The 67,881-nt window shown below is 52.0% G+C and overlaps 1 protein-coding gene across 5 annotated transcripts; it reads right to left on the bottom strand.

Moving 5' to 3' along the window:
* Positions 1-30,981: 30,981 nt before the first annotated feature.
* Positions 30,982-67,247, bottom strand: FANCG (FA complementation group G). Of its 5 annotated transcripts, none has more exons than XM_075580858.1 (15): positions 66,962-67,247; positions 66,431-66,576; positions 63,771-63,864; positions 62,105-62,236; positions 60,479-60,675; positions 59,220-59,379; positions 58,078-58,208; positions 49,903-50,049; positions 49,160-49,320; positions 46,922-46,988; positions 45,073-45,377; positions 40,230-40,264; positions 37,451-37,609; positions 31,613-31,745; positions 30,982-31,268 (listed from the first exon to the last, which is right to left on the bottom strand). In XM_075580858.1, exons 2-15 carry the CDS (start codon positions 66,524-66,526, stop codon positions 31,136-31,138), a joined length of 1,950 nt encoding a protein of 649 aa, XP_075436973.1. In that variant the 5' UTR covers positions 66,527-66,576; positions 66,962-67,247; the 3' UTR covers positions 30,982-31,135. The 5 variants fall into 5 exon arrangements, with proteins under 5 accessions (XP_075436973.1, XP_075436974.1, XP_075436949.1 ...); XM_075580859.1 differs by having other exon boundaries at positions 67,090-67,242; XM_075580834.1 differs by having other exon boundaries at positions 66,431-67,247.
* Between the last annotated feature and the right edge of the window lie 634 nt (positions 67,248-67,881).

Genomic DNA, 67,881 nt, shown 5'->3' with positions numbered 1-67,881 from the left:
CCTAGTTACATTACCTCAACACTACAAACACGCACTCACAACCCACAAAACCTTCACCCTACACCTTAATTACACCACCACCAGGATTCATTTAAGGCCTTCCACCTCCGGAGTTCCTGAACCCCCAGAAAAATATACAAATGCAGACAACCCCAGTTCGGTGAAATGCGCCTGAAATAGAGTGCCTTACCTTCAAAGGTAATAGGTTCAATTAGAGCTTAAAGACAGTACTTATCACATTTTACAAGTAATATTAGAGTGCTTGTTACAGAACAACGTTATGTAGCCCCCTGTAAACAGCACAGGCTATACATATCTTTCTCCTACTGTGGTAAGTCCTGTTAAGGGCAGGCGCCAGTAGTAATCATGGGTTTTCCCCCTTCACGCCCTGCCCTGAGTGATAGATGCAGGCCCCTGACTCTGCTGCAGGCAAGAGACAGAGGGGAGGTCCTGCTGACATCATGAGGGGTGGGGCTGACTCTATTTAGCAGCCAGCTCCTGTGAGTGACAGTTAGTTCTCATCCGAGTCTACTCTAGGAAGTCTGTCCTGGGAGTTGGAGGAGAGGAGGAGGTCGAGCTCTCTCCTGGGAGCAGGAGAGATACAAGAGAACTCTGGCCTATGATAGTTGGCGAGTGAGCAGAGCTCCGGTGGAACCAATGCCTCTCACCCTGATGAGGGGGTGATGGGGAAGATCTACTCCCACCCAGAGGGGACCCTCTGAGGTGGGCACTGGGGTATTGTGGCACCTCACAGACCATCCTGTCGGGGTACCTCTTGGAGGAAAGGAGAGGAGAGGAGAAAGGCTATGCACCTTGGGATCTCTGTGTGTGCTGCTGCTATTGCAGTTGTTGTTGCGGCTGTATGCTGCAAGGCTGCTGTGTGCGATCTAGACACAATAAAGAGAGACATTGCTGATCTTACTAAACACTGTTGTGTGATTCTGGAGCATCCACCCTGGGACCAGGGTCAATCTCTTCTATATGGGTCCTATCCCCATATCCCTGGGAAGGTATAGAGGATGGAGGCGCTGCACCACCACTAAAAGAATGAGGCAACTACCCCAGAAGCCTGGTCCTGTCTCCCCAACAACATTGCGGGAAGCTCAGGCCCTCCTGTTACCTGCAGGTATGCACCACTGAAACACGTGTAACCAGCCCTCACACACCCTAGATATAGTATCTGTGTCCGGGGGGGTGGGGGGGTGACATGGGTTACAGTTACGTACAGTGAATAACATCAGGCACTTATAAAATAAAAGGAATAATACAGAATTGTACAGTATGAAGTCGTTGTGAACAGGCTCTTCAAATGATTTGGAATAGGTCCCCCCCTAGGAGGTCATGAAGACGTGAGATTCACACACACAGAGAGTACCCCATGTTATATCTCTCCTTGTGTGTCTCAAACACAAATTCTTCTACCTCACAATCCTTTGATCAGAGACAAAGTAAACCGTGAGCGGACAGGCGCGCAGGGTCACGCCGTGACAGTAATTTGTCACTTGACCACGGTTACGTTTATGACTGGGAGAGGAGAAATCTTTCATTTCCAATTTAATCAGGGAGTATAAAATGCTTCAATCACACTCTCCAGTAGTTAACATACTCATGGTATCCGCATCTCCAAACTCAGGGGGACTCCCCGGATGTGGACATATTAAATGTAATAGACCTCTTTCAAACCCTGAGCGCAATACTGTATAAGGCTGCGAGAGTTTCTATGAAACCTGGGCCTGGTTTCAAAGGGATTGAGATACAGCCCTGAGAATGAACCTAAGGCCGCGCGTATAGTGCACGCGACGGCGACGGATGACATCACCCATCGCCACCCGCGAAAGTTGCGTTTTCCTTTGCAGCACATCGCAAGCGACCTGGCCATTGATTGGTTCGACATGTGCGACAGCCTCTAAAACCAAATTTGGCCGGCTTCCAAATTTCGCGCTACCACGTCGCGTCACGCTTACTATAAGCGCATGCGACGGCGGCAATACATTTGTTTTGCCGCGACGTTGCGTCGCCGGCACTATAAGCGCAGCCTAAGCGTTTTTTCATTCTACTCATAGGACTTAGAAAAATATAGCCCTGAAAATGAACCTAAGCGTTTTTTCATTCTACCATTGGACTTAGAAAAAATATGGGAAAGTATATTTTGTTTCATCAATACAAAGGAGATTATTGGTGGCACACCACTGTTTTAAAGAATTTTTTTTTAAGGAGTTTACATTTGGTGCTCACCTTCAGTTGATCCTGGCGTCCCAAAGCTGGATCCAAAGTAATAGCAAGATAGGAGAAAGGAAGAGGCACACAAATTGTAGTGGAATCAAATGATTTCAAATGTATTAATGCATCAATACATTTGAAATCATTTGATTCCATTACAATTTGTGTGCCTCTTCCTTTCTCCTACCTTGATATTTTGTTTCATAGTGTTTAATAGTACATATGCTTGTGTACGGTATTCTGAGCTGGGGAATTCCAGGTCCGTAGTTCCGAGAGACCATGTGGCTTCCAAGCCTGGTGCCACCAAGTCTACTCGGGTCCCGGACATGAAAGCCTCAGAGGTTGCCAAAGTGTGAAAGCCATTTGGGCAGCGGAGTAGCCTCAAGTATTCATGTCCTGGGATGAATGGAAGTCATTGGACCACCATTTGCCCAAGCCCAGACTGTGAGGAGCTTAACTCCGCGGGTGGCTTCTGACTAACAAGTGGCAGAGGTGCCAGGTTGGTGCATGCCCTTGTCAGAATCCGAATCCACACTTGCTCGGCTTAGATAGACTGGCAATGCTCTGATTGGCTGGTAGGAATTCTCCCACTCTCGGATTGGCTGGAGTATTTCATGAATGGAACTGAAATACTATAAGAAAGCCAGCAGCCAATCCGGTGTTGAGACTCTCTGAGATTTTGAGCGCCAAGACAGCAGCGGGAAATTTGAAATCGCCAAAAGATGCTCTGAAAGAAATAGCAGCGAGCCGGCTTCAGAAATTTCACGTGGAAATATTTTCAAAGTCCCGACTTTTGCGGCCAAGTTCTGAGAATAGAACGTAGCGGTCGCGGTTGGGGATTGAAGCCGATTTGAGTTCCAGGACGTTTGGAACGTACTCGCGGTCAAGTTATTTCGAGGCTCCGGAGCTCGTACAGCGGTGGCGTGTGGAACTTCATGCCGATTTGCGTTCCAGGACATCTCGGGCCAAGTCCCGGTAAACTAAAAACGTTGTTTTTTACGTCCCACAGAAGCCAGGAAAGTCTAGTTTTGTAGCCCAGACCCCCAGGAAGTGTGCTTTTCTTATGTATTTTGTAATCCACTGTGTGTACGTCTGTTTCTATGGAATAAATTACAATTTGTTTTACCTCCTTGTTTTGTTCAAGTGTTGTGATCCCAGTAAAAAAGTGTAAATGGCTGGTGTCCTGTGACACCTATCCCCTGTGATTCATGTACTGTGTAACCATTGTACCCTACCACCCTATTATTCATGTACTGTGTAACCATTGTACCCTACCACCCTATTATTCATGTACTGTGTAACCATTGTACCCTACCCCCTATTATTCATGTACTGTGTAACCATTGTACCCTACCACCCTATTATTCATGTACTGTGTAACCATTGTACCCTACCACCCTATTATTCATGTACTGTGTAACCATTGTACCCTACCACCCTATTATTCATGTACTGTGTAACCATTGTACCCTACCACCCTATTATTCATGTACTGTGTAACCATTGTACCCTACCACCCTATTATTCATGTACTGTGTAACCATTGTACCCTGCCACCCTATTATTCATGTACTGTGTAACCATTGTACCCTACCACCCTATTATTCATGTACTGTGTAACCATTGTACCCTACCACCCTATTATTCATGTACTGTGTAACCATTGTACCCTGCCACCCTATTATTCATGCACTGTGTAACCATTGTACCCTACCACCCTATTATTCATGTACTGTGTAACCATTGTACCCTACCACCCTATTATTCATGTACTGTGTAACCATTGTACCCTACCATCCTATTATTCATGTACTGTGTAACCATTGTACCCTACCACACTATTATTCATGTACTGTGTAACCATTGTACCCTACCACCCTATTATTCATGTACTGTGTAACCATTGTACCCTACCCCCTATTATTCATGTACTGTGTAACCATTGTACCCTGCCACCCTATTATTCATGTACTGTGTAACCATTGTTCCCTACCACCCTATTATTCATGTACTGTGTAACCATTGTACCCTACCACCCTATTATTCATGTACTGTGTAACCATTGTACCCTGCCACCCTATTATTCATGTACTGTGTAACCATTGTACCCTACCACCCTATTATTCATGTACTGTGTAACCATTGTACCCTACCACCCTATTATTCATGCACTGTGTAACCATTGTACCCTACCACCCTATTATTCATGTACTGTGTAACCATTGTACCCTACCACCCTATTATTCATGTACTGTGTAACCATTGTATCCTACCCCCTATTATTCATGTACTTTGTAACCATTGTACCCTACCACCCTATTATTCATGTACTGTGTAACCATTGTACCCTACCACCCTATTATTCATGTACTGTGTAACCATTGTACCCTACCACCCTATTATTCATGCACTGTGTAACCATTGTACCCTACCACCCTATTATTCATGTACTGTGTAACCATTGTACCCTACCACCCTATTATTCATGTACTGTGTAACCATTGTACCCTACCCCCCTATTATTCATGTACTGTGTAACCATTGTACCCTACCACCCTATTATTCATGTACTGTGTAACCATTGTACCCTACCCCGTTATTCATGTACTGTGTAACCATTGTACCCTACCACCCTATTATTCATGTACTGTGTAACCATTGTACCCTACCACGCTATTATTCATGTACTGTGTAACCATTGTACCCTACCACCCTATTATTCATGTACTGTGTAACCATTGTACCCTACCACCCTATTATTCATGTACTGTGTAACCATTGTACCCTACCCCGTTATTCATGTACTGTGTAACCATTGTACCCTACCACCCTATTATTCATGTACTGTGTAACCATTGTACCCTACCACGCTATTATTCATGTACTGTGTAACCATTGTACCCTACGACCCTATTATTCATGTACTGTGTAACCATTGTACCCTACCACCCTATTATTCATGTACTGTGTAACCATTGTACCCTACCACCCTATTATTCATGTACTGTGTAACCATTGTACCCTACCACCCTATTATTCATGTACTGTGTAACCATTGTACCCTACCACCCTATTATTCATGTACTGTGTAACCATTGTACCCTACCACCCTATTATTCATGTACTGTGTAACCATTGTACCCTACCACCCTATTATTCATGTACTGTGTAACCATTGTACCCTACCACCCTATTATTCATGTACTGTGTAACCATTGTACCCTACCACCCTATTATTCATGTACTGTGTAACCATTGTACCCTACCACCCTATTATTCATGTACTGTGTAACCATTGTATCCTACCCCCTATTATTCATGTACTTTGTAACCATTGTACCCTACCACCCTATTATTCATGTACTGTGTAACCATTGTACCCTACCACCCTATTATTCATGTACTGTGTAACCATTGTACCCTACCACCCTATTATTCATGTACTGTGTAACCATTGTACCCTACCACCCTATTATTCATGTACTGTGTAACCATTGTACCCTACCCCCTATTATTCATGTACTGTGTAACCATTGTACCCTACCACCCTATTATTCATGTACTGTGTAACCATTGTACCCTACCACCCTATTATTCATGTACTGTGTAACCATTGTACCCTACCACCCTATTATTCATGTACTGTGTAACCAATGTACCCTACCACCCTATTATTCATGTACTGTGTAACCATTGTACCCTACCCCCTATTATTCATGTACTGTGTAACCATTGTACCCTACCACCCTATTATTCATGTACTGTGTAACCATTGTACCCTACCACCCTATTATTCATGTACTGTGTAACCATTGTACCCTCCACCCTATTATTCATGTACTGTGTAACCATTGTACCCTACCACCCTATTATTCATGTACTGTGTAACCATTGTACCCTACCACCCTATTATTCATGTACTGTGTAACCATTGTACCCTACCACCCTATTATTCATGTACTGTGTAACCATTGTACCCTACCACCCTATTATTCATGTACTGTGTAACCATTGTACCCTACCCCCTATTATTCATGTACTTTGTAACCATTGTACCATACCCCGTTATTCATGTACTGTGTAACCATTGTACCCTACCACCGTATTATTTATGTACTGTGTAACCATTGTACCCTACCACCCTATTATTCGTGTACTGTGTAACCATTGTACCCTACCACCCTATTATTCATGTACTGTGTAACCATTGTACCCTACCACCCTATTATTCATGTACTGTGTAACCATTATACCCTACCCCCTATTATTCATGTACTGTGTAACCATTGTACCCTACCACCCTATTATTCATGTACTGTGTAACCATTGTACCCTACCCCGTTATTCATGTACTGTGTAACCATTGTACCCTACCACCCTATTATTCATGTACTGTGTAACCATTGTACCCCACCCCCCTGTTATTCATGTACTGTGTAACCATTGTACCCTACCACCCTATTATTCGTGTACTGTGTAACCATTGTACCCTACCACCCTATTATTCATGTACTGTGTAACCATTGTACCCTACCCCCTATTATTTATGTACTGTGTAACCATTGTACCCTACCACCCTATTATTCATGTACTGTGTAACCATTGTACCCTACCACCCTATTATTCATGTACTGTGTAACCATTGTACCCTACCCCTATTATTCATGTACTGTGTAACCATTGTACCCTACCACCCTATTATTCATGTACTGTGTAACCATTGTACCCTACCACCCTATTATTCATGTACTGTGTAACCATTGTACCCTACCTCCTGTTATTCATGTACTGTGTAACCATTGTACCCTACCACCCTATTATTCATACACTGTGTAACCATTGTACCCTACCCCCTATTATTGTATTGTATGTCTTTATTTATATAGCGCCATTAATGTACATAGCGCTTCACAGCAGTAAAACATGTGGTAATCAAATAAATAACAGATAATATAATATAAATAACAGATCATGGGAATAAGTGCTTTAGACATAAAAGTAACATTAAGGAAGAGGAGTCCCTGCCCCGAGGAGCTTACAGTCTATTTGGTAGGTAACTGTACTGTGTAACCATTGTACCCTACCACCCTATTATTCATGCTTTGGCAATACCGAAATGTTCTTTCATCATGCCAATAAAGCTTATTTGATTCAATTTGATATAAAGTTAACTTGATCGTTATGTATTAGTCGAGGGAGAATTGGATTGAGTTTATTCGCCAAGACTTTACTATGAATTTGTAGATCTGAATTTAGGAGGGAGATTGGCCTATAACTAGCATAGCTCACTGGGCCTTTGCCTTCTTTTGAGATAACTTCTATATTTGCTTTTGACTTTTGTGTTGGAATTTGAGTTCCCTTTTAAAAAAAAACTATTAAATCTATATATATAAGTCTGAAATAATGTTTGTGTGTGTATTTGTTCCCCCTGTGTGATTGGCCCACGGACGGCCACAGCTCATTGGCCTGAGTGTCACAGCAAAACGTACCCCCTCACATTGCGTGCACCTCTTGGCCTCACTTGGAGTTAGAAGCTAACTTTGCAGGACCACAACTTTGGCTGATCTCACCCTCACTCTCTCTCCCCCGCTCATCACTCTCTCTCCCCCCCCCCTCTCACACCGCTACCCTCGCTCCTCGGTGCCGCCGCCTCACCTCTCTCCCCCCACCCCCGCTCACAGGAAGTCCGCTAACGGGCATCGGCGACCGGTCCTCGGCCCATCCGCCGCCTCACCTCTCTCCTCCCTCCACCCCCCGCCCCCGGGCACAGTGCAGGCACCGCTAACGGCCATCGGCGCCCGCTCCTCGGCGGCACGCCACCGCCCTCCGCACTCATGCCGTCTCCTGCCCGCCGCACTAACGCCTTCCGCCGCCTTCCGCCCGCACAAACGTATCTTCTCCTCCTCACACCGCATGCCCCGTATTAGCGCCGGGGGGGGGAGGGGTGAGGTGGGGAAGGAGAAGACAGTCAAGAGACAGGGGGGGGGGAGACAGTCAAGAGAGAGAGGGGGGAGGAGACAGTCAAGAGAGGGGGGGAGACAGTCAAGAGAGAGGGAGGGCAACACCAGACTGACTACCACACACACACACACACAAACACACACAAACTAACTGCCTGACACACAAACACACCACACACTGACTGATGCGCACGCACACACACACACTGATGCACACATACACACTGACTGACGCGCACACATACACACTGACGCGCACGCACACACTGACTGACACGCACACACACACTGACTGACGTGCACAGACACACTGACTGATGCACACACACACATTGACTGGCTGACGCACACACACACACACACACACTGACTAACGCGAGTGCACACGCACACACTGCCTGACGCTCACACACACACTGTGAAACCCAGTGACTTGGAAAGGCGCTTAACAACTATAAAGGTGCTCAAAAAAATAAAATTAAAAGTTTGTGAAACTGACGAATTCTCTCAACCTTCCAGGGAATATGCACTGATTCCCTTACAACAGTTTAGGATCCAGGGCAGGAAGGGAGCAGCATCATCAGGAACACCCAGAAAAAAATACAAAACTCATCATAGTGTGGTATGAAAAATAAATATATGTCAATATGTGAAACTTGGCTCTTTAGATAACCTACTTACAAAATGTAAGATATATAATAGCAGGTTTGTAATTGTGATGGATCTTTGGACACCTCAGGTTTTGGGCTGCAGCAAACAGCAGCATACATCAGATAGGGGTGGTGTCAGGCAAGATGATGTTTTCACTCTGGCAGCAGCTTCCAATCAGTCATATGCAATCATACAAAGATAAGGGAAACAATAGTGCTTTACCAAATAACACAAAGTTTTATCGTGAAGACGAGCAGGAAATGTACTCACAATATATTAAATGAGCACATTCACATCATGGTATCTTTAGGAACCAGGGTATTGGATCGGCAGATGGAGAGATCCCTCACTTCACTCCGCTTCCTTGTCCTCCACGAGGGTGCCCCCTCGTCCGGTGCCAGATGGATGGCGTCTGTCGTCACTTCCTGGCCTGGCGGTGACGACTTCCGGTGGGCGTGAGTAGAGCGGAGAGTAGGGGGAACGCCAGTCCAAAACTATGGCTCCGTGAATACAGCAGAAAGACAGTTCCCAAACGGTAGATACAGCTGGGCTCTGCTAACTGTCTGCAAATTTCTTTAGCTCAACGCGTTTCACTGCATGCCGCAGCTTCCTCCAGCTCATTGCTCCTGAGGAAGCTGCGGCATGCAGTGAAACGCGTTGAGCTAAAGAAATTTGCAGACAGTTAGCAGAGCCCAGCTGTATCTACCGTTTGGGAACTGTCTTTCTGCTGTATTCACGGAGCCATAGTTTTGGACTGGCGTTCCCCCTACTCTCCGCTCTACTCACGCCCACCGGAAGTCGTCACCGCCAGGCCAGGAAGTGACGACAGACGCCATCCATCTGGCACCGGACGAGGGGGCACCCTCGTGGAGGACAAGGAAGCGGAGTGAAGTGAGGGATCTCTCCATCTGCCGATCCAATACCCTGGTTCCTAAAGATACCATGATGTGAATGTGCTCATTTAATATATTGTGAGTACATTTCCTGCTCGTCTTCACGATAAAACTTTGTGTTATTTGGTAAAGCACTATTGTTTCCCTTATCTTTGTATGATTGCATATGACTGATTGGAAGCTGCTGCCAGAGTGAAAACATCATCTTGCCTGACACCACCCCTATCTGATGTATGCTGCTGTTTGCTGCAGCCCAAAACCTGAGGTGTCCAAAGATCCATCACAATTACAAACCTGCTATTATATATCTTACATTTTGTAAGTAGGTTATCTAAAGAGCCAAGTTTCACATATTGACATATATTTATTTTTCATACCACACTATGATGAGTTTTGTATTTTTTTCTGGGTGTTCCTGATGATGCTGCTCCCTTCCTGCCCTGGATCCTAAGCTCACACACACACTGCCTGACGCGCCCACACACACTGACTGACGTGCCCACAAACACTGACTGACGCACACACACACTGACTGGCTGACGCACACACACACACTGACAAACGCGCGTGCACACACTGCCTGACGCTCACACACACACACACTGCCTGACGCGCCCACAGACTGCCTGACACACACACACACACACTGCCGCACACACTGCATTACACTGTAAAGGGGGGGGGGGGCTGTAAAGGGTGGGGGGAAACGGATTGGTGTGAACAGGAGACAAACAGAGAGGGGGGAGACAGGGGAAGAGAGAGAGGTGGGAGGGGAGAGGTGGGAGGGGAGAGGGGGGAGGGGAGAGAGAGGGGGGGAAGGGAGATAGAGAGGGGAGCGGGAAACAACATCGTGGGTAAGCCGGGTCAGGAGCGGAGAGGTGCGGATCAGCGTGGGTAAGCCGCGGTCAGGAGCGGAGAGGTGCGGATCAGCGTGGGTAATCCCGGGTAAGGAGCGGAGAGGTGCGGAGCGTCGTGGGTAAGCCGGGGTAAGGAGAGGAGAGATGCGGATCAGCGTGGGTAAGCCGGGGTAAGGAGCGGAGAGGTGCGGATCAGCGTGGGTAAGCCGGGTCAGGAGGGGAGAGGTGCGGATCAGCGTGGGTAAGCCGGGGTAAGGAGGGGAGAGGTGCGGATCAGCGTGGGTAAGCCGGGTCAGGAGTGGAGAGGTGCGGATCAGCGTGGGTAAGCCGGGTCAGGAGCGGAGAGGTGCGGATCAGCGTGGGTAAGCTGGGGCAGGAGAGGAGAGGTACGGATCAGCGTGGGTAAGCCGGGTCAGGAGCGGAGAGGTGCGGATCAGCGTGGGTAAGCCGGGGTAAGGAGAGGAGAGATACGGATCAGCGTGGGTAAGCCGGGTAAGGAGCGGAGAGGTGCGGATCAGCGTGGGTAAGCCGGGTCAGGAGAGGAGAGGTGCGGATCAGCGTGGGTAATCCCGGGTCAGGAGGGGAGAGGTGCGGATCAGCGTGGTTAATCCCGGGTCAGGAGGGGAGAGGTGCGGATCAGCGTGGGTAAGCCGGGTCTGGAGCGGAGAGGTGCGGATCGTCGTGGGTAATCCCGGGTAAGGAGCGGAGAGGTGCGGATCAGCGTGGGTAATCCCGGGTCAGGAGGGGAGAGGTGCGGATCAGCGTGGGTAAGCCGGGTCAGGAGCGGAGAGGTGCGGATCAGCGTGGGTAAGCCGGGGTAAGGAGCGGAGAGGTGCGGATCGTCGTGGGTAAGCCGGGTCAGGAGCGGAGAGGTGCGGATAGTCGTGGGTAAGCCGGGTCAGGAGCGGAGAGGTACGGATCAGCGTGGGTAAGCCGGGGTAAGGAGCGGAGAGGTACGGATCAGCGTGGGTAAGCCGGGTCAGGAGCGGAGAGGTGCGGATCAGCGTGGGTAAGCCGGGTCAGGAGCGGAGAGGTGCGGATCAGCGTGGGTAAGCCGGGTCAGGAGCGGAGAGGTGCGGATCAGCGTGGGTAAGCCGGGTCAGGAGCGGAGAGGTGCGGATCAGCGTGGGTAAGCCGGGGTAAGGAGCGGAGAGGTGCGGATCATCGTGGGTAAGCCGGGTCAGGAGAGGAGAGGTGCGGATCAGCGTGGGTAAGCCGGGTCAGGAGCGGAGAGGTACGGATCAGCGTGGGTAAGCCGGGGGCAGGAGTGGAGAGGTGCGGATCGTCGTTGGTAAGCCGGGGGCAGGAGCGGAGAGGTGCGGAGCGTCGTGGGTAAGCCGGGTCAGGAGCGGAGAGGTGCGGATCAGCGTGGGTAAGCCGGGTCAGGAGCGGAGAGGTGCGGATCAGCGTGGGTAAGCCGGGGTCAGGAGGGGAGAGGTGCGGATCAGCGTGGGTAAGCCGGGGTCAGGAGCGGAGAGGTGCGGATCAGCGTGGGTAAGCCGGGGTCAGGAGCGGAGAGGTGCGGGTCAGCGTGGGTAAGCCGGGTCAGGAGGGGAGAGGTGCGGATCAGCGTGGGTAAGCCGGGGTCAGGAGGGGAGAGGTGCGGAGCGTCGTGGGTAAGCCGGGGTAAGGAGCGGAGAGGTGCGGATCAGCGTGGGTAAGCCGGGTCAGGAGGGGAGAGGTGCGGATCAGCGTGGGTAAGCCGGGGTAAGGAGGGGAGAGGTGCGGATCAGCGTGGGTAAGCCGGGTCAGGAGGGGAGAGGTGCGGATCAGCGTGGGTAAGCCGGGGTAAGGAGGGGAGAGGTGCGGATCAGCGTGGGTAAGCCGGGGTCAGGAGCGGAGAGGTGCGGATCAGCGTGGGTAAGCCGGGTCAGGAGGGGAGAGGTGCGGATCAGCGTGGGTAAGCCGGGTCAGGAGAGGAGAGGTGCGGATCAGCGTGGGTAAGCCGGGGTCAGGAGCGGAGAGGTGCGGATCAGCGTGGGTAAGCCGGGTCAGGAGCGGAGAGGTGCGGATCAGAGTGGGTAAGCCGGGGTCAGGAGCGCAGAGGTGCGGATCAGCGTGGGTAAGCCGGGTCAGGAGCGGAGAGGTGCGGATCAGAGTGGGTAAGCCGGGGTCAGGAGCGGAGAGGTGCGGATCAGCGTGGGTAAGCCGGGTAAGGAGAGGAGAGGTGCGGATCAGCGTGGGTAAGCCGGGTCAGGAGAGGAGAGGTGCGGATCATCGTGGGTAAGCCGGGGTAAGGAGAGGAGAGGTGCGGATCAGCGTGGGTAAGCCGGGTAAGGAGCGGAGCGGTGAGGATCAGCGTGGGTAAGCCGGGGTCAGGAGCGGAGAGGTGCGGATCAGCGTGGGTAAGCCGGGTAAGGAGCGGAGAGGTGCGGATCATCGTGGGTAAGCCGGGTCAGGAGGGGAGAGGTGCGGATCAGCGTGGGTAAGCCGGGGCAGAAGCGGAGAGGTGCGGATCGTCGTGGGTAAGCCGGGGTAAGGAGAGGAGAGATGCGGATCAGCGTGGGTAAGCCGGGGTCAGGAGCGGAGAGGTGCGGATCGTCGTGGGTAAGCCGGGGTCAAGAGCGGAGAGGTGCGGATCGTCGTGGGTAAGCCGGGGTAAGGAGAGGAGAGATGCGGATCAGCGTGGGTAAGCCGGGGCAGAAGCGGAGAGGTGCGGATCATCGTGGGTAAGCCGGGGGCAGGAGCGGAGAGGTGCGGATCGTCGTGGGTAAGCCGGGGTAAGGAGAGGAGAGATGCGGATCAGCGTGGGTAAGCCGGGTCAGGAGCGGAGAGGTACGGATCGCTGTGGGTAAGCCGGGTAAGGAGCGGAGCGGTGAGGATCAGCGTGGGTAAGCCGGGTCAGGAGCGGAGAGGTGCGGATCAGCGTGGGTAAGCCGGGGCAGGAGAGGAGAGGTGCGGATCAGCGTGGGTAAGCCGGGGTAAGGAGGGGAGAGGTGCGGATCAGCGTGGGTAAGCCGGGGTCAGGAGCAGAGAGGTGCGGATCAGCGTGGGTAAGCCGGGTCAGGAGCGGAGAGGTGCGGATCATCGTGGGTAAGCCGGGTCAGGAGGGGAGAGGTGCGGATCAGCGTGGGTAAGCCGGGTCAGGAGCGGAGAGGTGCGGAGCGTCGTGGGTAAGCCGGGTCAGGAACGGAGAGGTGCGGATCAGCGTGGGTAAGCCGGGTCAGGAGCGGAGAGGTGCGGATCAGCGTGGGTAAGCCGGGTAAGGAGCGGAGAGGTGCGGATCATCGTGGGTAAGCCGGGTAAGGAGAGGAGAGATGCGGATCAGCGTGGGTAAGCCGGGGTAAGGAGCGGAGAGGTGCGGATCAGCGTGGGCAAGCCGGGTAAGGAGCGGAGAGGTGCGGATCGTCGTGGGTAAGGAGAGGAGAGGTGCGGATCAGCGTGGGTAAGCCGGGGTAAGGAGCGGAGAGGTGCGGATCGTCGTGGTTAAGCCGGGGCAGAAGCGGAGAGGTGCGGATCGTCGTGGGTAAGCCGGGTAAGGAGCGGAGAGGTGCGGATCGTCGTGGTTAAGCCGGGGCAGAAGCGGAGAGGTGCGGATCGTCGTGGGTAAGCCGGGTCAGGAGAGGAGAGATGCGGATTGTCGTAGTAAGCCGGGGCAGGAGCGGAGAGGTGCGGATCGTCGTGGGTAATCCGGGGTAAGGAGCGGAGAGGTGCGGATCGTCGTGGGTAAGCCGGGGTCAGGAGCGGAGAGGTGCGGATCAGCGTGGGTAAGCCGGGGTCAGGAGAGGAGAGGTGCGGATCGTCGTGGGTAAGCCAGGGTCAGGAGAGGAGAGGTGCGGAGCGTCGTGGGTAAGCCGGGGTCAGGAGCGGAGAGGTGCGGATCAGCGTGGGTAAGCCGGGGTAAGGAGCGGAGAGGTGCGGATCAGCGTGGGTAAGCCGGGGTCAGGAGCGGAGAGGTGCGGATCATCGTGGGTAAGCCGGGGTCAGGAGCGGAGAGGTGCGGATCAGCGTGGGTAAGCCGGGTCAGGAGCGGAGAGGTGCGGATCAGCGTGGGTAAGCCGGGTCAGGAGTGGAGAGGTGCGGATCGTCGTGGGTAAGCCGGGGCAGGAGAGGAGAGGTGCGGATCAGCGTGGGTAAGCCGGGTCAGGAGTGGAGAGGTGCGGATCAGCGTGGGTAAGCCGGGGTCAGGAGAGGAGAGGTGCGGATCGTCGTGGGTAAGCCGGGGTAAGGAGCGGAGAGGTGTGGATCAGCGTGGGTAAGCCGGGGTCAGGAGAGGAGAGGTGCGGATCGTCGTGGGTAAGCCGGGGTCAGGAGCGGAGAGGTGCGGATCGTCGTGGGTAAGCCGGGATCAGGAGCGGAGAGGTGTGGATCATCGTGGGTAAGCCGGGGTCAGGAGCGGAGAGGTGCGGATCATCGTGGGTAAGCCGGGGTCAGGAGAGGAGAGGTGCGGATCGTCGTGGGTAAGCCGGGGTCAGGAGAGGAGAGGTGCGGAGCGTCGTGGTTAAGCCGGGACAGGAGCGGAGAGGTGCGGATCAGCGTGGGTAAGCCGGGACAGGAGCGGAGAGGTGCGGAGCATCGTGGGTAATCCCGGGTCAGGAGGGGAGAGGTGCGGAGCGTCGTGGGTAAGCCGGGTCAGGAGCGGAGAGGTGCGGATCAGCGTGGGTAAGCCGGGGTCAGGAGGGGAGAGGTGCGGATCAGCGTGGGTAAGCCGGGTCAGGAGCGGAGAGGTGCGGATCAGCGTGGGTAAGCCGGGTCAGGAGCGGAGAGGTGCGGATCGGCGTGGGTAAGCCGGGGTCAGGAGCGGAGAGGTGCGGATCATCGTGGGTAAGCCGGGGCAGGAGCGGAGAGGTGCGGATCGTCGTGGGTAAGCCGGGTCAGGAGGGGAGAGGTGCGGATCAGCGTGGGTAAGCCAGGTCAGGAGCAGAGAGGTGCGGATCGTCGTGGGTAAGCCGGGTCAGGAGCGGAGAGGTGAGGATCAGCGTGGGTAAGCCGGGGTCAGGAGCGGAGCGGTGAGGATCAGCGTGGGTAAGCCGGGTCAGGAGGGGAGAGGTGCGGATCAGCGTGGGTAAGCCGGGGCAGGAGCGGAGAGGTGCGGATCGTCGTGGGTAAGCCGGGTCAGGAGGGGAGAGGTGCGGATCAGCGTGGGTAAGCCGGGGCAGGAGCGGAGAGGTGCGGATCGTCGTGGGTAAGCCGGGTCAGGAGCGGAGAGGTGAGGATCAGCGTGGGTAAGCCGGGGTCAGGAGCGGAGCGGTGAGGATCAGCGTGGGTAAGCCGGGTCAGGAGGGGAGAGGTGCGGATCAGCGTGGGTAAGCCGGGTAAGGAGCGGAGAGGTGCGGATCGTCGTGGGTAAGCCGGGGTAAGGAGCGGAGAGGTGCGGATCAGCGTGGGTAAGCCGGGGTAAGGAGCGGAGAGGTGCGGATCAGCGTGGGTAAGCCGGGTCAGGAGCGGAGAGGTGCGGATCAGCGTGGGTAAGCCGGGTCAGGAGCGGAGAGGTGCGGAGCGTCGTGGGTAAGCCGGGGCAGAAGCGGAGAGGTGCGGATCAGCGTGGGTAAGCCGGGGTAAGGAGCGGAGAGGTACGGATCAGCGTGGGTAAGCCGGGTCAGGAGGGGAGAGGTGCGGATCAGCGTGGGTAAGCCGGGTCAGGAGCGGAGAGGTGCGGATCAGCGTGGGTAAGCCGGGGTAAGGAGCGGAGAGGTGCGGATCGTCGTGGGTAAGCCGGGGCAGGAGCGGAGAGGTGCGGATCAGCGTGGGTAAGCCGGGGCAGGAGTGGAGAGGTGCGGATCAGCGTGGGTAAGCCGGGGCAGGAGCGGAGAGGTACGGATCAGCGTGGGTAAGCCGGGGTCAGGAGCGGAGAGGTGCGGATCAGCGTGGGTAAGCCGGGTCAGGAGGGGAGAGGTGCGGATCAGCGTGGGTAAGCCGGGTCAGGAGCGGAGAGGTGCGGATCGTCGTGGGTAAGCCGGGGCAGGAGAGGAGAGGTGCGGATCAGCGTGGGTAAGCCGGGGCAGGAGAGGAGAGGTGCGGATCAGCGTGGGTAAGCCGGGGCAGGAGAGGAGAGGTGCGGATCAGCGTGGGTAAGCCGGGGCAGGAGAGGAGAGGTGCGGATCGTCGTGGGTAAGCCGGGGGCAGGAGCGGAGAGGTGCGGATCAGCGTGGGTAAGCCGGGGCAGGAGGGGAGAGGTGCGGATCAGCGTGGGTAAGCCGGGGCAGGAGCGGAGAGGTGCGGATCAGCGTGGGTAAGCCGGGGCAGGAGTGGAGAGGTGCGGATCGTCGTGGGTAAGCCGGGTCAGGAGCGGAGAGGTGCGGATCAGCGTGGGTAAGCCGGGTCAGGAGCGGAGAGGTGCGGATCAGCGTGGGTAAGCCGGGGCAGGAGCGGAGAGGTGCGGATCAGCGTGGGTAAGCCGGGGCAGGAGTGGAGAGGTGCGGATCAGCGTGGGTAAGCCGGGGCAGGAGCGGAGAGGTGCGGATCGTCGTGGGTAAGCCGGGGCAGGAGGGGAGAGGTGCGGATCAGCGTGGGTAAGCCGGGGTAAGGAGCGGAGAGGTGCGGATCAGCGTGGGTAAGCCGGGTCAGGAGCGGAGAGGTGCGGATCAGCGTGGGTAAGCCGGGTCAGGAGCGGAGAGGTGCGGATCAGCGTGGGTAAGCCGGGTCAGGAGTGGAGAGGTGCGGATCGTCGTGGGTAAGCCGGGGCAGGAGCAGAGAGGTGCGGATCAGCGTGGGTAAGCCGGGGCAGGAGAGGAGAGGTGCGGATCAGCGTGGGTAAGCCGGGGTCAGGAGTGGAGAGGTGCGGATCGTCGTGGGTAAGCCGGGGCAGGAGAGGAGAGGTGCGGATCAGCGTGGGTAAGCCGGGGCAGGAGAGGAGAGGTGCGGATCAGCGTGGGTAAGCCGGGGCAGGAGAGGAGAGGTGCGGATCGTCGTGGGTAAGCCGGGGGCAGGAGCGGAGAGGTGCGGATCAGCGTGGGTAAGCCGGGGCAGGAGGGGAGAGGTGCGGATCAGCGTGGGTAAGCCGGGGTCAGGAGCGGAGAGGTACGGATCATCGTGGGTAAGCCGGGGCAGGAGCGGAGAGGTGCGGATCAGCGTGGGTAAGCCGGGGCAGGAGTGGAGAGGTGCGGATCAGCGTGGGTAAGCCGGGGCAGGAGAGGAGAGGTGCGGATCGTCGTGGGTAAGCCGGGGCAGGAGAGGAGAGGTGCGGATCAGCGTGGGTAAGCCGGGGCAGGAGAGGAGAGGTGCGGATCGTCGTGGGTAAGCTGGGGGCAGGAGCGGAGAGGTGCGGATCAGCGTGGGTAAGCCGGGGCAGGAGGGGAGAGGTGCGGATCAGCGTGGGTAAGCCGGGGCAGGAGCGGAGAGGTGCGGATCGCTGTGGGTAAGCCGGGGTCAGGAGCGGAGAGGTACGGATCATCGTGGGTAAGCCGGGGCAGGAGGGGAGAGGTGCGGATCAGCGTGGGTAAGCCGGGTCAGGAGCGGAGAGGTGCGGATCAGCGTGGGTAAGCCGGGGCAGGAGGGGAGAGGTGCGGATCAGCGTGGGTAAGCCGGGGCAGGAGTGGAGAGGTGCGGATCAGCGTGGGTAAGCCGGGTCAGGAGCGGAGAGGTGCGGATCAGCGTGGGTAAGCCGGGGCAGGAGAGGAGAGGTGCGGATCGTCGTGGGTAAGCCGGGGGCAGGAGCGGAGAGGTGCGGATCGTCGTGGGTAAGCCGGGGCAGGAGCGGAGAGGTGCGGATCGTCGTGGGTAAGCCGGGTCAGGAGCGGAGAGGTGCGGATCAGCGTGGGTAAGCCGGGTCAGGAGCGGAGAGGTACGGAGCGTCGTGGGTAAGCCGGGGTCAGGAGCGGAGAGGTGCGGATCAGCGTGGGTAAGCCGGGGCAGGAGCGGAGAGGTGCGGATCAGCGTGGGTAAGCCGGGGGCAGGAGTGGAGAGGTACGGAGCATCGTGGGTAAGCCGGGGGCAGGAGTGGAGAGGTACGGAGCATCGTGGGTAAGCCGGGTCAGGAGCGGAGAGGTGCGGATCAGCGTGGGTAAGCCGGGTCAGGAGCGGAGAGGTGCGGATCAGCGTGGGTAAGCCGGGTCAGGAGCGGAGAGGTACGGAGCGTCGTGGGTAAGCCGGGGTCAGGAGCGGAGAGGTGCGGATCAGCGTGGGTAAGCCGGGGCAGGAGCGGAGAGGTGCGGATCAGCGTGGGTAAGCCGGGTCAGGAGTGGAGAGGTGCGGATCGTCGTGGGTAAGCCGGGTCAGGAGCGGAGAGGTGCGGAGCGTCGTGGGTAAGCCGGGTCAGGAGCGGAGAGGTGCGGATCAGCGTGGGTAAGCCGGGTCAGGAGCGGAGAGGTGCGGATCAGCGTGGGTAAGCCGGGGTCAGGAGCGGAGAGGTGCAGATCATCGTGGGTAAGCCGGGTCAGGAGCGGAGAGGTGCGGATCAGCGTGGGTAAGCCGGGGCAGGAGCGGAGAGGTGCAGATCAGCGTGGGTAAGCCGGGTCAGGAGCGGAGAGGTGCAGATCATCGTGGGTAAGCCGGGTCAGGAGCGGAGAGGTGCAGATCAGCGTGGGTAAGCCGGGTCAGGAGTGGAGAGGTGCGGATCAGCGTGGGTAAGCCGGGTCAGGAGCGGAGAGGAGCGGATCAGCGTGGGTAAGCCGGGGCAGGAGCGGAGACGTGCGGAACAGCGTGGGTAAGCCGGGGCAGGAGCGGAGAGGTGCGGATCATCGTGGGTAAGCCTGGGTAAGGAGCGGAGAGTGTGGATCGTTGTGGGTAAGCCGGGGCAGGAGCGGAGACGTGCGGAACAGCGTGGGTAAGCCGGGGCAGGAGCGGAGAGGTGCGGATCAGCGTGGGTAAGCCGGGGCAGGAGCGGAGACGTGCGGAACAGCGTGGGTAAGCCGGGGCAGGAGCGGAGAGGTGCGGATCATCGTGGGTAAGCCGGGGCAGGAGCGGTGAGGTGCGGATCATCGTGGGTAAGCCGGGGCAGGAGCGGAGAGGTGCGGATCAGCGTGGGTAAGCCGGGGTCAGGAGAGGAGAGGTGCGGATCAGCGTGGGTAAGCCGGGGTAAGGAGCGGAGAGGTGCGGAGCGTCGTGGGTAAGCCGGGGTCAGGAGCGGAGAGGTGCGGATCGTCGTGGGTAAGCCGGGTCAGGAGGGGAGAGGTGCGGATCGCTGTGGGTAAGCCGGGGTAAGGAGCGGAGAGGTGCGGATCAGCGTGGGTAAGCCGGGGCAGGAGGGGAGAGGTACGGATCGTCGTGGGTAAGCCGGGTCAGGAGAGGAGAGGTGCGGATCGTCGTGGGTAAGCCGGGTCAGGAGCGGAGAGGTGCGGATCGTCGTGGGTAATCCCGGGTCAGGAGCGGAGAGGTACGGATCAGCGTGGGTAAGCCGGGGTCAGGAGGGGAGAGGTACGGATCGTCGTGGGTAAACCGGGTCAGGAGCGGAGAGGTACGGATCGTCGTGGGTAAGCCGGGTCAGGAGAGGAGAGGTGCGGATCGTCGTGGGTAAGCCGGGTCAGGAGCGGAGAGGTGCGGATCAGCGTGGGTAAGCCGGGTCAGGAGGGGAGAGGTGCGGATCAGCGTGGGTAAGCCGGGTCAGGAGCGGAGAGGTGCGGATCGTCGTGGGTAATCCCGGGTCAGGAGCGGAGAGGTACGGATCGTCGTGGGTAAGCCGGGGTCAGGAGGGGAGAGGTGCGGATCCTCGTGGGTAAGCCGGGTCAGGAGAGGAGAGGTGCGGATCGTCGTGGGTAAGCCGGGGCAGGAGCGGAGAGGTGCGGATCAGCGTGGGTAAGCCGGGTCAGGAGGGGAGAGGTGCGGATCGTCTTGGGTAAGCCGGGTCAGGAGGGGAGAGGTGCGGATCAGCGTGGGTAAGCCGGGTCAGGAGCGGAGAGGTGCGGATCGTCGTGGGTAAGCCGGGTCAGGAGGGGAGAGGTGCGGATCAGCGTGGGTAAGCCGGGTCAGGAGAGGAGAGGTGCGGATCGTCGTGGGTAAGCCGGGGCAGGAGCGGAGAGGTGCGGATCGTCGTGGGTAAGCCGGGTCAGGAGAGGAGAGGTGCGGATCGTCGTGGGTAAGCCGGGTCAGGAGCGGAGAGGTGCGGATCAGCGTGGGTAAGCCGGGGCAGGAGGGGAGAGGTACGGATCGTCGTGGGTAAGCCGGGGCAGGAGGGGAGAGGTACGGATCGTCGTGGGTAAGCCGGGGTCAGGAGGGGAGAGGTGCGGATCGTCGTGGGTAAGCCGGGTCAGGAGAGGAGAGGTGCGGATCGTCGTGGGTAAGCCGGGTCAGGAGCGGAGAGGTGCGGATCAGCGTGGGTAAGCCGGGTCAGGAGCGGAGAGGTGCGGATCATCGTGGGTAAGCCGGGTCAGGAGCGGAGAGGTGCGGAGCGTCGTGGGTAAGCCGGGTCAGGAGCGGAGAGGTGCGGAGCGTCGTGGGTAAGCCGGGTCAGGAGCGGAGAGGTGCGGATCAGCGTGGGTAAGCCGGGGTCAGGAGCGGAGAGGTGCGGATCAGCGTGGGTAAGCCGGGTCAGGAGCGGAGAGGTGCGGATCAGCATGGGTAAGCCGGGTCAGGAGAGGAGAGGTGCGGATCGTCGTGGGTAAGCCGGGTCAGGAGCGGAGAGGTGCGGATCAGCATGGGTAAGCCGGGTCAGGAGCGGAGAGGTACGGATCGACGTGGGTAAGCCGGGGCAGGAGCGGAGAGGTGCGGATCAGCGTGGGTAAGCCGGGTCAGGAGCGGAGAGGTGCGGATCAGCGTGGGTAAGCCGGGGTCAGGAGCGGAGAGGTGAGGATCATCGTGGGTAAGCCGGGTCAGGAGAGGAGAGGTGCGGATCGTCGTGGGTAAGCCGGGGTAAGGAGCGGAGAAGTGCGGATCAGCGTGGGTAAGCCGGGACAGGAGCGGAGAGGTGCGGATCAGCGTGGGTAAGCCGGGTCAGGAGGGGAGAGGTGCGGATCATCGTGGGTAAGCCGGGTCAGGAGCGGAGAGGTGCGGATCAGCGTGGGTAAGCCGGGTCAGGAGCGGAGAGGTGCGGATCAGCGTGGGTAAGCCGGGGTCAGGAGCGGAGAGGTGAGGATCATCGTGGGTAAGCCGGGTCAGGAGGGGAGAGGTGCGGATCAGCGTGGGTAAGCCGGGTCAGGAGCGGAGAGGTACGGATCGTCGTTGGTAAGCCGGGTCAGGAGCGGAGAGGTACGGATCAGCGTGGGTAAGCCGGGGGCAGGAGAGGAGAGGTGCGGATCAGCGTGGGTAAGCCGGGTCAGGAGCGGAGAGGTACGGATCGTCGTGGGTAAGCCGGGTCAGGAGCGGAGAGGTGCGGATCAGCGTGGGTAAGCCGGGGTCAGGAGCGGAGAGGTACGGATCGTGGTGGGTAGGCCAGGTCAGGAGTGGAGAGGTGCGGATCAGCGTGGGTAAGCTGGGTCAGGAGCGGAGAGGTGTGGATCAGCGTGGGTAAGCCGGGTCAGGAGCGGAGAGGTGCGGATCATCGTGGGTAAGCCGGGTCAGGAGCGGAGAGGTGCGGAGCGTCGTGGGTAAGCCGGGTCAGGAGCGGAGAGGTGCGGAGCGTCGTGGGTAAGCCGGGTCAGGAGCGGAGAGGTGCGGATCAGCGTGGGTAAGCCGGGGTCAGGAGCGGAGAGGTGCGGATCAGCGTGGGTAAGCCGGGTCAGGAGCGGAGAGGTGCGGATCAGCGTGGGTAAGCCGGGGTAAGGAGCGGAGAGGTGCGGATCGTCGTGGGTAAGCCGGGGTCAGGAGTGGAGAGGTGCGGATCGTCGTGGGTAAGCCGGGGTCAGGAGCGGAGAGGTGCGGATCAGCGTGGGTAAGCCGGGGTAAGGAGCGGAGAGGTGCGGATCAGCGTGGGTAAGCCGGGGTCAGGAGCGGAGAGGTGCGGATCAGCGTGGGTAAGCCGGGTCAGGAGCGGAGAGGTGCGGATCAGCGTGGGTAAGCCGGGGTCAGGAGCGGAGAGGTGCGGATCGTCGTGGGTAAGCCGGGGTAAGGAGCGGAGAGGTGCGGATCGTCGTGGGTAAGCCGGGGTCAGGAGGGGAGAGGTACGGATCATCGTGGGTAAGCCGGGGTCGGGAGCGGAGAGGTACGGATCAGCGTGGGTAAGCCGGGGCAGGAGCGGAGAGGTGAGGATCAGCGTGGGTAAGCCGGGTCAGGAGTGGAGAGGTGCGGATCATCGTGGGTAAGCCGGGGTAAGGAGCGGAGAGGTGCGGAGCGTCGTGGGTAAGCCGGGTCAAGAGCGGAGAGGTGAGGATCAGCGTGGGTAAGCCGGGTCAGGAGCGGAGAGGTGCGGATCGTGGTGGGTAAGCCGGGTAAGGAGCGGAGAGGTGCGGAGCGTCGTGGGTAAGCCGGGTCAAGAGCGGAGAGGTACGGATCGACGTGGGTAAGCCGGGGCAGGAGCGGAGTGGTACGGATTCCAAAAAACAAGCAAGGTCAGGCAACACAGGACAAGACAGGCCAGGCCACGCAGCAGGCAGGACTGCAGTGAGCACAGCGCACATAAGCAAGGTTATGCTCAGCCAATGTGCCGGAGGGCAGGCTGAGCATATATAGGAAGAACAGTCCAATGAGCTGGGAGCATACTCAGGAGTATGCCTGGCTGTGGTTGGCTGAGGGAGACAGCACAGGTGTATCTCTTTAGACAAGAGCGAGGAAGCTACTGCGCGCGTGCGCGGGTCCCGCACACAGAGCGGGTGCACGCTGCGTGGCAATGCAATCACTGCGCAAGCGACGCCTGGAGGCGGGACCAGCGGGACCGGCATTTAGTGCCGAGTACGGGCCGCGCCCACCCCTAGAAGGTACGCTGGCATGTGCCGGTCCGCGAGATGCGCTGCAGGAGGCAGAAGAGGCAGAGAACCGATCGCAGGTCTAGGCAGGTAGGAAGCGCGCCGGGGAGGGCGCGGATGACGAATCCTTACAAAACATTCCTATCTCCTTCTCAATCTCTGCGTGATTTAATAGCGAGTCGTTCAATAAAGGGGGGCTTCAAGATTAGTTCCACTGGGGCATGGTCGGACCACGCTATAGGGCCGATATTAGTCTGTGAAACTCGATCAAAGAGATAAGCTGTGTCAAATATGTAGTTTATTCGAGAATAAGAATCGTTTGGGGGAGGTGGGTGAATAAAATGTATAATCTCTTTGATTCTTGCTTTTAATGCGCTAGGCGTCTTCTAGCGTGAATTCCTTTGTCAGATGCGTACATTTTTTTTTTGCTTGGTTGCATGCTTCTTTGGGGGGGCCTTTGGTTCGGTGGCATGGTTTTATCTAAATCAGGATTTTGTATCATATTGTAGTCTCCCCCAATTATCATAGTTCCTGACTGGGTTTCCCCAATCTCTTCCAGCGTCGATTTGAGAAACTCCATTTTTCGGATCGTTGGGGACACACTGTATAAGTTGACTAGAGTCACATTAACTCCCAATAGGAGACCCTTTACCACGAGGAATCCACCTTCCCGGCCTCTCTTAATTTCTTTCATTTGAAAAGGGATATCATGTTTTATCAAAATGCCTACTCCTCCTTTTCTTTGTATAGGCCGAGTAATACACCATTGGGTATATACCCTGAAAGGTTTTAGGAGGATCCTGACTATTAAAATGTGTTTCTTAAACAAAATATCCCCTTGCATTTTTTTTAATTCTCCAAAGGCCAGGTTCCTCTCTTTTGTTTGCATTTAATCCCTTGACATTTAGTGATACTACTTTTAATGGTGTTTGGTTAGTCATGGTATTATAATTGAGTCTAACTTACTTCATGTGATCTCGTCTGTCACAGGCTCTGCCATTATCTGGTATCGATGAGCATTTATGCACCTCTGTAAGGGTCCAGAGAAGCCCCCACCCTGTGAGTTTGCGGTGGTACTGGGAAAGCAGGAACTTGGAAAGGGTAAAAAGTGTTATGGATGAAAGGAACAAAGGGGTTAGGGGAGAGATGGACATTTTGTCCGCCTTGATACCTTCTAATGGCTAGTCCTTTACTGAACCAGGATAACGATCAGAAGGCCCTAATGGGGGGGGGAGGGGGCATGAGCCTCGGGGTCCACGGGGCATCTCTAACTCAAACTCTTTTTTGCCCACTCCTCCAAAACTCTTAACTTCCGTCTCCTACAAAAAGCTAGGACTTGTCAATGTAAACCAATATAAAAACATACTTATCTCTCCTTATTGCTTATTCTAATAATTATCTATCCCTGCCTTAAACCTCTATCACTAATATTTTAATCTAAGCATTTAAGGCACTCGCAGGTCTTCACATTACCCATCTTCCTCTATAAGTTCGAGGCTAGCATAGAAAAGAACGACAACAAATATAAAACCTCTCCAATAACCTATGGGAACTGTTAATATTTAACGAACAATTATTAATTATAATGTCTTTAAGTCTCCTAGTGAACACTTTTTCCAGGTTCCACCTGGCTCCTCTCTCAGGCCCCAAAATGGCTTCAGAGAGCGCAAAGGACAGTTAAAATGGCCGCAGAGGGAGAATGTCCACTGTAAACTGTGTTCCATGGTCTGCAATCTACTTCCTCCGTCTGACCAGTTCTTCATCTAGAAGGGCGATTCCTTTTGTACCCTCATGTCTGGTGGACGGTCTCAAGCTCATCCAATCTGTCACCTCTCTCCTCGGTGTGACTCTCTTGACGCTCTCTCGGCTCGCAGAGATACCTTTACTTTTGGTCTCGACTGTGAATGCAGGCCCAGGGCCTTCAGGAAGGTTTCAGGTTTCTGCCTCCTCCGGATATCTCAGCGAGGCTTGCTTCCCGTCTTTGCTTGCTACTAGGCGGAATGGAAATGCCCATCTGTAACGAATCTCGTTTTCTCTGAGGACTGTTATAACTGGACGAAGGCCTCTTCCTCTCGAGATAGTGGTTCTGGAAAGGTCTTGGAATATCTATAATTTAGAATCATCAAAGTCTAAATATTCTTGGTTCCTATATCCCTTTATTATTTTCTCCTTTGTAGTATAATAGTGCAGTTTCACTATTACATCTCTGCTTTTCTGGGGGTCTGTAAATCTTGGCCGTAGGGCACGATGGGCTCTGTCCACGTGAGGGGCGTTTGTTTGTAAGGACGGGACTATTTGTGAGAATAATCTTGTTAAGTATGCTTGCAGTTTGTCTAAATCAATTGCTTCTGGGGTGTTTCTTACCCTGAGATTTTGCCTTCTTTCCCGGTTTTCCAGGTCATCCATATTATCTTCCAGGGTCCTGATCTCAGCGTTGAGTCTGAATACCTCATCATCTGTTGAGCTCTGGCTCTGCAGAGATTCGTCCAACTTATTTTCAATCTGAGTAGTCCTTACAGTCAGGGCAGTCAGATCTGACTTAAATTCAGCCACAACCTTGTCCAAAGTTGTTTGAAAGACCCTCTGCATCTCGGTAAATCTCTCTCATAGCTTTTGGGTGATTTGAGTGTTTTCTACACTCTCCTGCTCCTGATCAAATTCAAATGAGTTCCTCACTTGCTTGTGCCCACATGCGTCCCGTCGCCATTGTTGGTCTGCTACCAGCTGGCTGCTCTTCTTCTTCTTTGGCAGCATCTCCGCCGATTCCCACGTGCGTGGAGGTACTATTGAAAAGCTAATTTTAGTTTGGAGGGTTTTTAGGAAAATCTCTGTAGCGGAGTCCACCCTGTCTGGGTTCTTGATGAAGGAATCCCCTGGCGTGAGTGCCACGCACATCCTCTTTAAGGGAGGTAGGATGCTCCTAGTCCTCAACCATTAGTTGCTTTTCTTAAGTAAGGAACACTTTTCCCTAATCTGAAAACAATAACGGTGACCATGCTCGCTACGTAAAGTTACACATTAAAGACAGGCACTATATACATGAAGCTCCTCTTGTACCACCGCGAGACATCTGGATCCCCACAGCAGCCCAGGGTGGGTCCCAACATATAACACCTTAAAGTTTGGTTGCGTGAAACGCGCAGGTGCGTTTTTTACCTCTCCATATCCATGTGAGTTAATACATTTATTTTTATTGGAGACCACCTGATCTCAATCTTTTTTTTATCATCGAGGTTGTGCTCTGTGCTTTATTTCAATTCTTCTGGACCCAACATATAACAGCCATGTTAGTAACCGTTTAGGAGGAGGGGGTTACACACGGTACACATTACTTCATGTATAGTATCATCACTATTCTCTGTATGCGCTGTCTGTATCCTCTTCCCTAGCTGCCCCCTATCTTGGCCTGCTAGGAAGGTGCTGAGGTGTGACTAACTCCTGTTGCCTAAAGCAAGCGTTCTTAACTCTAGTCTTCAAGACCTCCCAATAGGTCAGGTTTTCGGGATATCCCTGCTTCAGCACAGGTGGCTCAATCAGTGACGCAGTCTTTGCCTGAGCCACTGATTGAGCCACCTGTGCTGAAGCAGGGATATCTTGAAAACCTGACCGATTGAGGGGTCTTGAGGACTAGAATTGAGAACCCCTGGCCTAAAGGATCCCTCTGCTTTGTAGCATCGTGAGTGCTGCATCTCCTATGGGCCCCTGGCCCGCCTTGTACTACTCTCTCTCTGTGGTCGGTATCCCTGTCTCGGGTACTGAATGCCATCACGTGACCTTCTGGGTGAGTCTGCTATTGACCCTTCGATGGAGCCCTGGCCCGCCTTGTACTACTCTCTCTCTGTGGTCGGTATCCCTGTCTCGGGTACTGAATGCCATCACGTGACCTTCTGGGCGAGTCAGCCCTTTAATGGGGCTGGTCCAAAAATGCCTCAGGGCATAGGCTTCCTCTCTGTGAACCTTTAGAGTAGTGTGGAGCCATTCTTGGGGATGCTATCTGAGTAAGGCACAGTCCGTAACTAGACAACATTAAAGGGAATCCTTACCCTATTCTTGACATATCTACATTATAAACCTATATACGCTATTCACTGTGAGATCCTTCTTCAACTCCTCATGGGACCTGACCTTCTAGAAGCCTCTCCCCTATATATATCCTGCAATTACATCACTATCACCAGGCAGAAGAGGGCGGGGCTTTGATTCTGCCTAGTCACCCAGCACCAGGTGATGGGTAAGGGGCGTTACTCTGTGTAGGCCCACACAGCTAACCCCTTAAGGCCATAGTAATCCGAAAAGGGAATTATATAAATCTATACATACGCTTATACATATATTCAGACATACACATACATACACTCAGACATACATACACTCAGACATACACTTAAGCTGCGCTTATAGTGCCGGTGACCGCGGCAAAACAAATGCATTGCCGCCGTCGTGTGCACTTATAATAAGCACGACGCGCCCCCGCGACGGTTTGGTCGCGATTGCTGGAAGTCATCTCTATTTGATTTTTCCAGCGACCGTAGCCTGACTGTCGCTTCGCCGTCGCCGGCACTATAAGCACACACACACACTCATTGCCTCTGTATGCTGGAGTGTAGTGCAGTATGTGTGCTTTCCAGCATGCAAGCAGTTAACCTCCTCTGGAGAGGCTAGCTGCAGGTGCAGCTATTTAAGACAGAACTCCTGAATAAACAGGAGGTTTTAAAGGCAGGCAGGAAGCTGCCACAGAGACTTTTCCAAACCAGGAAGGACCCTGGTTGCGCTGGTCCCCAGGCCTGCAGGCAGCAGGGTCTTGGGACATTCTGGGAATCACACCCAGGAAACAGAATAGCCACAGGCGTGAACAAACTGCAGGACACGGCCCTGCTCCAAGGAACTGGTGTTCCAGACCTGATGAGGAAGCAGAGCTCTGACATGTCCAGAGGGGTTGTCTTAAGAAACCGGAGACGCTGGACCAGCACACTCAGACAAGGACTTTAATATTGTTTCCTGATATTGTGTTGTATGTTTTGTGGTCTGGTAACTGGCTTAGCTGGCCAGCCAGGAAGCTAGGGCCTGTGCGGTCTAGTAAGTCTCCCGAGGGGAGTAGAGTTTTATTTTATGATTTTGGTTTGCCTTTAAGGGACAGTGTGCTTATTTGTTTTGTTGTGGAAAATAAACCACTATTAAAGCCTAAAAACATACTGTTTTGCCTCTTACTGACCCTACCATCACTGACACATTTTGCGACAATAGATTTGTGTGTGCTGATTACATATTTTTCTCAGTTAACAGGGACCAAAAACTCTGCAAGTAGAACTTGATACTATTTTTGGTGGTGGCAGCGTAAAGGTGACATTTGTGATGGATTGAGGGTGTTAGATTACTCATTTGAGGGGCCCAGCGGGGGTGAAAGGCGAGTCAGCTTGTTAGCTGTGTGTATTAACCCTAGTGCCATATACTAGTCACGTTCTCACAGGTCTGCTGCTGGGGACAAGTAGAATGGTGGTGTCCAACCTTTTTTTTGGTTAAGGAACCCTAAGTGACATTCTGAGGAGCCCTGAACCCTCTCTAATTGCAACGCTAAGATCAGCTGCATTGTAAATTCTTCTGTATTTGATACCGTTTTCAAGAACATTTCAGGGAACCCTTTAGGGATGCCCGGGGAACCCAGGTTGAAAAACACTGATGTAGAATGTAGAAATGTTCTCCAGAATTTGTCTTTCTCAAGCACTATATATAGTTGAATTTATTGTTGAATGTATTGTTGGGCTGAAGGAGCGGCTCAGTGAGTAAAGACACTGACTGACAACAACACTTTGGGGAACACAGGGGAACCTTGTTCAATACCCGGTGTCAGCTCCTTGTGACCTTGGGTAAGTCACTTTATCTCTCTGCCTCAGGCACCAAATACATAGATTGTAAGCTCTGCGGGGCAGACTGTGCCTGCAAATTTATATGTACAGTGTTACACAAGAAAAAAACATCATTATAAAAGCCATTGATTGTCTATCCTAGGCGGCAGCACTCGTGTTCTTAGGCTACACCCCGATGGCAAAGCGATTCTTCTCCAGCCTTTCTGGCAGCACGGAGGTGAGGAGAGACATTTGCAGGAAAGCCGGCTCTCCTCCTTCTCCAGGGAATGCTTCTTGCAGCCTGAACTATTCCTCCGCTTTCTGCCAGTCGGCATTCTGCAGCTCCAGCCCGTCTGTGGGGCAGCAGATGTGCGATATCTGCGCTTACTCGCTGCAAAAGTTCCTGCTAATGTTTTTAGAAATTTGCGAACGTGCAAAAATAAAAAAAAAATTCGAGTGAAGGTTATTTTGGGATTAGCAAACTCCGGCCTACAACTAAAAACACTACGGTTGGTCTGTTTTTACATTCCTCGTATCCCTCACGTCCTGTAGGGTCAGCGGGTTTCTACTACGCATTGCTAACATTAAGTGCACGTGCATTACGGTTTGTTTAAGCGGAGCTGCGTTCAATTTTGCAGCAAACCGTGCGCTAGTGATGGCGCAATGCGTCACGTTAGTTGGTGCAACAAACTCTGCTACATCTGTATAAAGCGGTTAGGTTTCTCACATATGATTACACCATACCACAGCAATAGCGTTTTTACGGAGTGCCACAGAATCCGCAAACGTTCGTGAAGGGCTCCACGGGTGTGAAGGGAACCACGGGTGTGAAGGGCTCCACGGGTGTGAAGGGAACCACGGGTGTGAAGGGCTCCACGGGTGTGAAGGGCTCCACGGGTGTGAAGGGCTCCACGGGTGTGAAGGGCTCCACAGGTCTGAAGGGAACCACGGGTGTGAAGGGAACCACGGGTGTGAAGGGCTCCACGGGTGTGAAGGGCTCCACGGGTGTGAAGGGAACCACGGGTGTGAAGGGCTCCACGGGTGTGAAGGGCTCCACGGGTTCTGAAGGGCTCCACGGGTGTGAAGGGCTCCACGGGTGTGAAGGGCTCCACAGGTCTGAAGGGCTCCACGGGTGTGAAGGGCTCCACAGGTCTGAAGGGCTCCACGGGTGTGAAGGGAACCACGGGTGTGAAGGGCTCCACGGGTCTGAAGGGCTCCACGGGTGTGAAGGGAACCACGGGTTCTGAAGGGCTCCATGGGTCTGAAGGGCACCACGGGTGTGAAGGGAACCACGGGTGTGAAGGGCTCCACGGGTTCTGAAGGGCTCCACGGGTTCTGAAGGGCACCACGGGTCTGAAGGGCCCCACGGGTCTGAAGGGCACCACGGGTCTTCGGAAGTTGAAAACCGCCGCTATAGACCCCGATAACTGCAGTCTGCACGGGATGGAGGCCCTTTAATAATTTGTTTTAGTTCCTGTACCCGACACATGACTAAACAAACCGGAAACCAGTCAGCAGTATTGTTATTAATAGTTTAATCAGAACCCCAGTCTTCGACCTTAATGAGCGGTCCACACACCGCGGCCCCGAAGGCTTTCTACCTTCCCATCCCGCAGCATCGCCCTGCAGTCTGTGGCATTATTTATCACGGCTCACGGCCCATTTTTAGATAATAGTCCAGTTTGTTTTATTGGTTTTTTTTTTAAATGTCTTATACGGAAATATGAATATATTGATGGACAAAGTTAAGTGAAAGTAAGGTGGTGTTTCATGAGGTTATTAACACTGAACGGTAAAAATGTTGCAGACGCCAGCTTCACAAACTTCTGGCAGCTCTCCGAAATGACGCTGCGCCCGCCCCCGTGCGTGTTCGGCGTGCGCAAGGACTGGATTTAAGACATGAACATGTGAAGTGGCGATTTATTTTTCCCAATGAAGCAGTTACACTGAACAAAAGCATATAAAATCATGTCAGTGGGATTAATAGGATTTCCTAACAAGGACCTCTGGATTCAGTTCATATTTACAAAAAATAAAGGCGCGTAACAAGATTTTCATTCACCGCCACGAGTCGGGCTCGGCCTGCATCTCTTCCGGGCGCTTGCCGGAATATTCTTGGATTTCTTTTAGCACAGGGTTTCCCGTGGGACAGCGGTCCTGGGCGTGCAGCAGTATGTGCAGTGGCAGGGCTCTGTGACAGAGGAACACGGATCGGTATCATGCAAAGTAACGCGCTGCACAACACACGCAAAGATTAACCCCTGCGCATTACTCTGCAATGTTTTGAAGGACCCCCCAGGGAAAGAAAGGGTTAATATCTTGGGATCTGTACTACAAAGTACTGTTATATCTCGAGACAGTAAGCTGACCTTCATCTCAGACAAAGATATATTCATTGTAGATAGGGAAACCTTTTATTTTATTGGCTTGGAAGCGCATGCACCAAACACACACTTATTATTTTCCGGTCTATTCTATAAGAGGTAACATTACCCACATGGGATCTCTCTGCTGGCTGTAGAGGGATATACATACTGTTTCACTGCCTCCCACTTCTCAGAGGAGGAAGTCCTGCTGCTCTGAAATCTCTTGCAGTGAGACACTGCTTCCCGTTTCCTGTTCAACTTCCACAGGAGACTCAGCAGGTGACAGGCTGCGCCAGGGTAGTCTGAGAAGGAAAACCCAGATATCACACGTGCTGGGAGATGTCCAACTAATTCACCGGCATCTGTCCTAAACCGGCACAGCCAGCAGCACACCTGTGAGGCGCTACAGGGTCACAGCAGAACGTGTCCTGCAATACCGACCCAACAACACACCCGTGGGGCGCTACAGTGTCACAGCAGAACGTGTCCTGCAATACCGACCCAGCCACACACCCGTGGGGCGCTACAGTGTCACAGCAGAACATGTCCTGCAATACCGACCCAACACCACCTGTGGGGCGCTACAGGGTCACAGCAGAACGTGTCCTGCAATCCCGACCCAGCAGCACACCTGTGGGGAGCTAGTGTCACAGCAGAACGTGTCCTGCCATACCGACCCAGCAGCACACCTGTGGGGCGCTACAGTGTCACAGCAGAACGTGTCCTGCAATACCGACCCAGCCACACACCCGTGGGGCGCTACAGTGTCACAGCAGAACGTGTCCTGCAATACCGAACCAACAACACACCCGTGGGGCGCTACAGTGTCACAGCAGAACGTGTCCTGCAATACCGACCCAGCCACACACCCGTGGGGCGCTACAGTGTCACAGCAGAACGTGTCCTGCAATACCGACCCAGCAGCACACACATGGTGCGCTAAGTGTACAGAGCTGCATCTATCAGATCTATGCCAATATACTCCTAATATTCTGGATCCAGTTTCATGTCTAGGGTATGAATTAACCCAGCTAGCTTCAACTCAGCCCTATTTCCAAAGCACAACAGGTCCTGTATATTTTCTTCACTTTATTTAGGAAAGCAGCAATAAAAACAGGCCCTTGTGGATAAGATGTTTGTGTTGGAAAGGTGTATCTCTGTGGATGCTTTGTAGCGCTGCGTGGCCCTTGGTGGCGCTGGCCGTGGGGACGGGCACAGGGTTAGGTGAGATGGTAATCCCTCACTGTGAAGCTGTGCAGAGGGTGGACTCAAAGACAGAAAAGAGCAATCAAAGTTCTGTGTATGGTGCACTGTTTGACTGCAGTGCTGGAGCCTTGAGTGTTGGTTGCAGGCTGTGTGCAGTGTAAGGCTAAGGCCCCGGTAACGCCGCTGTAACGCACGCCTGCGAGATTGGCGCGCGTTCAGCCGATTCCCCGGTCTGCAGCTCACTGCAGGCAGAGAGACCAGGGGGCGGTGTGTCGGGGGAGTGACGGGGGCGCGGCCATGACGTCACCTGGCAGGTTCGCCCTCATTGGCTGAACGGCCGGGGGGCGTGCCTAATCGCTCGACGCGAGTCCTGCTCTCAATTCTATTGAGAGCAGGAGCAACTCTCGCCCGAGCGCTGCGGCCCCCCCTCGCATCGGGCCCGGCGCCATTGAGGGGAGGGCTCTCGTCTGTGCAGCGTCCGCCACAGCGGACGCTGTAGTAGGCAGCGGGGGCAAGGCCTTAGCTGCTTGCTTGTACTGCTACAGAAGTGGTGTAAGCTGCTTGCTTGTACTGCTGCAGGCTGTGTGCAGTGTAAGCTGCTTGCTGTACTGCTGCAGGCTGTGTGCAGTGTAAGCTGCTTGCTTGTACTGCTGCAGGCTGTGTGCAGTGTAAGCTGCTTGCTTGTACTGCTGCAGGCTGTGTGCAGTGTAAGCTGCTTGCTGTACTGCTGCAGGCTGTGTGCAGTGTAAGCTGCTTGCTTGTACTGCTGCAGGCTGTGTGCAGTGTAAGCTGCTTGCTTGTACTGCTGCAGGCTGTGTGCAGTGTAAGCTGCTTGCTGTACTGCTGCAGGCTGTGTGCAGTGTAAGCTGCTTGCTTGTACTGCTGCAGGCTGTGTGCAGTGTAAGCTGCTTGCTGTACTGCTGCAGGCTGTGTGCAGTGTAAGCTGCTTGCTGTACTGCTGCAGGCTGTGTGCAGTGTAAGCTGCTTGCTGTACTGCTGCAGGCTGTGTGCAGTGTAAGCTGCTTGCTGTTTGTAAGGCTTTTGCTGTGGAAAGTCTGTGCTCTTTGTATAAAGCCTGCTGCTCTGTCTGGGGTGCAGAGACTATTCTGTATAGCATAAGAGTTGTGAGTAGCAGTTCCTGTGTGTATCCCCAAGACACACGGTCTTCTTTTCACTATTCTGGATCCAGGGTCATGTCTAGGGTATGAATGAACCCAGCTAGCTTCAACTCAGCCCTCTTTCCAAAGCACAAGTCCTATATAATTTCTTCACTTTATTTAGGAAAGCAGCAATAAAAACAGGCACTTGTGGATAAGATATTTGTGTTGGAAAGGTGTATCTCTGTGGATGCTTTGTAGTTAAGGGCAGGTGAAAAGAATTGGCCTTGCCATAGGGGTGTAACATGAATGTACTCACTCTGCCAATGTCAGGAAGTAAAGATAGTGGGTACTGCTTGTGACACAGGGATAGGGGTCAGGCCAAACTAACCGTCAGCAGGGACAGGGAGGAATGGGAAAGCCCATTAACTTGGAGGACTGGAGATGTTGCCAGGGCAACCAGGGGTGTGAAAGATGAAGGAAAAAAGGCAACATAATGTATCCATTCCATCTGCACTGGGAGTGAAACTGCAAGGAAGGTAACATCCAAGTACAGCTAGCAGGCAGAACTGCCAAGGGAAGGGCGGGGGGGTGAAACAGAGAAGGCAGAAAGGGGTATTTCTGTTCCATGACACCTAACACAATTAGGCACATGTCATGTTGGCTTCTCATTGAGGAATTTAGTTATTATAAACACCTTGCCCACACAGGAGCAGTGCTTCTCCCTCTACCTGTTACAGGCGCACAGTGTGACAGGCGCACAGTGTGACAGGCGCACAGTGTGACAGGCGCACAGCGTGACAGGCGCACAGCGTGACAGGCGCACTGCGTTACAGGCGCACTGCGTTACAGGCGCACTGCGTTACAGGCGCACTGCGTTACAGGCGCACTGCGTTACAGGCGCACTGCGTTACAGGCGCACTGTGTTACAGGCACAGTGTGCATCCACCTCCGACAGGCAACTGGTTAAATTGATCACAAGCACATTAATCTGCATTTGAGACCGACGCTGCCCTGTGTATCACAGAGCAGCTGAATCTGGATTTACTGCACGTCTACATGTAACTTCTGTTCTTGTGGTCTTCATGGAGTGACACCACTATATCCCAGCACCACTACAGACCATGTATTAACCCCATGGTTATACATCCCTGCCCTTTAGGCTTGGTCCCCACTGGCTAGTGCAGCGCTCGTTATGGCGGGCGCTGCGGGGACAAGAGCCTCCTCTCAATGGGGCCGGCCCCGCTGTGAGGGGGGGCTGCCGCGCTGCACAGCGAGTTTTTCAGGGATGCCTGAAAACCGAGATGGCCACTGGCGACGGAGTGCTAGGCCACGCCCCCGGCGGTTCAGCCAATGACGGCGAACCTGCCGGGTGACGTCAAGGCCGCGCCCCCGTCACTCCCCCCTCCCCCACCCTAAGCTCCCTGCAGACCGGGGAATTCAGCTGCACGCGCCGCCAGCCTCGCGTGAACACCGGCTGCTGAATGGCACTTTCCCAAACCCCAGTTTCATGATTGCGTTGGCTTCGGCACTTCCCCAAGCATCCCGCCAAGAAACGGGGAAGGGAGAGAGACGAGAGAAACCAAAATGTATCTGGAAGCAGCATCAGTAGCTACCGCAGCTGGCGGAGGGGCCGGGAACGCGTGGCTTCGCAAATCATTGCGGGACTCGTTGGCAGCAAAAAGGTCAACAGTGTTAGTGAAGGAAAGTGATATTGCCCAAAGCAACAGAGAGCCACTGCATTCCTTACACGTGTGCGGGACGGGGGGACGGAGGGGACAGGGGGACATACACAAAGCAACAGAGAGCCACTGCATTCCTTACACGTGTGCGGGACAGGGGGACATACACAAAGCAACAGAGAGCCACTGCATTCCTTACACGTGTGCGGGACAGGGGTACATACACAAAGCAACAGAGTGCCACTGCATTCCTTACACGTGTGCGGGACGGGGGTACATACACAAAGCAACAGAGAGCCACTGCATTCCTTACACATGTGCGGGACGGGGGGACATACACAAAGCAACAGAGAGCCACTGCATTCCTTACACATGTGCGGGACAGGGGGACATACACAAAGCAACAGAGAGCCACTGCATTCCTTACACGTGTGCGGGACGGGGGTACATACACAAAGCAACAGAGAGCCACTGCATTCCTTACACATGTGCGGGACGGGGGGACATACACAAAGCAACAGAGAGCCACTGCATTCCTTACACATGTGCGGGACGGGGGTACATACACAAAGCAACAGAGAGCCACTGCATTCCTTACACATGTGCGGGACAGGGGGACATACACAAAGCAACAGAGAGCCACTGCATTCCTTACACGTGAGGGGGACAGGGGGACATACACAAAGCAACAGAGAGCCACTGCATTCCTTACACGTGTGCGGGACAGGGGGACATACACAAAGCAACAGAGAGCCACTGCATTCCTTACACGTGTGCGGGACAGGGGGACATACACAAAGCAACAGAGAGCCACTGCATTCCTTACACGTGTGCGGGACAGGGGGACGGGGGAACGGGGGGACATACAAAGCAACAGCCAACATACAGCAGGGGTCTAAAACTCAGTCTTCAAGGGCCACAAACAGGCCAGGTTTTATAGATATCCCTGCTTCAGCACAGGTGGCACAATCAGTGGCTCAGTAGAAGACATAGAATAGAAGGGCTCCGGCGCAATTGCGCATGACAGACTCCAGAAGGTCCCGGATGAATTCAACCAACTTTATTAGCACAAAGAATACACTGGGGCTACACCACGACCTCCCCCTCTACGCGTATCACCCTTTAAGATAGCCCTATCTAAAGGGTGATACGCGTAGAGGGGGAGGTCGTGGTGTAGCCCCAGTGTATTCTTTGTGCTAATAAAGTTGGTTGAATTCATCCGGGACCTTCTGGAGTCTGTCATGCGCAGTTGCGCCGGAGCCCTTCTATTCTATGTCTTCTACCGAAGGCAGCACGCGGGAGTTGGAGAACAGAGGTGAGCAGGACCCAGACCGGAGTTGAGACATAGGTAAGGGTTTTTTTACCTTTCCCACACACTCCGGTCATTCTAGTGGCCACATTTAGCTCCCTCCTACCCAGCCCACATGACGACATTGACACCATTTGGTGCTATTGCTGACCACTGAAACGCAGGACAGGCTTTTCTTTGGGCTCAGTAGAAGACAGCACAGGTAGCCTTCAGCACGGGGTGCTCAGTCTTTGACTGAGCCACTGATTGAGCCACCTGTGCTGAAGCAGGGATATCCATAAAACCTGGCCTGTTGGTGGCCCTTGAGGATGGAGTTTGAGATCCGTGGCCTACCGTGACCCCAGCGCTGGACACAAACCTGAGCCCAGATTACCAATTGCTAGAGACGCCCTGATTGCATCCGAGACCAACAATACGTTGGGTGGTGGCCTCTGAGACCTGGCCTGGCTCAGGGCCCGGAGGAGGTGTCAGAGAGCCACTGAAGGACGTGTAACACTAACTTTCCGTGTGTTAGCACTGCACATCCTTACACAGAAAGCGTCCTCACACACACAGAGCAGGGTATAGCACTGCACACACACAGAGCAAGGTATAGCACTGCGCACACCCATGCCTAGTTCCCAGTGAGAATTAATGTACGCAGAGCTAAGAAGAGCGCATGATTCTATTACTGGAGATCTCACCCAATGTGTACCCAACGTGTACCTAATTACCTGGGGATACCTGCACGCAGAGCTGCACATTCAGCAGGGCCTCCTTGTGCCTCCCCAGCTCCAGGAACTGCAGGCCTCTCCCCAGAAGGGCCGACGCCTTCAGGGTCTCCACCACCGTCACTGCTCTCCCCCCAGGGCCCGGAGTGGCATCCTCACTACCTAATACACAGTCAGGGATAGGAGGGGACGTGTTCAATACACAGGCGACATGTGGGAGGTACAGAAAACTGCTTATTTAAAGAGCGGAAAGAAAGTAGTTATTTTCGATGAAATGTTGATTTATGAAAACTTAACATTATATGGAAATATTTTCTCCTGCGGTAAAACCGTGTTTTCCAAAAACCTGTCATATTCAGAAAAAAAAAAGGGACATAAATAAATAAATCGGACGTGCATTTATAAATTTAGGACATAAGACAATTGAACATGCACAGACGCTAAAAGCAAATGTTTTTGTAACTATTCCATTGATACAATACTGAAATGTTCTCTGTCAAACCAATTACAGGATTATATCATTTATCCCTCGCCCCCTCGTGCGCAACCTCGCCCCCTCGCGCGCAGCCTCGCCCCCTCGCGCGCAGCCCCGCCCCCTCGCGCGCAGCCCCGCCCCCTCGCGCGCAGCCTCGCCCCCAGCATGTACTTATGTAAGAATATATATCTGACAAACGAACCAGACAAAAAAAATCAAAATACAAGAGCATACAAAATCAAAACAATCAGTACACACTAGAAATAAAATAATTTGTTACCAGTAACAAGCCTAAATGAAGAATTGTATTTCATCTTGTTTATTTAAATGAATGAGGGATGTTCCTGCTCTGAAGATCTGTACAAATCTGTATATTGTACACGCTTTTTTTCCCATTTATAGTAAGATATTACATGTTTAGTGATGTATTTGCCATTTCCTATTATACTATAACTAATTATTAGCCGATTACCTGGGTACATATCCGTGACTGCAGAACAAAACGAATAACCGGATTATCAAAATATAGATCAGTTACATATTACTTTCTTATTAGTTCTATTGATTACCAGAAAAAAAAATGGACCGGAAACGTCTTGCAGCAAAAAGTACATTTGGGTTGAAATGGGTAATTATTGTGTATAATAAGCTCGGTGCACTGTGTATAATAAGTGCTGTGTACTGTGTATAATAAGCTCGATGTACTGTGTACTGTGTATAATAAGCTATGTGTACTGTGTATAATAAGCTCGGTGTACTGTGTATAATAAGCTCGGTGTACTGTGTATAATAAGCTCGGTGTACTGTGTACTGTGCATAATGTGTTTGAGTGAGCTACACGAATAATACAGAGATAGTATTTTGGAGGAGATCCAGCCCCCCGCTGTTCCTTGGCTGGCACAGTACTTCTCCAGCAGGTATCCGCAGTCGCTTGTCCTGGTAATTACCGGGGTGCAGACACGAGCCCTCCGGCAGCCCCCCAGCTCTGGCGTGTATTTTGTTAATCAGCGAATACAAACTGCGCCGGGAGCTGAATGGCGATGCGTGGCTGCACGAGTCAGACTAAACGCTCACCCTCGCTCTCACGGAGATCGTTTTCACAGCCCATAATCCTGTGCGAAATGCGATGATCTGCTACATAGAATCTGATGACCCCCCTAACCCCACATCGCCGGACACACAGCCGCGTGGCAGGCTCACTGTCCCCGGCTGGTGGTGAGAGATGTGCTAATCTGCAGGAACACCGCCACTGAATCCTACCGCAGCTCTGATCTTCTGCAATGGGACAGCGGACACCCCACCTTTATTACCCTGTGCACCCCACCTTTATTACCCTGTGCACCCCACCTTTATTATTACCCGGTGCACCCCACCTTTATTGCCCGGTGCACCCCACCTTTATTACCCGGTGCACCCCACCTTTATTACCCTGTGCACCCCACCTTTATTACCCTGTGCACCCCACCTTTATTACCCTGTGCACCCCACCTTTATTACCCTATGCACCCCACCTTTATTACCCGGTGCACCCCACCTTTATTACCCGGTGCACCCCACCTTTATTACCCTGTGCACCCCACCTTTATTACCCTGTGCACCCCACCTTTATTACCCTGTGCACCCCACCTTTATTACCCGGTGCACCCCACCTTTATTACCCGGTGCACCCCACCTTTATTACCCTGTGCACCCCACCTTTATTACCCTGTGCACCCCACCTTTATTACCCTGTGCACCCCACCTTTATTACCCTGTGCTCCCCGTGATGCAACATATTGGTTCCGCCAACCCCATATGAATAAACCTTATTACCTACCCATCAGACTATGAGCCCGGGACACACACGTTTAATAAGGCCCCAAACTGCCCCTCAATGTGTGCAGGCAGCATGGGGGGGGGAGGGGGGAATAGCTGTTACTCCCTGCCGGGGCTTCCAAAGTCACGCCCCACAATTCCTTGCTGCCATAAGGAGTGAGTTTGGCAGCTCCTGCTGTAAGAGACAGCTATACCACCCACGCTAAGGTGCAGTATGTGTCAGTAAACAACTGAGCCACCTGTGCTGAAGCAGGGATATCCTGAAAACCTGACCTGTCGGTAGCCCTTGAGGACTGAAGTTGGCCGCCCCTGCTATAGGGGGACCATGCAATTCCCTGGCTGTGGGACAATGTGTCTGTGTGGAAGTAACCTAACACCGTGAGTGCACAAAGGAACAACAAGTATAGATACAGGAGGCAACAGACAGGAGGTAATAGACAGGAGGTAACAGACAGGAGGTAACAGACAGGAGGTAACAGACACAATACTCACTGATAACCTGGATCCTGAGCAGCAAATTGATGCATCTGCAGGGAAAGAAGAGGTGAAGTCTAAATACAACTGGCTGTGTGAATAGTTCTGAAAGGATCCTGCTAAGTATTCCACAGAAATGTCCCCACCCCCAAACCTCCCAGAGTAATGTCCCCACCCCCAAACCTCCCAGAGTAATGTCCCCACCCCCAAACCTCCCAGAGTAATGTCCCCACCCCCAAACCTCACAGAGTAATGTCCCCACCCCCAAACCTCCCAGAGTAATGTCCCCACCCCCAAACCTCCCAGAATAATGTCCCCACCCCCAAACCTCCCAGAGTAATGTCCCCACCCCAAGCCTCCCAGAGTAATGTCCCCACCCCAAGCCTCAGAGTAATGTCCCCACCCCAAGCCTCCCAGAGTAATGTCCCCACCCCAAACCTCCCAGAGTAATGTCCCCACCCCCAAACCTCCCAGAGTAATGTCCCCACCCCCAAACCTCCCAGAGTAATGTCCCCACCCCCAAACCTCCCAGAGTAATGCCCCCACCCCAAATCTCCCAGAGTAACCCCAAACCTCCCAGAGTAATGTCCCCAACCCCAAACCTCCCAGTGTAATGTCTGTGACGGGAGCTTTATGACAGGCTATTAATAATACACACCAAAATATATAACTGGGTTGAACTGGGACGAGACTTAGATATGATAAAATATAATTTATTCCTTGATAAAGGTGAACACACAAAATGTACAAATAACAGGCAAAATATGGACACTTACATAAAGATGGAAATGATGAAACAGTCACATCTAGACTGGCAGTTCATACAGCAATCTTCATAATCCCAAGACACGAAAAGCCATGAAAGACCTTGCATGAAGACTTTGCATGAAGACAAGAGGACATGAAAGACATGAAGCCTTTGCATGAAGACATTTGAGTAAGGGATGACTGACTTAAATACCATGTCAAACTCATCTCTTAACCCTAGATGCCGAAAAGGCTAGCAAAAAGTCTTTGAAGCCGCTTTTGGCTTCTCATTGAAGTGAGAAGTATCACATTTAAAAAAACATTCAGTTTCTTGGTTCCTGCCTCCAACATAAACAATTAGGCAATTTAGCCTTTGATCACCAGGCTATGTAAATTCTAGCAGGATGTCCTTCCTGCTCATTATCATAACAGAGGGAGTCTGCAGTTTCCAGAACAAACCAAAATTCCATATACACTGTAAATAACTTCATAACTTCAGTTCAGTGATACTCACTGGCACGCGAGACATATTAATACATTCCGTCACACATGACGCTCCCAATGAGACTAAATATTACCATGTAGTACTAAAATGAAGAGAGATATTAATATCTGGCTCTTAGTATCTGTTAGATATCAAGTGTTTAGAATCATTAGTTGGGGCTAAGTCCCATAAATACACCTATGTAACTCTTAGCATGTTCAGCCAAGGACATCTCATAATATTCTTATATTTAATAAGGTCACTCATTCTGTAGCCCCAATCCTAAATCAGAGGCGTTTGGGCCAGTCTACCACATGGCAGGATACTATGGTTTGTAAGTGTGAGTTATAACGCTCACCCCCCACTCTAGCTTCCTGCAAACAGGTAGAGTGGCTGGGCCTCTGATCAGGGCTGTTTCCTAACCATTTGGTCGCTCTCCTGACCATTTGCATTTAGTAGGCAGGCATCTTTGAGGGTAATTTAAACAAAGGGCTAGAATCACTGTTTTAACATTAACCCTTTCCCTCCCGCAGCAACCCTAGTGTAGGTGTGGGTACAAACACTAGGATAACACAATACATTTACACAGGGGAATACACATTTGGATATTGAAGCAAGGCAAACCTCATTACTGGACCTCAGTCCAGTTAACCCCTTGCTTCCCTGATGAGAGTAGAGGGTGGCCAAATGGGGTTGTAACCCCTTGAATCCCGGGCCAAATCCTCTCGACCGTCACAATGTCCCCACCCCCAAACCTCCCAGAGTAATGCCCCCACCCCAAATCTCCCAGAGTAATGCCCCCTCCCCAAATCTCCCAGAGTAATGTCCCCACCCCCAAACCTCCCAGAGTAATGTCCCCAACCCCAAACCTCCCAGAGTAATGCCCCCCACCCCAAATCTCCCAGAGTAATGTCCCCACCCCAAGCCTCCCAGAGTCATGCCCCCACCCTAAGCGCCAAACCTCCCAGAGTAATGCCCCCACCCCAAGCGCCAAACCTCCCAGAGTAAAGCCCCCACCCCAAATCTCCCAGCGTAATGCCCCCACCCCAAATCTCCCAGAGTAATGTCCCCAAACCTCCCAGAGTAATATCCCCAAACCTCCCAGAGTAATGTCCCCAAACCTCTCAGAGTAATGTCCCCAAACCTCCCAGAGTAATGTCCCCAAACCTCCCAGAGTAATGCCCCCAAACCTCCCAGAGTAATGTCCCCAAACCTCCCAGAGTAATGTCCCCAAACCTCCCAGAGTAATGCCCCCAAACCTCCCAGAGTAATGCCCCCAAACCTCCAAGAGTAATGCCCCCAAACCTCCCATAGTAATGCCCCCAAACCTCCCATAGTAATGCCCCCAAACCTCCCATAGTAATGCCCCCAAACCTCCCATAGTAATGCCCCCAAACCTCCCATAGTAATGCCCCCAAACCTCCCAGAGTAATGCCCCCAAACCTCCCAGAGTAATGCCCCCAAACCTCCCAGAGTAATGCCCCCACCCCAAGACTCAAAACCTCTATTTGGGCAATGGATAGACCAATTTAAAGCAGATCCAGAACTGAAGCGATTGACCATATATAACTTAAAATCCAAAAGGCAGAGTACAGGATTAATGGCGCTACAATGGCAGGATTAATGGCACTATAATGGCAGGATTAATGGCGCTATAATGTCAACTACCGAAGAGGAGAGGCACCTGGGAGTAAATATGTCAGCGGACGTAAAAGCAATGTAACAAAGCACCGGGGGAGCCGGCAGGATGCGAGCTGGTACAGGGAGAGGTATTAGGTAACAAAGCACCGGGGGAGCCGGCAGGGTGCGAGCTGGTACAGGGAGAGGTATTAGGTAACAAAGCACTGGGGGGAGCCGGCAGGGTGCGAGCTGGTACAGGGAGAGGTATTAGGTAACAAAGCACCGGGGGAGCCGGCAGGGTGCGAGCTGGTACAGGGAGAGGTATTAGGTAACAAAGCACCGGGGGAGCCGGCAGGGTGCGAGCTGGTACAGGGAGAGGTATTAGGTCACACAGCACCGGGGGGAGCCGGCAGGGTGCGAGCTGGTACAGGGAGAGGTATTAGGTCACACAGCACCGGGGGGAGCCGGCAGGGTGCGAGCTGGTACAGGGAGAGGTATTAGGTCACACAGCACCGGGGGGGGGAGCCGGCAGGATGCGAGCTGGTACAGGGAGAGGTATTAGGTCACACAGCACCGGGGGGGGGAGCCGGCAGGATGCGAGCTGGTACAGGGAGAGGTATTAGGTAACAAAGCACCGGGGGAGCCGGCAGGAAGCGAGCGGGTACAGGGAGAGGTATTAGGTCACACAGCACCGGGGGGAGCCGGCAGGGTGCGAGCTGGTACAGGGAGAGGTATTAGGTCACACAGCACCGGGGGAGCCGGCAGGATGCGAGCTGGTACAGGGAGAGGTATTAGGTAACAAAGCACCGGGGGAGCCGGCAGGATGCGAGCTGGTACAGGGAGAGGTATTAGGTCACACAGCACCGGGGGGAGCCGGCAGGGTGCGAGCTGGTACAGGGAGAGGTATTAGGTCACACAGCACCGGGGGGGCCGGCAGGGTGCGAGCTGGTACAGGGAGAGGTATTAGGTAACAAAGCACTGGGGGGGCTGGCAGGATGCGAGCTGGTACAGGGAGAGGTGTTAGGTAACAAAGCACTGGGGGGGCCGGCAGGGTGCGAGCTGGTACAGGGAGAGGTATTAGGTAACAAAGCACTGGGGGGAGCCGGCAGGGTGCGAGCTGGTACAGGGAGAGGTATTAGGTAACAAAGCACTGGGGGGGGGAGCCGGCAGGGTGCGAGCTGGTACAGGGAGAGGTATTAGGTAACAAAGCACTGGGGGGGCCGGCAGGGTGCGAGCTGGTACAGGGAGAGGTATTAGGTAACAAAGCACCGGGGGAGCCGGCAGGGTGCGAGCTGGTACAGGGAGAGGTATTAGGTCACACAGCACCGGGGGGAGCCGGCAGGATGCGAGCTGGTACAGGGAGAGGTATTAGGTAACAAAGCACCGGGGGAGCCGGCAGGGTGCGAGCTGGTACAGGGAGAGGTATTAGGTCACACAGCACCGGGGGGAGCCGGCAGGATGCGAGCTGGTACAGGGAGAGGTATTAGGTCACACAGCACCGGGGGGAGCCGGCAGGGTGCGAGCTGGTACAGGGAGAGGTATTAGGAGCCGGCAGGGTGCGAGCTGGTACAGGGAGAGGTATTAGGTCACACAGCACCGGGGGGAGCCGGCAGGGTGCGAGCGGGTACAGGGAGAGGTATTAGGTCACACAGCACCGGGGGGAGCCGGCAGGGTGCGAGCGGGTACAGGGAGAGGTATTAGGTCACACAGCACCGGGGGGAGCCGGCAGGATGCGAGCTGGTACAGGGAGAGGTATTAGGTCACACAGCACCGGGGGGAGCCGGCAGGATGCGAGCTGGTACAGGGAGAGGTATTAGGAGCCGGCAGGATGTGAGCTGGTACAGGGAGAGGTATTAGGTCACACAGCACCGGGGGGGGGAGCCGGCAGGCTGCGAGCTGGTACAGGGAGAGGTATTAGGTTACACAGCACCGGGGGGAGCCGGCAGGATGCGAGCTGGTACAGGGAGAGGTATTAGGTCGGTGCAGAAGATGCTGCCCTGGCGTTGCTACCTTGTGTATTCTGTTACAGACGCCGTGTGATCCCTCAGCAGCGCCTGCGCCCGTCCCTGGAACAGGTGAGCGGCCGATGCCCACAGCACACAGTCCAGTTGCTCTGCCGCCTGGTTCTCCTCGTTCTTCTCGCTCTGCGCTCTGTCCAAGAGGAGTCTGCCGGGGATCAGGTCTCCGGTCCGGCAGGTGACTTCATCGCACACAGTAATGGCGTCTTGGTACCTCTTCTCCTCCAGCAGCGCTGCCGCCGTCTCCAGAAACACCTCGGGAACCCTGGGGAGGGGGGTGGGACTGGGCAGGAAACCCTGCGAGGAGGGAACAGCAGTCACGTGTTAAATAAAACATGCACATTGTACAAATGCAAACACTCGGCCGCTCGTATCGGTGTAAATGCACATTTTCATGTTCAGCCTCGGTACAAACTGCCTGTAATGTCTCCGTGCCTCCCCCCTACCTGAAAGCCACAATACAAGAGCGGCGCGGTTCCATGGCGTCTCATCTCCAGCTGTATTTTGACTCGTCTCATTGTCCTGATGCTGCGAGTTCAATGACCACCCTATTCTGTAACTTCACGGGTTATAGAGCCTAGATTTTGCAATAGCTTTTGACACTGTTGATCATGTTATCCTGCTTAACAAACTCCAGAGCTCTGGAATAGGGAAGCATTCATTAAACTGGTTTCAGTCCTACCTATCAGGTAGATCCAAACATGTGTCCATCTCAGGCTCTAACTCCAACCCCCTGGATATCACCTGTGGTGTCCCGCAAGGCTCTGTTCTGGGGCCCCTACTCTTCTCAGTGTTCATCAATGATCTCCCTGCAGCTTGTAAGGAAGCTTCAATACACATGTATGCAGATGACACAATCCTATATGCACACAGCCATAGCCTCTCCAACCTTGAACACTTCAATCTGACTTTTTGAGACTTGAAAATTGGATTTCCCAAAACAAACTGTTTTTAAACACTGACTAGACTGTAACAATGGTATTTGGGACCAAGGCTAAATTTTTAAAGCTTTTAATGACTGAGCTCCAGATCAGAACTAACGCTAACACCACCCTAACTCCTGTTACTAGTTTTAAATATTTGGGTATATGGTTTGACTCCCATTTAACATTTGGGATGCACATTGATACACTGAAATCAAAAACATATGCCAAACTACAGGTATTTTACAGGAACAAATCCTCCCTAAGTCTGCTGGTCAGTAAGCACATTGCACAGCAAATACTAATGACAATTATCGACTATGGGGACATACGGCTCGGGACCCCAAACCCACCTCAGCAAACTTGATACCCTCTACAATTCAATTTGTCGTTTTGTTCTCCAATGCAACTACAACACACATCACTACAAAATGCTCAAAGAACTAGATTGGTCATCACTGAGCCAAAGCGCAAAGTTCACCTTTCCTGTTTTGCCTTCAAATACTTTCTGGGCAAGCTACCCAGCTACCTGAACAGGCTCCTCACCCCTACCACATGCAGCACTTATCATCTGAGATCTGACTCCAAAAGACTGTTCATGGTCCCAAGGCTCAACAAAGTATCCGGCCGCTCCTCCTTCTCTTACCGTGCACCCCAAAACTGGAACAGTCTACCGGAGACTCTCACAGCCGCCACCAGTCTAAGTTCTTTCAAAACTAAAGCCATCTCACATTTTAACCTGGTCTGTAACTGTTACATATGTCTATAATATATGTTATCTCTAACTGCGCACGCAATGTCTTGTATATTTGTCATCATAACTCTGTGCCCAGGACATACTTGAAACCGAGAGTCCCAATGTATTACTTCCTGACAATTTATTTTATAAATAAATAAATATTAATCTCTCCCACTTACTTCCTGGTGTCCCCCGTCCTGCAGAACCGCCAGAAGATCCAAGTAATGTTGGACTGCCTCCTCCACCCTTCCAGAAAAGAAACATTTCCATTTGACAAACTCGCGCACGTCCAGACATTAACCGTTTAACCAACAACGTACATCAAGTTCAGAAGCAATGTAAACCCTTTCCCCAGTCCTACATGCTGCAAGAGAGTCGCAGACATTAGCAGCTCTCGGTGCTGGGTGAGGAGGTTCTATTCAACACGTGAAAAGAACTGGGACCAGTACCTGTTCTGTGAAAGTACCATCTGCTGTGTCTGGGCTAATATTTGCTTTTAACATGTATAGATTAGTATATATGTGATTCAATAAAAGTTATATTTTAATATATATCAGTGGCACTGGGCACAATAATAAAAACACTTTGTTTCCTAATCTTTTAGGCTGTTTCCCCTGGGGGAAATGCAAAATTTGCCAATGTGTTCATAAATCTAAAATCTTTATGAATAGTGAAAATACCAAAGAATTTAAAATCCTCTCCTTCATCAATTGTAATACTGATCATGCGGTCTATGTGATCACATGCGGGTGTAATAAAAGATACGTGGGACCTACCACTAGAGCATTCAAAATTAGGATGCTAGAACACATGAGACACAAAAAACATGGATATTACCCATCCAGTCTCGTCATGTTAAAGACTGCCAACATGACAGTCTAAAAAACTTTAAATGTATCGCCTTAGAAAGTATCAAAACACATATTCAAGGAGGAGATATATCCAAAAATTCTATACCAAAGAGAAGCTTTTTGGATTTTCACTAATGATACAATAATGCCTAAGGGTCTCAACACGGAGTGGGACTGAAGACATTTTTGTAATCATCACCTTGATACATCTCGTTCTACTGTTTCCTTTCCCTCCCTTCCTTGCCTCCCCTTCACCCTCCCCCCCTTTCCCCTTCCATTCCATTTCCCTTCCTATCTCTTTTCCTTACTTCTTTTTCTGGCAGTATTGGTAACTTCCTTTCTATGTATTGAGAGAAATATACACCAATTTGATGTTTGGTCACTGGTTTCATTATTAATACAATGTATACGATAGGTTGTAATAGATGTTTTGCAGCATGATACATGATTCTCAACTATACATGCACATATTGATTGCAATCTAAATGAAATACTCTGTATAAGAAATGTACTTTATTTTTTAATAACCTTTAATATAGAGAATTCAGTAACACTTCTATTGTAATATCATAACAATTTCAATATAAACCAACATAAATCACTGTGTGTATCTTTTAACTTAAGTATGCACTTAGCACTATTCATGCTATGCTGATTAGATGTCTAGGTTTTCCATTGTTTATTTAAAATCTCACGATAGAATTACTCTCCTGTAACATAGTTGATACTGTTTGGTCTTTCTGACCAAATTGTAATCTTTGGTTGGGAGAGTTACTGGATTCTCTTTATAAATACATTCATTTATATCTTTACATAAATGTATATCCAAATTGAACCTTATACAATATGTTTAATTATCCAATGTAATTGTAATTTTAGATTTAACAATTAACTCAGGTGTTGTACAAAGGAGGTTTAAACAGCTTCCTCCCACTGCTAACGTAATACTCCTTGAGAAAGGGCAGTCTATGCCCGAAACGCGTGGGAGGAGGTTCCCCTATTTTTGTTTGTCCCGAGTGTCCCCTTTTATGTAGTTTAATAAACATTTTTCGTTTTTAATCATCCTCTGGCGAGTCCCAGGCCTTCAGAGTGCTTGCCGCATCGATCTACAATTTGTTCGCACTGGACACAGTAACCTATATACGCACAGTATACGCACAGTATACGCCATCCCCCAATAATCAATGATCATTTTCTTTATCCCTATTTATTGTGGATGTATTATCTTCCTGTAAGGTGCCCTCCCAAATCTCAGCTCCCCCCCCCCCGTACCTTATCCTATTACCGTATCATACAAACGTAAACAAGGCCTCACCACCCAGGTGTGACTGTACAGACAGGTCACTGTGTGTGGGAGGGACGGCCCTGCGGGAAGCTTGTTGCATTGCAAAGCCTGGACACAGACGTGGGGTAACAGGAGGCATGTGGTATTATTACACAGAAATGCTGCAGTCTTCTTACGTCTGTAGCTATAGGTTCCAGTCAAATGCTAAGTGTATTATTTTACATGATTAACCCCCCCAACCCCCTCCCCCGCTTGTTACAGAAGGGAACACTGAACGTTACCGTCCGGTCTGGAGACAGCGACTTGCTAACAAGTACTTCACTTCCCAAGGACTCGGCGCCCGGAGCGAGCAGGTGACCCCGGGGGTGTTCAGAATGAGCTCCGTTCTGATGAGGAAGTGAGTCTCGGCGGAGGGAGCGACCTGCCCGGGACCTGCCAGAGCCTGCAGAAGGGAACAAAAGATAGCTCGTTCCATGACCGACTACAACAAGTTACAAACCGGACCGCTACCAGGACTATCTGCAGATACCAGAAACGGAGGTCGTTTTAGGCAATAGGAAACCGTTCCCCCTCACAGGCCTACAATGTACTGTTTGTGCTTCCCGCACAGGGAGGAAAGGGAGCTGCCAGAGGCTACAGAATGAACACTCATTGTAACTATGTTGAACTGTATTGAAAGTACAGTGTTTTAATAACTACAGCCCCCCTTCTCTCTACAGCATGGGTAAAGGTTAAGGGGATTTTGTTTCTGCAATCTTCAAGAATTACAGCATAATAACCGTTGTCACGGGCCAGTCACCCAAATCTACTACTCCAGGATATATAACACATCAGCTGTGTGGTGAGAGGGTTCATCATGTTAATTTAGTGTTAGTTTTTGTTAAATCCACTTAGTAATATTTAATCAAGAGTTGATTGGATTTAAGTGGATTTAACAAAAACTAAATGAACATGATGAACACTCTCACCACACAGCGGATGTGTTATTTATCCTAAAGTTAAGAGAGCTTTTTCAGTGCCTCACCTTATAAAGCAGACTGAGCACCTCCAGCTCCGCATCTGTTTTGTCCATCTGCTTGTACAGCTCAGAAGTGTGGTACAGGGCGGAGAGGCAGCGGAAATCTGCCTGCAGAGCTTGTTTCCAGTACTGCAGTGCAGTCTGAGGCTTCCCCTGGTGAAGGGGAGACAAAGCCATGTAAGCACAGAGCAATGCTGTCCCCTCAGTAATCACATCTCTACACAGAGCAATGCTGTCCCCCATATAATCACATCTCTACACAGGGCAATGCTGTCCCCTCTATAATCACATCTCTATACAGAGCAATGCTGTCCCCTCTATAATCACATCTCTACACAGAGCAATGCTGCCCCCTCTACAATGGCATCTACCATCTACACAGGGCAATGCTGTCCCCTCTATAATCACATCTCTACACAGAGCAATGCTGTCCCCTCTATAATCACATCTCTACACAGGGCAATGCTGTCCCCTCTATAATCACATCTCTACACAGGGCAATGCTGTCCCCACTATAATCACATCTCTACACAGAGCAATGCTGTCCCCTCTATAATCACATCTCTACACAGAGCAATGCTGTCCCCACTATAATCACATCTCTACACAGGGCAATGCTGTCCCCTCTATAATCACATCTCTACACAGGGCAATGCTGTCCCCTCTATAATCACATCTCTACACAGGGCAATGCTGTCCCCACTATAATCACATCTCTACACAGAGCAATGCTGTCCCCTCTATAATCACATCTCTACACAGAGCAATGCTGTCCCCACTATAATCACATCTCTACACAGGGCAATGCTGTCCCCTCTATAATCACATCTCTACACAGGGCAATGCTGTCCCCCGTATAATCACATCTCTACACAGAGCAATGCTGTCCCCTCTATAATCACATCTCTACACAGGGCAATGCTGTCCCCTCTATAATCACATCTCTACACAGGGCAATGCTGTCCCCCGTATAATCACATCTCTACACAGAGCAATGCTGTCCCCTCTATAATCACATCTCTACACAGGGCAATGCTGTCCCCCGTATAATCACATCTCTACACAGGGCAATGCTGTCCCCTCTATAATCACATCTCTACACAGGGCAATGCTGTCCCCTCTATAATCACATCTCTACACAGGGCAATGCTGTCCCCTCTATAATCACATCTCTACACAGGGCAATGCTGTCCCCACTATAATTACATCTCTACACAGAGCAATGCTGTCCCCTCTATAATCACATCTCTACACAGAGCAATGCTGTCCCCTCTATAATCACATCTCTACACAGGGCAATGCTGTCCCCTCTATAATCACATCTCTACACAGGGCAATGCTGTCCCCCGTATAATCACATCTCTATACAGAGCAATGCTGTCCCCTCTATAATCACATCTCTACACAGAGCAATGCTGTCCCCTCTACAATGGCATCTACCATCTACACAGGGCAATGCTGTCCCCTCTATAATCACATCTCTACACAGAGCAATGCTGTCCCCTCTATAATCACATCTCTACACAGGGCGATGCTGTCCCCCGTATAATCACATCTCTACACAGGGCAATGCTGTCCCCTCTATAATCACATCTCTACACAGGGCAATGCTGTCCCCACTATAATCACATCTCTACACAGAGCAATGCTGTCCCCTCTATAATCACATCTCTACACAGAGCAATGCTGTCCCCACTATAATCACATCTCTACACAGAGCAATGCTGTCCCCTCTATAATCACATCTCTACACAGAGCAATGCTGTCCCCTCTATAATCACATCTCTACACAGGGCAATGCTGTCCCCTCTATAATCACATCTCTACACAGGGCAATGCTGTCCCCCGTATAATCACATCTCTACACAGGGCAATGCTGTCCCCTCTATAATCACATCTCTACACAGGGCAATGCTGTCCCCGCTATAATCACATCTCTACACAGAGCAATGCTGTCCCCTCTATAATCACATCTCTACACAGGGCAATGCTGTCCCCTCTATAATCACATCTCTACACAGGGCAATGCTGTCCCCTCTATAATCACATCTCTACACAGGGCAATGCTGTCCCCTCTATAATCACATCTCTACACAGAGCAATGCTGTCCCCGCTATAATCACATCTCTACACAGGGCAATGCTGTCCCCTCTATAATCACATCTCTACACAGGGCAATGCTGTCCCCTCTATAATCACATCTCTACACAGGGCAATGCTGTCCCCACTATAATCACATCTCTACACAGAGCAATGCTGTCCCCCGTATAATCACATCTCTACACAGAGCAATGCTGTCCCCACTATAATCACATCTCTACACAGAGCAATGCTGTCCCCCGTATAATCACATCTCTACACAGAGCGATGCTGTCCCCTCTATAATAACATCTCTACACAGGGCAATGCTGTCCCCCGTATAATCACATCTCTACACAGGGCAATGCCGTCCCCTCTATAATCACATCTCTACACAGGGCAATGCTGTCCCCCATATAATCCCATCTCTACACAGGGCAATGCTGTCCCCCGTATAATCACATCTCTACACAGGGCAATGCTGTCCCCTCTATAATCACATCTCTACACAGGGCAATGCTGTCCCCCGTATAATCACATCTCTACACAGGGCAATGCTGTCCCCCGTATAATCACATCTCTACACAGGGCAATGCTGTCCCCTCTATAATCACATCTCTACACAGAGCAATGCTGTCCCCCGTATAATCACATCTCTACACAGAGTGATGCTGTCCCCGCTATGATGACATCTCTACGGTGTCGCAGGGCTTTAGTGCCATAACGGCTGTTGTAGCCACAAAGTGAGCATTAAGAGCTGCTCAGTAAAGCGTCCTTCAAATGAACCCCAAACATTTGTAACATCTACGCAGCGATTCTTAACTAGGGTCTTAAAAAAAACAAAAAAACATTTTATCTGAATTTGGAGTCAAAAAGGAACATTCCAGACCGTCAAATTATTAGTTAACATAGCTCTTGACTCAAAAACCGTGGCATAAATATCAAAATTATATTTACAAATTACGTCTGTAAAAAGAAGATGAAGGTGTCAAAATGCACAAAACATTGAGCTACTGATTGAATGTCTGTATGTGTGTATATGTAATATAAAATGTGTATGTGCCTTGTAAAGTCTCTGCAATGATTGCGCGTAAGTAATAGCACCCCACAGTCTGGTTATGAAAGCGCATAGTGCATAGAACAGGATACTGTGACGGATGGAAGAAGCTCGGCCTCCCCCGTGCATAGAACGGGATACTGTGATGGATGGAAGAAGCTCGGGCCTTCCCCGTGCATAGAACGGGATACTGTGATGGATGGAAGAAGCTGGGCCTCCCTGTGCATAGAACGGGATACAGTGATGGATGGAAGAAGCTCTGGCCTTCCCTGTGCATAGAACGGGATACTGTGATGGATGGAAGAAGCTCGGCCTCCCCCGTGCATAGAACGGGATACTGTGATGGATGGAGAAGCTCGGCCTCCCCCGTGCATAGAACGGGATACTGTGATGGATGGAAGAAGCTCGGCCTCCCCCGTGCATAGAACGGGATACTGTGATGGATGGAAGAAGCTGGGCCTCCCCCGTGCATAGAACGGGATACTGTGATGGATGGAAGAAGCTGGGCCTCCCTGTGCATAGAACGGGATACAGTGATGGATGGAAGAAGCTCGGGCCTTCCCCGTGCATAGAACGGGATACTGTGATGGATGGAAGAAGCTCGGGCCTTCCCTGTGCATAGAACGGGATACTGTGATGGATGGAAGAAGCTCGGGCCTTCCCAGTGCAAAGAACGGGATACTGTGATGGATGGAAGAAGTTCGGGCCTCCCCCGTGCATAGAACGGGATACTGTGATGGATGGAAGAAGCTCGGGCCTTCCCTGTGCATAGAACGGGATCCTGTGATGGATGGAAGAAGCTCGGCCTTCCCCGTGCATAGAACGGGATACTGTGATGGATGGAAGAAGCTCGGGCCTCCCCCGTGCATAGAACGGGATACTGTGACGGATGGAAGAAGCTCGGACCTTCCCCGTGCATAGAACGGGATACTCTGATGGATGGAAGAAGCTCGGGCCTTCCCCGTGCATAGAACGGGATACTGTGATGGATGGAAGAAGCTCAGGCCTTCCCCGTGCATAGAACGGGATACTGTGATGGACTGAAGAAGCTCGGGCCTTCCCCGTGCATAGAACGGGATACTCTGATGGATGGAAGAAGCTCGGGCCTTCCCCGTGCATAGAACGGGATACATTGATGGATGGAAGAAGCTCAGGCCTTCCCCGTGCATAGAACGGGATACTGTGATGGATGGAAGAAGCTCGGGCCTTCCCTGTGCATAGAACGGGATACTGTGATGGATGGAAGAAGCTCTGGCCTTCCCCATGCATAGAACAGGATACTGTGATGGATGGAAGAAGCTCGGGCCTCCTCCGTGCATAGAACGGGATACTGTGATGGATGGAAGAAGCTTGGCCTTCCCTGTGCATAGAACGGGATACTGTGATGGATGGAAGAAGCTCGGCCTCCCCCGTGCATAGAACGGGATACTGTGATGGATGGAAGAAGCTCGGGCCTTCCCCGTGCATAGAACGTGATACTGTGATGGATGGAAGAAGCTCGGGCCTTCCCCGTGCATAGAACGGGATACTGTGATGGATGGAAGAAGCTCGGGCCTTCCCCGTGCATAGAACGGTATACTCTGATGGATGGAAGAAGCTCGGGCCTTCCCCGTGCATAGAACGTGATACTGTGATGGATGGAAGAAGCTCGGGCCTTCCCCGTGCATAGAACGGGATACTGTGACGGATGGAAGAAGCTCGGGCCTTCCCCGTGCATAGAACGGGATACTGTGATGGATGGAAGAAGCTCGGGCCTTCCCCGTGCATAGAACGGGATACTGTGATGGATGGAAGAAGCTCGGGCCTTCCCCGTGCATAGAACGGGATACTGTGATGGATGGAAGAAGCTCGGGCCTTCCCCGTGCATAGAACGGGATACTGTGATGGATGGAAGAAGCTCGGGCCTCCTCCGTGCATAGAACGGGATACTGTGATGGATGGATGGAAGCTCGGGCCTTCCCCGTGCATAGAACGGGATACTGTGATGGATGGAAGAAGCTCGGCCTCCCCCGTGCATAGAACGTGATACTGGGATGGAAGAAGCTCGGCCTCCCCCGTGCATAGAACGTGATACTGGGATGGATGGAAGAAGCTCTGCCTCCCCCGTGCATAGAACGGGATACTGTGATGGATGGAAGAAGCTCGGGCCTTCCCCATGCATAGAACGGGATACTGTGATGGATGGAAGAAGCTCGGGCCTTCCCCATGCATAGAACGGGATATTGTGATGGATGGAAGAAGCTCGGCCTTCCCCGTGCATAGAACGGGATACTGTGATGGATGGAAGAAGCTCGGGCCTTCCCCGTGCATAGAACGGGATACTGTGATGGATGGAAGAAGCTCGGGCCTTCCCCGTGCATAGAACGGGATACTGTGATGGATGGATGGAAGCTCGGGCCTTCCCCGTGCATAGAACGGGATACTGTGATGGATGGAAGAAGCTCGGCCTCCCCCGTGCATAGAACGTGATACTGGGATGGATGGAAGAAGCTCTGCCTCCCCGTGCATAGAACGGGATACTGTGATGGATGGAAGAAGCTCGGCCTTCCCCGTGCATAGAACGGGATACTGTGATGGATGGAAGAAGCTCGGGCCTTCCCCGTGCATAGAACGGGATACTGTGATGGATGGAAGAAGCTCGGGCCTTCCCCGTGCATAGAACGGGATACTGTGATGGATGGAAGAAGCTCGGGCCTCCCCTGTGCATAGAACGGGATACTGTGATGGATGGCAGAAGCTCGGGCCTTCCCCGTGCATAGAACGGGATACTGTGACGGATGGAAGAAGCTCGGGCCTCCCCGTGCATAGAACGGGATACAGTGATGGATGGAAGAAGCTCGGGCCTTCCCCGTGCATAGAACGGGATCCTGTGATGGATGGAAGAAGCTCTGGCCTTCCCCGTGCATAGAACGGGCTCCTGTGATGGATGGATGGAAGCTCGGGCCTTCCCCGTGCATAGAACGGGATCCTGTGATGGATGGAAGCTCGGACCTTCCCCGTGCATAGAACGGGATACTGTGATGGATGGAAGAAGCTCGGGCCTTCCCCGTGCATAGAACGTGATACTGTGATGGATGGAAGAAGCTCGAGCCTTCCCCGTGCATAGAACGGGATACTGTGATGGATGGAAGAAGCTCGGGCCTTCCCCGTGCATAGAACGGGATACTGTGATGGATGGAAGAAGCTCGGGCCTTCCCCGTGCATAGAACGGGATACTGTGATGGATGGAAGAAGCTCGGGCCTCCCCTGTGCATAGAACGGGATACTGTGATGGATGGAAGAAGCTCGGGCCTCCCCGTGCATAGAACGGGATACAGTGATGGATGGAAGAAGCTCGGGCCTTCCCCGTGCATAGAACGGGATCCTGTGATGGATGGAAGAAGCTCTGGCCTTCACCGTGCATAGAACGGGATACTGTGATGGATGGAAGAAGCTCGGGCCTTCCCCGTGCATAGAACGGGATACTGTGATGGATGGCAGAAGCTCGGGCCTTCCCCGTGCATAGAACGGGATACTGTGATGGAAGAAGCTCGGCCTTCCCCATGCATAGAACGGGATACTGTGATGGATGGAAGAAGCTCGAGCCTTCCCCGTGCATAGAACGGGATACTGTGATGGAAGAAGCTCGGCCTTCCCCATGCATAGAACGGGATACTGTGATGGATGGAAGAAGCTCGGGCCTTCCCCATGCATAGAACGGGATATTGTGATGGATGGAAGAAGCTCGGCCTTCCCCGTGCATAGAACGGGATACTGTGATGGATGGAAGAAGCTCGGGCCTTCCCCATGCATAGAACGGGATATTGTGATGGAAGGAAGAAGCTCGGGCCTTCCCCGTGCATAGAACGTGATACTGTGATGGATGGAAGAAGCTCGGGCCTTCCCCGTGCATAGAACGGGATACTGTGATGGATGGATGGAAGCTCGGGCCTTCCCCGTGCATAGAACGGGATACTGTGATGGATGGAAGAAGCTCGGCCTCCCCCGTGCATAGAACGTGATACTGGGATGGATGGAAGAAGCTCTGCCTCCCCCGTGCATAGAACGGGATACTGTGATGGATGGAAGAAGCTCGGGCCTTCCCCGTGCATAGAACGGGATACTGTGATGGATGGAAGAAGCTCGGGCCTTCCCCGTGCATAGAACGGGATACTGTGATGGATGGAAGAAGCTCGGGCCTCCCCTGTGCATAGAACGGGATACTGTGATGGATGGAAGAAGCTCGGGCCTCCCCGTGCATAGAACGGGATACAGTGATGGATGGAAGAAGCTCGGGCCTTCCCCGTGCATAGAACGGGATACTGTGATGGATGGAAGAAGCTCGGGCCTTCCCCGTGCATAGAACGGGATACTGTGATGGATGGAAGAAGCTTGAGCCTTCCCCGTGCATAGAACGGGATACTGTGATGGATGGAAGAAGCTCGGCCTTCCCCATGCATAGATTGGGATACTGTGATGGAAGAAGCTCGGCCTCCCCTGTGCATAGAACGGGATACTGTGATGGATGGAAGAAGCTCGGACCTTCCCTGTGCATAGAACGTGATACTGTGATGGATGGAAGAAGCTCGGGCCTTCCCCGTGCATAGAACGGGATACTGTGATGGATGGAAGAAGCTCGGGCCTTCCCCGTGCATAGAACGGGATACTGTGATGGATGGAAGAAGCTCGGGCCTTCCCCGTGCATAGAACGGGATACTGTGATGGATGGAAGAAGCTCGGGCCTTCCCCGTGCATAGAACGGGATACTGTGATGGATGGAAGAAGCTCGGGCCTTCCCCGTGCATAGGACGGGATACTGTGATGGATGGAAGAAGCTCTGGCCTTCCCCGTGCATAGGACGGGATACTGTGATGGATGGAAGACGCTCGGGCCTTCCCCGTGCATAGGACGGGATACTGTGATGGATGGAAGAAGCTCTGGCCTTCCCCGTGCATAGGACGGGATACTGTGATGGATGGAAGAAGCTCTGGCCTTCCCCGTGCATAGAACGGAATACTGTGATGGATGGAAGAAGCTCGGGCCTTCCCCGTGTGTCAGCACATTACCACTTTCTGACAGCAGCAGCCAAGGCAGGTGTAGATCTGAGCCAGGACCCTGCTGGAGCACAGGCTGCCCGCCGCTTCCTGGAGGAGAGGAACAGCGGCCGGGTAATCCCCCGCCTCCATCACATGGATACCTGAAACAAAGACATGGGCAACATAACCAACGGCACTGCCCACATGTAAATGTCCCACGTCGTGCGGGCCAATAGGAAGCCGTGATGACATGCCCTGCGGCTTCCTATTGGCCCACATGACCGGGACATTTAAACCTGCAGAGAGATTGCGGCAGCAACTACTGAGGTACGTGTCTCGGGGAGCAGGGGGTCCCCAGAGCTGAAATCAATGCGGTTCAGCTACGGAGACCCCCTGCTTCAAACCTAAAGGGGAAGGGTAAAGATGCTCCTTTAACACGCCATGAAGCTATTGACAGGTCATTCTTGATCTGCAATTAGTGAAGTAAAGCCATGTGTGCATGAAAGTAAGACTTGTGTTGTGTGTGCTACATATTGTTACCGTAGCTCATACATTCTGAAAGTAACCTATTTATATTGAACATCGGTGGACTTATTATAACGTTTCCACTCCCTGCTCACGCACGCTCCGTGTTTGCTCTCATCGGTAGCGAGTACAAACACACCACCCCTGATAACGGTCAGGGGTCGAAGGTTACTTAGGATAGGATGTTCTATATATTAAAAAAGATATTGAGATGTCACTTTTACGATTGCTGTGACTGGGCTGTTCTCCTCCGATAACAATATTCATATATGGTCATGAAAGAGTGAGCCAAAATAAGAGAATTTTAGCGTATGCTTATAGGATGTGCATGGTCTATGCAACGGGCGCGGAATTACAGGGGATTAATAGTGAACGCTCAGTCTCTGGGGGTCATGACAAGGTCGCAGCAGCCCATGCGAGTGAGCGATCACCGTGGCCACTGGTAATGACGGCTCTCCTCTGCAGCAAGATGACCAGGAAGAAAAGGGTCATGGTTTAGTTTTCCCTCTCCTACATGTAACAGTTCGGGAGATTATAAAAAGGCTGCCGGGAGGTGAACCTGGAATCTGGTCTGACAGGGCGGGCCGTTCGAACGAAAGTTATTTCCCGCCCTGCGCCAAAACGTATGATGAAAGCAGAGCGCGCACCTTGCAGGAAAGCCGCGGAGGTGTAGAGGACATCTTTCACTTGGTGCGCGGCCTGCGCGGTGAGGAGAGACCCTGTCTCCTCGTGTGGTGCTCTCCATGCTCCGAGCAGCCGGAGGAGATTACACTGTGCGTGGTCGGTCTCCGGAGGAGAAGCAGAAACCTGGGGAAGCAGATGGGGAGAGGCGCAGATAAAGGCCTGCATCTGGAAGGGGAGACGCCGCCGCACGGGCGGAAAACCGGCCAGGAATAACGGGGGATGTGTAACGAGGAGGGGAAACCAGCTTTAAAAACAAACAAATAACACTAGTAGCATTTTAGATACACGTCTCAGGCCCAAATCCACTACGTTGTTCTGTTAAGTCAGGGAACATAACGGGATGTTTACTAATACAGGGTCAGAGGTTAAGGTCCCGAGTTAGCGCCTATCCTCGCTAATGTTGAACTAACTGCTTCTCATTATCTTGGGCGTACCGTCACGTTATTGCAGCATAAAGGAACGTGATGTTCCCATAGCGTGAAGTTAAGTGCATCTTAGTGTTACTCCGATACACACCCTGAAACAGGGGTTTAGCGCAAGTTGGGAGAGAAGAAAGTAAGCCTATGTTAATGACATCCTGCCTAACTGTAGGGTTACCCCCACTCACCCCCTATAAAAGCCCTACTTCTTGGTCTGCATGTGAGTGCAGATAAGTTTAGGTATGACTTACAGTAACTAGTGTAACCTCCGGTCACATCGCCTCATTCCTTTACTATGTCCTAATGACCCAGCTGGAACATTATGTGCACTCGCTCGTTTCCTAGGGGAAGATCGAGCAGCCGGCCCCGGCAGTGGAGACGCACATAAGCAAATGGGACTTCTTCCCAGCATCTTGTACACGGGCCTCAGTGTCACAAGGTAATGCGCACAGACACGGAAAATGTAATCGGAGGGCTCTCAGATTACACAAATGTCTTCCTGGATTTAAAGAACGGCTATAAAAATACTCACGCACAAAATGACGGAAGAATGGCAGACTTATTGATTTGTCTCCTCTCTTTTGGAGACCTCTGCACAGGACACATTAGCAGCGCCAGGACGCCGCGCCAGCGTTTCTTAGCAAAGCTTTTCCCCCCCAAACAATAACACACAAGAGGTTCCTATTGTATGATGGTACCGTAGGGATATATGTGGGAACGGGTAAATCCACTGAACTAAAAGTTACTAATCGCTAGAACATTATCATAACATCGCGAATCCCACCGCGCTGCCGCCTTCTCACCTCCGCGCTGGTCAGTAACCGGAAAAGGTCCTGGATGTCTTGCAGGTGGTCTGCAGACAGCCATATAGCCCCCTGTAATGCAGCCAGTCTCTGCAGGGACGCAGACAGCTCCTGTGAGTACCCGGCATAGAGTACCCTCTGCCACAGCCCCACGCTGCTCCTCACGTTACCTCCATCCAGGCCGCCCGCTTCCAACACTGCAAGAGACATTCAGTCTTTATCTCGCATCCGGGTACAGCGCTCAGAAACTAGGCCGCTTCCTTCGCCATGAAACACAGCTGCCCGTCTGCCTGTTAACTCTACTCGATTTAACCCTTTGGGGCACTTCGTAATTTGCTGGTGAAAATTCTGATAGCCAAAGTGTGCAGGGCCAAAAAGGGCCCCATCTTATCCAAAACCCTCACGGTCCGAATAAAAACCACTTTATTGTGGTCACTTAATACTGGGTGTTATAAAATAAACATGCAGTCCCCAACACATCCCAGGCAAGCGCAAAACCCAAACATGTAACCCTCGTGCATTTGACTACTAAGTGGTTAATCATGGGAAGGTTAATAAATTATCCCAGCGTGTACAGTATCATACCCATCCCAAAATTCGGTGTTGGGATAGGGCAGGGAGGAATTATGTCCCTCTGGATCAGTGTTTTTCAACCGGGGTTCCCCGGGACTCCCTAACGAGTTCCCTGCAATATTCAGGTCATATGAAAATGACACCAAACACAGAAGAATTTACAATGTATCGGATCTCAGACGCGCTATTAGAGAGGGTTGGGGTTCCTTACAATGCATCTGATCTCAGGCGCGCTATTAGAGAGGGTCGGGGTTCCTTACAATGCATCTGATCTCAGACGCGCTATTAGAGAGGGTTGGGGTTCCTTACAATGCATCTGATCTCAGGCGCGCTATTAGAGAGGGTCGGGGTTCCTTACAATGCATCTGATCTCAGACGCGCTATTAGAGAGGGTTGGGGTTCCTTACAATGCATCTGATCTCAGACGCGCTATTAGAGAGGGTTGGGGTACCTTACAATGCATCTGATCTCAGACACGCTATTAGAGAGGGTTGGGGTTCCTTACAATGCATCTGATATCAGACGCGCTATTAGAGAGGGTCGGGGTTCCTTACAATGCATCGGATCTCAGATGCGCTATTAGAGAGGGTTGGGGTTCCTCACACTAGGCCAAGGGTGGTCAACTCCATTCCTCAAGGGCCACCAACAGGTCAGGCTTTCAGGATATCCCTGCTTCAGCACAAGTGGCTCATTTGAAGTCTGCACCACCTATGCTGAAGCAGCGATACCCTGACCTGTTGGTGGCCCTTGCCACCCCTGCCCTAGGCTAGGTCTCCAAAGGCTCCTACAGAAAAGAGGGCTCACGCCCCTTACAGTCACACGGGAGTGTTAGCGCAGAGTATTAATATTATATTGCCGAATGAAAATGCAAACAATGTATAATATAGGGAGCCGCGAATTCCTGCCCCACAGAGCAGTGAATGGGCATGGTACAGCTCGGGACACACGCGGCGATGGGGAAAATAGCAGGGTGCTACGTACACTACCAGCACTGTGAAAGCAGAAAGGAGAGAGTAAAAGAGGTCAAAGAAAACGCAGACATATATCTCTTACCTCTGATCAGTGCTCCGTCTATCTGTCTGGTATGTTCCTCCGTGAAACCGCCGGTCACGTTGACATGGAAAACCACCATGTTGTACAGAACCGTTAACTCGAGGGGAAGGCCGGGGAGAGTGGCTGGTAAACCTGCGGTCACACACGGGAACGGCGAGCGTTAGTTATATATCAGATATTATATCTACAGAGTCGCAGCGCCTGGCCCAATGCAGGGTGGGCTGTTATTATCATATAAATGGCACAAGGGGAAAAGAGGGGGTGAACGGGACACGGAAAATGAATTTCAGACGCAATGACCAACTAAGGAAACTTAAACGCAGTCTCCCTTAAAGCTGCCGTCCAAGCAATATCCTACGTGGTGTGTGTTATTTTTAATAAATCAGTTCTATACTATGAGAAAATACTTGTAGCATTTATAAAATAAAAAAAAAAAAAACAACTCTGAATAAAATTGAATGTATTATAATGTAACAATCCTTTTTTTGTTTCAATAGCAACCACTTACAAAGTCACAGATACGGAGTCAACACTCCTCTACAGTGATTCAGCGAACCCCCGAGCCGAATCTTCGCCGATCGATCGGCAATTTAATTACTTCTCATTGTGTGCATTGTATTGATGCACATATTAAAGGGAAAATAAATAAAATGCGCAGCTTGTACGTCTGCATGAATCAGCGCAGCAGCCTGAGCAATACTAGCTCTGTCTGGTAACCCAGTGAGGTACGATGTATTTCCCCCACAAATATGAGGAGGTCACAAGTTATACTGAGCACTTTATTTTTGAATTTCCCAAACGCAGGACATCGGTGGGAGGTAACAAGTCAGCATAGTGTAAACGTGAGGCCGCTCGGCTGATATTTCCCCCTGAGAGAGGGCTAGGTGTATAATAGAACCAAGAGCAGTAATTTCAGCATATAATGTATGTATACAGACACGCTCAGTAACGACGCTGCCGGCCCAAATGGTTCACACAGCCGGTCACTAAAAGATACGCTGAAACATACATCTGATTTGTAAGTCATTCTGTTGAAACGCTTCCTTATAAAAATGGGAATTATAAATAAAACTGGATGGTAAGTGACTCTGGTTAACAAACGGTGGCGGGTGCCAGTGTGATGGATTGGATAAAATGCCTATTTCTTCATCTGTAATACCTTGCTATGTTCCTTACTCAAAATGGCTACCGCAGCTACCCCTCCCATCAAGTATGGAAGATGGCACCCAAACCAAAAGCTGATGTGTCCACTGAAACTACAATAACAAGACCATACAAGGAAAAGACCTAACAAGAACCAATGAGACACTGACCTGTGCATTGGCACACAACCTTTAGACCTCAGACAGCTCCTTTTGCATACAATCTCTCCCCTTAGCCCCTATATAAAAAACGCGGGCTGTAGCAATAAAGAGAAGCATTATCATTCTGAACTTTGTGTCAGTGTGATTTTTCTCAGTGCACTACCTATGTAGGAAACCAATCTGGACGGGGACAGATACTCTGCAGACGTTTTTGTCTGATCCAATTCATCAGCTTCTCCCTCCTCCAAAGCAACGCCGTTACTCCCATCTATTAGGCTCCAAGGGAAACCTGCAGCATATTTGCCGAACTACGTTTTAATCCAGGTTGTGAACAGCTGAACATGACAGGGAAGAGCGGGCACCTTGTATTTTCTGGAGCAGTCTGTACAAGTCGGTGTGACATTGCTGCTGCTGCTGCCGCCTCAGCTGATGTGGATTCCTGGAAGAGGCGGAAACCTACGAAGTAACCAAATCCAACGTCAGTAACTCCATTATCAATGAATGCAAGCAGGGATATTCTTAAAATCTGGCCTGTGTTGGTGGCTTGAGAACTAGAGTTGGCCACCCCTGCACTAGAACAGTGTATGTTAAACATATATTATCCCAATAATTACTAATATATATATATATATATATATATATATATATATATCAGACCTACTTAAGACATGCAGATGAGCATACAGTTGTAGTTACATTTATATATATATATATATATATATATATGGACTGGTTTTTGGCTTGTAACATCGCTATGATTTTATTGTTTGTATCTCATAATGTGTTAAATAAATGTATCTTTATATTTTTCTAATACTGGAGTGTCGTGGCCCTTTTCTATTTTTTATATTGTTTTGATCAGGACATATGAACACGATCGCCCAGCGAGCCACTATGTTACAGCTAAGTGCCTGTTCTTATTCCATTTACTTCCAGGAGTGCTTTCACCAGATGTAGCGTATGCATGTATATATCCTACTGCTCGCACACTAAAGTGCAACCCCTTCATTAATTAAAGAACAAAGAAAAGTGCTCCTTAAAATATTTATCGTTTTTATTTTAGTTGAACTCATTTCTATTCACAAATATTACAATATCCATGTACTACACAAGCAGCAAATCCAGCGATTATTATTGAACATTTGCTCATTAGATGGGTGCAAATAAATGGCCCACCTTTCAATATATATCAAATATCCCATAACCCGGTTATTTTCTCAATTTAATCAGAGACGATAGAAAACAATTTTCACCGCACAATTTCAGTCGGTCACATCCTTCAGGCGCAGAGAACGTAGTTATAGGGGGAAGAATCCTCAGCTGTTCTTAGCTTGGTGGTGTTAAATGAATCCAATCTTTATAGATGTGAGAAATCCCTGTTTATCTCACTGTCAGCCCAAATATTCTTAGTCAATTATCTACTTTAGAACAGTTTCTTCATTTAGACTGATTTAGAAGACCTTTCTTTGTTCTGCCACTAAGTAACTGTAGTTAATCCTACAAACACACAGGCAGAAACGGCTTCTCTCTGTGCGAGCCTGAATTATATCCAGTAGACGGGCAAAAACAAAAAAACCCACTCACCTGAGACGAGTAACATTGGGGTAAATATGGAGGTGACCTCCAGTGGAGCAGAGTGTCTATCACTGCTGTGGTTCCAATAAGGCCTTGACCCCGCTGCCTACTACAGCGTCCGCCACAGACAAGAGCCCTCCCCTCAATGGCGCCGTGCCCGCCGCGTGGGGGGGCCGCAGCGCTGGGGTGAGAGCTGCTCCTGCTCTCAATAGAATTGAGAGTAGGACTCGCGACACGGCACGCCCCCCAGCGGTTCAGCCAATGAGGGCGAACCTGCCGGGTGACATCATGGCCGCGCCCCCGTCACTCCCCCCCCGCCCCCGGTCTCTCTTCCTGCTGTGAGCTGCAGACCAGGGAATCGGCTGCACGCGCCGCTAATCTCGCGGGCGCGCGTTGCAGCGGAGTTACCGGGGCCTTAGCCTAAGGTTGCCGGGCGGATTCCCCAAAAATACCGGACACAATGGTGAAAGCACTCCCAGGCTCCTGACACCTCCTGATTGGTTGCTGCTTGGTAATGCAGCCAATCAGGATGGAGGAAGCTGCCAAGCCCCACTCAGGGAAATCCAGCGGTCCCCAAAGCCGGTCAGATCACAAAGTCCAGAAAGAGAATACCGGACACATGTCCAGTATAACCTCTAATTGTTTGCTGGACAGTGTCCAAAAACAGCAGTTTGGTTCAACACTGGACACCCTATTCCCGAACTCGCTTGCCACAATACAATAAAGTGGAGCGACTTTAACAACCAGAGCGGGGATTGACAACTACGCTTCAAGATGTTCAGCGCCAGCTCCCGTGGTCTCTCCTGCGCCGGCCCCCACCATCTCTCCAGCCCCCGCAGTCTCTCCTGCGCCGGCCCCCGCTGCCTCTCCTGTCCCTGTGGTCTCTCCAGTGCCGGCCCCCGCTGCCTCTCCTGTCCCTGTGGTCACTCCTGCACCGGCCCCCAACTCCTCTCCTGCGCCAGCCCCCACCGCCTCTCTAGCCCCCGTGGTCTATCTTGCTCCGGCCCCTGCGGTCTCTCCTGCGCCGGCCCCTGCGGTCTCTCCTGCGCCGCACCCCCACCCCGTGGTCTCTCCTGCACCGGCCCCGGTGCTCTCTCCAGCCCCCGCGGCAGACGAGGAGCCTCCGGGTGCAGGGAGGCAACATTTTCCGAGCAGATTATAAAAAAAAAAATTCCCATTGTTTAGGGTCCCGATGACTAGTGGTAGAAAACCCTCTCCGGGGCACCACTGGATAAAAGCAAATACATTGAATTTATCCAAGTAGTAAATTATATCATTTTTTAACAGGATTCCCTTTCTTTCTGGTGCGGTTTTTTTGCAGCCGGGTGACTGAGAAGTGAACCCTTTCATTTGGCAAAGCAAATCCTTTCTGAGAACTTGTTCCCCGCGTACACATGCGGTAATGTTTCCGTAACGCATAGGGTAAATATAAAGAAGATGGCAGTACCCGCCACTGGCTGACGATGGCGTTATTCTCATCTGACCACCATGTTAGACAGTCGCCCCCGGGAAGGTCTCGGGGTGCCTCTCCCCACACCTCCATGTCCTCTGCAAGTTAGAACAAACGTCTCACGGACACACCGGGGGCATATCCTGCGGGATGGACATGGCCGTCAGCGATGGTATGTACAGACGATGTTACCCCAGAGCCTTGGTTCCCAAGGGGGGTGGGAGGGGGGGGTAGAATAACAGGGCAGTTTGTGCAGAGATAAATAACCCACAGTATCCTACATCGACGGCACGATTATGGAAGTAGTTTGTGGGGTAATAAATCCATGTCCCAAGAGAAGGGTAATAAGGAAGGGGTAGTCTGTGGGGTATTATGCCAGAGTTGCAGCATTTGCTGGGTAATAATGGGTCGTGTGTGGGGTAATAAGACAGTGTGGCAGCATCAGTGGGGTAATAAGGGGTAATTTGTGGGCTGCTGTCAAGGTGTCTGGGGCAGTTCATAGGGTGAAGTATATAATGGGTTTCCTACATCCCCATGTGAGGGCTGCAGTACTATCACTGGTACAGAATATTGCAGGGGGCAGTCTCCAACCCCGGGCGGTTGGAGGTCGCAGGGTGTAGGGGAACCGACTGTGTCACTGTCCCGCCCGGAGTAACTGATCTTTTCCCGCCAGAATGGTCCCGGATCCTGCAGCCCACGAGAAGCAGCGCGTGTCTACAGCGCGCGCCAGGACCCTGCAGTCCGGGAGAAGCAGCGCGCGCCAGCTTTCCAAACGCAGATCTCTTTCACCGTCATACCGGGGCGCGCGGGCGCCTACATACGTCACGAGGGAGAGCTACGGCCATCTTGCTACACCCGAATTGTGGCCCCCCCCCCCTTACACCCAGTAAGGGAAACCATGCACTTCCGGTGTTCAGTCAGAAGCGGACATGTAATCATGTATTTCCTGTCCCCTCACTGAGCTGTCACCTCACACACATTTCTATTTAAACAAACTTTACTGCTACACACACAGTAGCACCACTAAAATAGATAATACTGTGACTGTGAAGTGAATATTATCAAATATATGTGACACTTCATAGCCTAAAAATAATACACTGTGTCAATAATAAAGTTAACAGTAAAAACATATAGCCAAGAAACAAAAATATAAAATTAATTGTCCCAAATAGTTCAACAAGGCAAAAATATAAGTCCCAGTGGTAATAGGATACTCCAAAATATGCCAAAACAAGTGGGAAAAGACCAAATATAAGGGAGGGGGAAAGAAAGATGTCCTCCTGGATGATCGCCGAATATATCCGAAGATGAAATGCTGAAAAAGCGTACATTGATATGATAAGAAACATTTCCAACAATGGCACAACAACTATTTGGCTACAGGTCGATACAAGCAATATAAGCCTCAGGAAGGGCGTGCGGCAGGGAGACACAAGTCCCCCCAG

The sequence above is a fragment of the Ascaphus truei genome, chromosome 1 (assembly GCF_040206685.1).
Source record: "Ascaphus truei isolate aAscTru1 chromosome 1, aAscTru1.hap1, whole genome shotgun sequence".
NCBI classification, from domain to species: domain Eukaryota; kingdom Metazoa; phylum Chordata; class Amphibia; order Anura; family Ascaphidae; genus Ascaphus; species Ascaphus truei.
The sequence above is the reverse complement of the archived record's forward strand: the minus strand, read 5'-3'. Positions and strand labels throughout refer to the sequence as shown.

Excerpts from the sequence above, each read along its gene's own strand:
- FANCG (XM_075580834.1), bottom strand. The coding sequence starts at position 66,526 with ATGGAGGTGTGGGGAGAGGCACCCCGAGACCTTCCCGGGGGCGACTGT. Across the intron at positions 59,380-60,478 it reads GGTTACTGACCAGCGCGGAG|GTTTCTGCTTCTCCTCCGGA; the intron begins GTGAGAAGGCGG and ends CTGCTTCCCCAG. Across the intron at positions 31,746-37,450 it reads CTGCGTGCAGGTATCCCCAG|ACTACCCTGGCGCAGCCTGT; the intron begins GTAATTAGGTAC and ends TTTCCTTCTCAG.